The sequence below is a fragment of the Vombatus ursinus genome, unplaced genomic scaffold (genome assembly GCF_900497805.2).
Source record: "Vombatus ursinus unplaced genomic scaffold, bare-nosed wombat genome assembly UNPS02014780.1, whole genome shotgun sequence".
NCBI classification, from domain to species: Eukaryota; Metazoa; Chordata; class Mammalia; order Diprotodontia; family Vombatidae; genus Vombatus; species Vombatus ursinus.
In genome coordinates this window covers 1,323,395-1,395,483 of record NW_020954558.1, presented here as the reverse complement: position 1 = coordinate 1,395,483, position 72,089 = coordinate 1,323,395, and the positions used below count along the sequence as shown (strand labels likewise).

The 72,089-nt window shown below is 42.0% G+C and overlaps 1 protein-coding gene across 1 annotated transcript; it reads left to right on the top strand.

Moving 5' to 3' along the window:
* Positions 1-26,007: 26,007 nt before the first annotated feature.
* Positions 26,008-58,570, top strand: LOC114046046. Its single transcript, XM_027866260.1, has 4 exons — positions 26,008-26,389; positions 30,876-30,989; positions 38,388-38,712; positions 57,852-58,570. The coding sequence occupies exons 1-3, from the start codon at positions 26,008-26,010 to the stop codon at positions 38,669-38,671; spliced, it is 780 nt and encodes a 259-aa protein (XP_027722061.1). The 3' UTR covers positions 38,672-38,712; positions 57,852-58,570.
* The last annotated feature ends 13,519 nt before the right edge of the window (positions 58,571-72,089 follow it).

Here is a 72,089-nt window from a genome sequence, read left to right as displayed (position 1 = left end):
TGTGTTCAAGTCCTTTTGAGAAACATACTCATTGTATGACCTTGGGCAAGTCACTTAACTTCTATCAGTCCCTTAGCCTCAGTTTCCTTATCTGTAAAAGAGGGATAGTAATAGCACTTACCTCCCAGAGTTGTTGTGAGAATAAAATGAGATAATATTTATAAAGTGCTTTGCAAACCTTAAAACAATATATAAATGCTTGTGATTAGAGGAATATAGATATAGTGCTGGAAGGGCCCTTAGAGGTCATTTAATCCAACCCTCTCATTTTATAAATGAGGCCCTCAGAGATTAAGTGACTTGCTCAAAGTCACACGGATAGTAAATGGTAGAGCCAAGATTTAAACTCACATGAAAATGAGTCTTCCTGACTCCAGGCCCAGCACTCTATTCACTGCACCACTGAGCTGCCCGAGAGTATGGGAAAATCTTTTAAGGATGGGGAGATATGAGCATGTTTGTAGGCAGCAGGTAAGGAACAAGTAGTTGGGAGAAATTAAAGACTTGAAAAAAGATAGGCAATGATCGAGGGAGCAATCTGCTGGAGGAACAGGAGGGGAGAGGATATTGTTTCATGAGTTGCTATAGCTCAAAAAATTTTACCATGTGGTGGCCAAACTTGTGGTGAAAATGAGCTTCCTGTTCATAGCCTGAGGCCTAGAAGGAACTTTGAAGGCCATTTAGTCCAACTACTTCATTTACAGATGAGGAAAGAGGGGTGAAGTGATTTTTCTCAGGGTAACACAGTTAGTAAGAATCTAAAGATAGGCTCTGAACTCCAGTCTTCCCAGCCCTAAGTCTGGCACTCTGACTAATGTACCATGTTGACTTTCATAGCTAGTTCTTAGCTAGAGTGGCCCTTAGAAAACAAAGACCCACTGGGCTTGTATTGGAAGCCTTTCCTGCACGGTAAATCCTGAGTTTTTGCTCCACAGACAGAGCCTTTGAGAACCTCCACTATCTGGTCACTGTCGCATCTGGTACACCCAGGGGTGTGCTGGTAAATTTCTAACAACCAGTTCTCTGAAAGTACACAACACACTTATAAGTTTAATCTGCATTATTACCATTCTTTCCATCATTTCCTTAAATCTGGACAATCCCTCCCCTCTTCCTCAAATGATAAGCAAGTTGATGTGGATTTGCATTTAGAATCATATTTCATATCATATATGAATCATATCATATAATAGAATCACATTGAGAACATATTTTCACATTAGTAATGTGAAAGAAGAAACAGACCAAATGGAAAAAAACATGAAAAAAACAAAGTAAAAATAGTATGCTTTGATCTTCATTCAGACTCAGATTCCATCAATTCTTTCTGTGGATTTGGATAGCATTTTCCATCATGAGTCTTTTGAAATTGTCTTAGATCATTGTATTGCTGAGAAGAGCTAAGTCATTCGTAGTTGATCATCATACAATGTTGCTATTACTGTGTACAATGTTCTCATGGTTCTGCTCATTTCATTATGTATCCATTCATATAAGTCTTTACAGGGTTTTCTGAAATCTGTCTGCTCATAACTTCTTATTGCACAATAATATTCCATTATATTCATACACCACAGCTTGTTTAGCCATTCCTCAATTGATGAGCATCCTCTCAATTTCTAATTTTTTGCCACCACAAAAAGAGCTGCTATAAACATATTCTGTACATTTAAGTTCTTTTTCCTTTCTTATGATCTCTTTGGGATACAGACCCAGTAGTGGTATTGCTCGATGAAAGGGTATGCACAATTTAATTACCCTTTGGGCATAGTTTCAAATTGCTCTCCAGAATGACTGGATCAGTTCACAATTCCACCAACAGTGCATTAGTGTCCCAGTTTTCCCACATCCTCTCCAACATTTAGATGATTAGAGTTCTTAAGTCTTTCAAAGTTGTTTGCCTTTACAATGTTGTTATAAATGTATAAATTATTCTCCTGGTTCCAGTGATGTCACTCTGAATTAGTTCATACAGGTCTTCTCAAGTTTCTCTAAAGCCCTCACTTTCTTATAGCAAAATAAAATTCAACTCATTAACATTTCTACATCACTCTAATAATGGGAAACTCATTGACTTCCTAAGGAAGTTCATTCCTCATTTCGATGATTCAATTATTAGGAACTTTTTCATTACAACAAATATGTCTCCTTGTAACTTTTACCTATTATTCCTAGTTCTGCTTTTTGGGCACTTAAAGGAAGCCTGTCTTGTTATCAAGTAGAATAAATCTAATCCCTTTTTCAATGGACAGATTTTTAAATACTTGAAGACAGCTATTTCTTCCCAAGGCAAAAGCATCAGTCATTCTCCATATGTCTTGGACTATGGGCTCTCATCCAGCCTAGATGTTCTACAACTTAACAACATTCTTCCCAAGCTGTGGTATCTAGAACTGATCACAGCACTACAGATGTGGTCTGACTAGGACAAAAATAGAGCAGGACTGTCATCTCCCTATTCCTGGAAGTGATACCTCTCTTAATGCAGCCCGTGGTCTCATTAGATCTTTTTGTCTGCAATATCACACTGTTGCTTTATATCAACTTTGCAGCCCAATAAAACTACTAGATTTTCTTTTCAGACAAAACAGTGTCTAACTATGCCTCCCTCAATATTGTATTTGTGAAGTTGATTTTTTGAATCCAACTATAAAACTATACTTTTCTAGATTAAAATGAATGTTATTTGATTCAGACTACAATTCAAGTTTGTTAAGATGTCTTTGCATCCTGATTTTGTTTTCCAAGGCATTAGTTATTTCTCTCAGATTTCTATCATCTGAACATTTGATAAGGATGCCATCTGTGCTTAGCCAAGTCATTGATCAGAATGTTAAATAACATCGGACCAAGTAGAGTTTCCAGAGGCACCCAGCTGGTGATCTTTTCCCAAGCTGACATGGAGCCATTAATGACTATTCTTTGAGTCCAGACATTTAATCAGCTCTAAGTCCATCTGTTTGTACTCTCATCTAGCCTATATCTCTACACCTTTTCCCTAAGAACATCACTAGATACTTTATCAGAAACTTTGCTAAGACCTAAATAAACTATATCAGCAACGTTGTCCTCCACTATCAGTTTAGCAATTCTGCTGGAAAAAGGAAATATGGATATGTTTTGTTTTTACATTACCTACATTTTCCACAGTACTCATTCCCCAGCTCCTTGCAGAGAACCACCTCTTATAATGAAAAAATTTAAAAATCTTCCCCTCAGTGTTTCAGGGTATCTTGAGGGGTTTGTGGGGTAGCTCTTCTTCTATTGCCATTGGCTGAAATCCCCATAGATAATGTCCCCCTTTCCCATTGTTGGACACTCTAGTTTTACTAGCATTCTAGGTTCCATTATTCACTTAACATCAATTAGCTTTTACAAAGGGATATTTATGTCAAAAGTACAGCAAGAACAAATGTGCAAACAGTTCCTCAGAGGCCTACTCTCTCCTACACTACCTCAGTCTCTGGGGGGAGAAGGTTCAAAACTTAGCTCAGTTTTTATATAGCATTGGTCCCACCAATGTCCACATGAGGCATAGCTACCAGATGTGTCCTCATCTCTGCTTTTATTGGCCTGGGTCCAGAACATCACTCCAAAGGTCATTCCTTGCTCTTCAGGGGATTGATACTGGTTTGGCTACAAAATACAATCTGGACTCTGACTCATAAATTCCTGTGGTTTGCTTTTCTGACCTCACAAGATTGGTGACTCCACTCCCTTTATTTTTCTATAAATGCAGAGGCAAGGAATAAGGCCTATTTCTCAGGGCCTTAATGGCCAGGTGGCTTCTATGGGGAGAAGGCCCTTTGGCCTATTCCTTTACAGTGTTGTCTCTCACCAGATGGAGGCTTTTTCAATACCTCTAAAACCAATCAAAAAACCTCCCATTCACCACATGATTAGCAGACCAGAAGCAAACTCCTTAGCTTCTCCATCAAGACTTCTCCTTAGAGAGGAATAAATAAATCCATCAAAACTGAACCAACATATCAAAAAAAGTCTGATGTTAAAAGCCGTATTCTAAAACTATGGTCCCCTCTTCAAAGGAGTGGGGGATGATATCGTATTGTAGCTCTTTTTCAAGACCAAGCTTGGGCCTGGCCTATTCTTATGGAAATGATGTTGGCTCTTTGTGGTCATTGAGTCTTTTTCTTGTTCATTAACAACTCTCATAATCCATTCCATATTTTTCCAGAAATCTAAGTCAATTTTACTAACTCATAGTTCATAGACTCTCTTTTCTTTTCTTTTTTTGAAAATTAGGATGACATTTGCTCTTCTCCAGGCCTGTTCTCCATGGACATAGGATACGCTTTAGAGGGAAGGAAGAGGACTTTCAGTTGGAGAGATCACAAACTTACCAATAAAGGTTCCTTGAAAGGGATTTAATCTGTCTTTGATGATTTAGAAGACACTACAGGGTCTGACCAAGCCTATCATGAGAGAGTCTTTTAGGGGAAATGTAGATATCTTAATGCAGTTTGAGGTTTGAGATTTCAAGGTACAATAGAAGGAAAGGTGGCATTCTTCTTTATATGCCATGGATGTTGCCAAGAAAAAGATTCCAAGGGCATGTGGTTTGGGGCAGGCCTTTAGTAATAGCCCTGGTGTTAGGCAGAATGGGAGAGGTCCAATTGGGGGGCACTAAGTTCCTGATCTGGCCCATGTATACAACATTTCCTAAGACATGGCTTGAGAGGCAGGGGTGGCTGTTGAGATGATTAGTTCCTGTCCTTGTCAAAGGCTGATGCTTCCAAGAAGAAAATTGTTGTTGTTGTTTGTCCTTCATTCTCAAAGAGGACCAATGACATCAGGAGGGTGATGTCCTGACTTGCAAGTGAATTGCATTTAAGTGAGGCAGGGCAGTGGAAAGTCATCAGCCTCACTCTCTCCTCCAGAGTCATCTGAGTCCAGTGGCAAGACATAGATCAAGACAATTTGCCATGGCCTGGGGCACAGAGGGAGACCCTAGCCTTTTTAAGCTAACTTCTTTCCCAGGTCTAAGGCAGTATCCATTCAGTAATTAAAAGTTAGGTAAGAATTGAGGCAAAAGATGGCCTAGTTTGTCCTCATAAAAGAAGCAATCTGAGAGGAGAAGACTCTCAGAGTTTCTCAGAGTTGCTATTTACACTCACTCTGAGCCACCAAATCTAAACGATCAGAAGAGAATGGGTGTGACTGGGAGGCAGAGTACTGTAACACGGCACAAGAACACAGCACGAGACTGGTACTGACAGAGAGAAAGTGAAACAAGTAAGTTTCAATGAGGAGAAATACTCAGAATAAGAAGGGACAGAAGTATGGACATAGGTGCTCCGCTGGGATTCCTGGTGGAATTGGAAGTGGGATTTGAGCCTGTCCAGCTACTTCTTCCCTTCCCTATGACTTCCCTTAGTGGAGTGGAGAGGCTACTGAAGTTCTGGCAGTTGGGTCGCTCAGGTTTTTCCTTAGTTGCTTTCACAGAAGGTCAGAGGAGGAAGGGACAACCCTTGATCTGGTAGCAACCTATTCAGAACTATAGACACTTACAGAATGTGTCAGGGGCAGAGCCTAGGCTGGTCCTTAGTTTTCTTGGCTCTCAGTTCAGGGCTTTTCCCGACACTACTTCCTGACTCCTCTTCTGTATGGCTCTGGGGCTGCTCTTGGCGCTTTCAGGAATGTTCATTCATTACAGTGACTCCACTGTTATGTATCTATAGCTGACTAGGCCATGCTTGCCTCCTCCAGGGATCTCTGGCTATTCCTGCCCTACCTGAACATCCCATAGTCCTTGAAGCCTCAGACTTGTTTACATATGATCCTAGTTCAATCTCTATATAGCATACTGCAGCTGGGCCTTAGGCCTTATCGCCTTGCATTAACTTGCTGACAGCACCAGATCCTTCTTGGAAAAAATCCAGAGGATCATTCATATTCAGGCAAAAAACTTTCACCTTTTGCTAATTTTTAAACTTCTCTGATCCCTGAGCCCCAACCTTGCATGCATGAATCAAGAATATCATCTCTTCCAAAAAGATCATCAAGTTGCCAGGGTCTCATGACTGTGGGCACAGACATGCTCAAAAGAGCATTCAAAAGAAAGATTCAGAAGGTATTGTTAAAGGCACAGTTTATCACTGGCTTTGTGACACCAAGTCCTTTGTAGTCAAGTTCTTCCTTCCTGAAAATCTTAGGTGGTTTGGAGCACAGAATAGCATGCAAGAACTGCCCAAGGGAGATATACAACTCAGACCGGACCAACACAGAGTCAGTCAACAAACATTTGCTTACTGCTTACTTTGTTCTAGGTACAAAGAAAGTCCTACAAAGAGAAGCAAAGAAAGTTCCTGCCCTCAGAGAACTCACATTCTAAGTAGGGAGACAAGTAAGTAACTAGATACTTAAAGATATGTACAGAGTAGATAAATCTCAGAGAGTCAGGCAAGGATGGGGTAGGAGGGAGAAGGGGCTATAAAGTCCCCTAGAGAAAGTTTGATCTGGGTCTTGAAGGAATTTAGGGGAAATCACAAGGCAAAAGTGAGGGGCAGAGCATTTTGGGCATGGAGGACAGATTTGGGAGATGGAGATTTGTGTTCAAGGAACTACAAACAGGTCATTATAGCTGCAGAGAGTGAATTGTAAGAAGACTAGAAAGGCAGAAAGAGACCAAGTTATAAAGAGTTTTAAATGCCAAAAAAAGGAAGACCTGAGTCCAAATCCAGGCTCAGACCCTTACTAGCTGTGTGACATGAGAAAGTCATTTAACCTCTGTCTGCCTCACTTTCCTCATTTGTCACATGAGGATATTAATAGCACTTACCTTCCAGGGTTGTTGTGAAGATCAAATGAGATAATAATTAGCATAGTGCCTGGCACATAGTAAGCGCTATGTAAATGTTTGTTGTTATTATTATTATTATTATTATATTTAATCCTGGAGGTAATAGGGAGCTGCTGGAGCTCATTGAGGGGAAAGGGTCATTTTCACAAAGGGGTCAGACCTGAGTTTTAGGAAGATTACTTTGGCAGTTGAGTGGAGGGTGGGTTGGAATGGAAAGATATTTGAGGCAAGGAGATGAATTATAAAACTATAGCAATAGTTTAGGAAAGAGGTGAGGGGGGCCTATAGCAGGGTGGTGGCTATATGATAAGAGAGAAGGGGATATACATGAATGCTGTTGTGAAAGTGGAAACAACAACATTTGAGGATAGGCTATGTGGGGTGAATGTGAGTGAGGAGTTGAGGATGACATTGAAGTTATAAGCCTAGTCATCTAGGAAGATGGAGGTGACCTTATAATAATAGGAAAGTTCAGAAGAGGGGAGAGTTTTGGAGAAAAGATAATGAGCTCTGTTTTGGATATGTTGATTTTGAGATACCTATGGAACATCCAGTTTGAGACTAAGAAGTGGTTCATGATATGGGACTAGAGCTCAGGAGAGAGACTAGAGCTGGATGTATAGACCCAGAAATCATCTGCATAGAGATGGTAATTGAATCCATGGGAACTGATGAAGTCACACAGACACAAAATGCAATCCTTTTAGCTAACTTGGCTCCATAGAACTACGTGACTTTGGGATAGACTTCTTGTTCTCCTTTTCTCAACACACTCAGGCCTACAACCCTGCTACAAGAAACAGCCTAAGAACATAATCTCAGGGGCACTGACTCTTCCTGAGTTTGTTTGCTCTCCATAGCCAGACTTAGGGTCAGAAAAAAGTCTTTGTATTCTTGGGGATGTTGGTAACAGCTGTTGCCTTCCCACCCACATAGTTCACCTTCCAGGTCTCTCAGATTGGGGTTTACACAAGGCAATTGGTTATTATCTCTTCCAGTCCTTTACTCCACCTCCACCTCATGCATAGTTGGAGCTCACTGGTCTAGTCTACAATGCCCAGCTCCACTTCAGCCAATCAGGAAACTTTATGGTTGATGGTACATCATAAGCAGAAACTTCTCCTTTTACTCAAAGTGGTGGTAGGATAGAAAGAACTCTCACATAAAGTTGTGCCCATCACTTTAAAATCAGTATAATTTATTCGGTTACACAGGTTACTCTTGAAGTTAACAAAGGTTAATCCATTTCCTTAAACTCTCCAACTTGACTTGGATTTCCCTTGTAGTCCCAGCCCAAGGGTGGAACAATTATGGTCAGGAAGAAAGGAAGGAAGGAAGGAAAGAAGACTTTATTAACAACTCACCATGTGCCAGACATTGTGCTAAGTGTTAGGGCTATAAATACAAGCAAAAAGAAAAAAGAAGTCTGTGCTCTCAAGGAGCTAACACTCTATTTGGGAAAGACAACACCCAAGAGGGAGTCAAAAAGCAGGAGTAGAGTGAGGAGAGATGTCAATGAAGGTTTAAAGTCCAGAGAAAGTCAGAGGGCCTAGAGGGGAATGAAGGCATGCCTTCCTGGACCTCTTTATAAAATGGAAACTCCAGGAGGAACTCACCAATGAGGGAAGGGGGTTAGGCTTTATAGTGGGATATATCAGGATGAGTAGACTTTGGGGTGGTGGGGCTGTTCCAGGCCAAGGAGACCCCTGGTGCTGAGGGAAATTCCAGGTTGAGGCAGCAGTAGAGAAGGCATAGTTTTAAAGTCTATAGAAAGTCAGGAACAGGGCCAGGACGGGAATGTCAAGAAAGGTTCCTTGTCCTTCTCCTCCTACTCTTTCTTTCTTTCATTCCTTCTCTCTTCAGGAACATCCACTATTCCTTTCTTTCTACCTCCTTCTTAGCCTTTTTTATTCCCAGGAAAGTATGGGAAATTCGTTCCCACCAAAGGGCCCTCAGTAGCTGTGGAGGAAAATTGCCTCTAAGCTGGGATAAAGGCCTTAGGATTCAATTCACTTGGATTCAGTTCAATTCAGTAGATATTTATTAAATCCCTACTACAAGCAGGGCCCTGTGCTGGGCTCTACTTGGAAGAATCCAGGAAGGAGAAAATCCTTCCTCATGAAACTCACAGTTTATTGGGGTAAGGAAAATCAAACAGGGAAATTTAAGGAACTATTTGGGAGAATCTTTTTGGGCGGTGAGATCCTTCTGGGTACTCCTAGGTCAGAGGGATGCTGGCACTAGCAATTGTAGCACCGCTTCTTTCTGGGGCTGGCTGCTGAGCCCTTTTTCTCTGCTCCATAACCAGTTAGCTGAGGCTAGAATTGATCAGAGGTCTCTGCCAAAGACTAGACAAGTGGGAGATAGGGGCAGCATCGTTCCTGAGTTCTAATTTGCACCAGATCCCAAGTTTCATGTACTGAGCCTCACTGTGTTTGGATCCCATTCCTGACTCTGTGAGCTCCAGACCAGGGCAAGGGGACCCTCAGAGTCTCTGCTATGTCTAGGGAGGTAAGCCTCAAATGGACACTCCTCTCCTTGCTCCAAGGAATGCATTATTGGGGAGCAAAACAAATTCAAACTGTGCATTTCCTAGAACCCCTGTGTCCAGATAGACCCTACGTCAGGGACTGCTAGAGTTTAGGAGAGAAGCAGGCTTACAGTGGCTTGGTAGATGTTTTATTATTTTACTATGCATTCTGTGCTAGTTACTAAGTACTAGGCATTCTCCCAAGGGGGAAGGGAACAACCATTTACTAAGCTACTATGTGTGCCAGGCACTGTGCTAAGTGCTTTACCAATAACTCGTTTGATCCTCCTGACAACCTGGAGAGGTAGGTATTATTTATCATCTTTGTTTTACAGATAAGGAAACTGAGGCAGACAGGATTAAATGACTTGCCCAGGGCCACGTAGCTAGGAAGGCTGGATCTGAACTCAGATCTTCGTAACTCCAGGTTCAACACTCTTTCCACTGAGCCACCTGAGAAGCTTCAATACTAGTAATAGATGTTGCATACATTATCCAAGTATGTATGCTGGCTTCTGTAGATAACCAATAGCAAGACAAATGTGCCATGGTCATGTGTCTAACACTCTATGAAATATAGCAGTTCATAGAAGAAGACAGTGGGGTTGGGATTTGCTTCTAAGTTCTAAAAGGTAGCTCCACAAATGCCCATTGTTGTTGTAATTCAGTCATTTCAATCATGCCCAACTCTTCATGACCCCATTTGGGGTTTTCTTGACAAAGATACTGGAGTGGTTTGCCATTTCCTTCTCCTGCTCATTTGACAGATGAGGAACTGAAACAAAGAGAATAAAGTAACCTGCCCAGGGTCACGTGGCTAATAAATGTCTGAGGCCAGATTTGAACTCATCAAGATGAGTCTTCCTGACTCCAGGCCTGGCACTTTATCCATTACACTACCATTACACTACTCTATTCATTACAAATGCCCTTATTCTTTGACAACTAGTGGGTACCACCCCAAAGAGAAATGTGGCCTTGAAGAATATAAGGATTCTGACTCTCTGGATACTATAGCTGGGAAGGCACTTGCTCTGGCCTTTCACAGAGCAGGGCATGGGCAAACTGCCAGGGTAAGCATAGTGTCTATTTCAGGGCTCTGTATCTACAGATCGATGGATCACTCAGGGCCTAGGGTTAGTCTTTCTAAATAAAACATATTCCAATGTCCCAGCCCTAGGTAAAGGCAGTTTCCAAGTGGTTAAAAGCGGGATAAAAACAGATAAAAGCCACTAGCCAGGTTTACACCACAATTTCCTCACTTGCAATGGTCCTAACTAGCATTGTGGGAGTGTGTGTGTGTGTGTGTGTGTGTGTGTGTGTGTGAACTTACACCTCCCCAATGTCACCAGTATCTTGACCCACAATAGTGGGACTCTTCAGTGAAGGGATATCCACGCCACCTGGTGGTTAAATAAGGAAAAGGCTGTGGTGGGAGATGGAGGTGTGGCTGGATGTAAAAAGCCCCAAGAAGCGGAGGTGTTTGGAAGGAGAGGTAAATTCTGCAGCTGCAGGAAGACCAGGGGATTCTGTTGCCTGTGCCTTTCTCAGAGAGCCTCATGTTAAACTGCTAGGTGCCGTGTTTGGGAAGGATCAATATATCTTCCCTACTCCACCACTTTAGTCTATGTCTATGGGCAAGGCAACCATTTTTTTCCATGAGCTATGAAACCCTTCTTGCCAGTAGTACCTGGGTCTCTCCTATCCTTAATATATATTAAAATCACTGGGTATGAGAGCGGGATCAGAACCTTCAGAAATATGGCTTCCTATTGCCTCTAGGCTAAAATACAAATTCCTTGGCCTGGAATTTAAGGCCTTCAAACACCTAGTTCCAACCTACCCTTGTAGCCTTATTTCACACTTACTCCCCATCCCACACTAAACATTCCAAGCCTGACTGGACTCAACATTCTGTCCTTTGCCTCTCTGAAGTAACCGTGGCTGTCCCTATGTAGGCCCTCTCTCCTCACCTCTGGCTTTCACAATCCTTTATTCCTTTCAAGACTAAGCTCAGGAGCCATTTCTTCCAAGAAACTTCCCTTGATTATCCCATTTGAAATGCCTGCTCAAGTTACCTTGCATTTAATTTATCCATGTGCAGGTTTTATTTCTCTAGAGGAATGCATGCTCCTTGAGGGCAGGCACCATTTTCTTTTTCTCCCTTCTTCACTTTCTTCCTTCCTCCCTCTCTCCCTTCTTTTTTCCCTTCCTTTCTCCCTCCCTCCCCTCCTCTCTCCCTCCCTTCCTTCCTTCCTTCCTCCCTCCCTTCCTTCCTCCCATCTTTCCTTCCTCCCTCCCTTCCTTCCTTCCTTAATGCCTAGCATGTAATGGGTCCTTAATAATATAGCTAGGTGGTGCAGTGGATAGAGCTCTGGCCTCAGACACTTGACACTTACTAGCTGTGTGACCCTGGACAAGTCATTTAACCCTGATTGCGTCACCAAAAAGATAATAATAATAACAATAACAATAATAATAATAATAATAATACAGTTTGATAAACTGGACTGAACAATGAGAATTATCTCGAGGTGGAACAGGTTGCCTTGGGAGGTAGTAAATTTTCCATCCCTAGAAGTCTTCAAGTAGAGATCAGCTGTAGGGAGCATCGTTTGGGTATGGGTTGGAATAAATGCCCTCTGAGGTCCTTTCCAGGTCTAAGAGCCCATGATTTTATGAAATAGCTCATCTAAGCCTCTAAATGTTTGGCATTCAAAATGCCTGAAACATCAGGCTTTTGGGACAGCCCCAGGTCCTAGAAGGAAGTTTTGTTTGTTTCTCTTGTGTGTTTGCCCTGATGTTCCAGGCATTGCAGAGCAAGGCCCTGGGGGCTCAATGCAGGAGATTACAGGTACTCATATCTTTCCCCATACTTTCTCTCTTTGGAGCTTTTAAATATCTCTCTAAGGAAGGAAAGAAGCATTTTTTTTTTTTAGGCAATTGGGTTTAAGTGACTTGCCCAGGGTCACACAGCTAAGTGTCAAGTGTTTGGTCTGAGGCCGGATTTGAGCTCAGGTCCTCCTGATTTCAGGGCTGGTGCTCTATCCACTGTGCCACCTAGCTGCCCCAGAAACAAGCATTTATTAAACAACTACGATGTATCAGGCATTGTGATAAGTGCTTTACAAATATTATCTCATCTGATCCTTGTAACCCTGGGAGGTAGCTACTATATTTTACTATATTAGCCTGGTTTTATAGATGAGGAAACTAAAGCAAATAGAGTTTAAGTGACTTGCTCAGGGTCACACATTTAGTAAGTGATACCAAATTTGAACACAGGCCTTCTCGATTACAGGCCCAGCACTCTATTTACTATGTCACCAAGCTGCCTCTGACGCAGACAGTGCAGGGCAGGGGTTGTCATTACCACTTTGCTGAGAAGGAAACTGAGTTTTGAAAGGGGAAGGGACTTATTCAAGGTCATCCAGCAAGTCCATTCCAGGACTGGGATGAGAACCAGGTAGTCCCACTTCCAGCCCAGGTCTCTCTCCAAAACACCATGGATCTGAGTCATTGAGGGGAAATACATTGTTCACCATGCAACAGTGCCTGCTTATGGACAGTTCAGGGTATACTGTGAACACCATAGATTAGAGTTAGAAGGGAATATGGTGTTCATTGATAAAACACACTCATTTTTACGGATGGGAAAACTAAGGCCAAGAGAGGGGAAATAACTTGCTCAGAGTCATATAGTAAGTGTCAGAGTCTGGAATGTCAGCAAATGGCAGCTCTTAGGTGATGATAATAATAGCTAGCATTTATATAATGCCTACTATGTGTTAAGTACTTTACAAATATTATCTCATTTGATCCTCAAAATGACCCTGGTGGAAGATAGGTGTTTATCCTCATTGTACAGATGAGGAAATTGAGGAAAACTGAGGTTCAGTGATTTACTTAAGGTCATATAGTGAATAAATGTCTGAAGCTGGATTTGAACTGGAATCTTCCTGACTCCAGACCCAGTGCTCTATCCACTGTGCCCCCTGGTTGTCTAAGGTGAGAATCTAGGACCAGAAGCCAGGAAAATTAGCTCCTTTTGTTGCCTCTGCCACCCTTGACTTGCTGTATAGCCCTGGGCAAGCCTTGTCCCTTCTCTTCTAAGGGGTTATACTGCAGGGGTGGAGCACCTGTGGCCTTAAGGCCACGTGTAGCCTTCTAGGTCCTTAAATGTGGCCTTTTGACTGAATCCCAATTTTACAGGAAAAAGATCCTTTTAAGGCCACATGTGGCCTTCTAGGTCCTTAAGTGTGGCCTTTTGACTGAATCCAAATTTTACAGAACAAATCCTTTTAAGGCCACATGTAGCCCACCCCATAAACCTCTTCTGCAAAATGAGGTGGTTGTCCTGGACATTGGGTAGGCCCCTCCAAGCTCTGATTCTCTTTGTTACAGTAAGCCTCATGGTCAAAGGAAGGCCTGAGGTCTATACTAGAGCCCCTTTCTCTGTCTAACCCTCTGCTGTGTTAGGAAGGAGGAGAGCAAAGCACATCTGACCTATTGCCCAATTTTTTTCCTTTAAGTCCTAGGCCTCATTGCCATATTCCTCCAGCACCTGGACCTATTGCTTGATTTCTTACTAAAGGGCCTAGCTTTGCAGCCTGACATCTTGATATAGACCTTAGACTTGTTGCCTGATTTTTATAGACACTGGTCAAGGGGCTTGCTTTCTATGTCTGAACTGGTTTGGTCATTTTGGAGATTCCTCATTTTTCTTCACCCAGAGGGTCTGTCCTAGGCCCTGTGGAGGCACTGTTTAACTGGGAGAAAGGTCTGAGGTTTTCCTCTCCATCCCTTAAATCAGCCCAACTCCTGATATAGGGTGGTGAGGGGCCAGATCCAAGAAGGAGGAAGAAGCCTGTTCCGAGACAACAGACAGCTTCTGACCCAAGAGACTGGAAGATGGGCCCGCAGAAGCCAGGCCGAGATGGTAAAGTGGGGGCTGTGTCTATGGGGCCTTACATTGGGAGAAAGAGGGAGACAGGATACCCTAGGACTGGGTTTATAAGAGGCCAAACCTCTCTCTACCTCTACATAGTCAGCCTCACATCTGGAGGCCCTTGGTCAGGAAGGGAAGTTTTTGCAGTGATCTCCTTACTTGAGCCCAGGATGTCTTTGAGTTGATCTGGTCTGGGACAGGGTGATCAGAGGGTGTTGGGGAGCTACGTCCTGGCCTTGGGCTGGGGCCGGACTCTTCCCTGGGCAGCTGATATTTCTCACATCCACGTCCCTCCTGGCTGAGCTCGCTGGGCTGATAACTGGCCTGCACCAAACCAGGAAGGCCATCAGGTGGAGCCCATGCTCCACGTCTGAGGCCTGTGAGCCAGGACCTAAGATAGGACCAGGGGGACCAACTGTTTGTGGTAGAGAGATCCCAACTCTATCCTGCCTTGAAGCCCAGGGAATATTGTTATTAACATTCATTACAGGATTATAGAAAACAGTATCATAATGAGATGGACCCTTAGAGATCAGTTAGTGTAACATTTCTTAGATGGGGAAACTGAGGTCCAGAGAGGGGAAGGCACTTCCCTAACGCCACACAGCTAGTGGATGGTGGAGCTGGAACTCGACCTTGAGTCTCCTGACTCAAGGAGGTATTTCTCAGTCTAGAGATCTTTCCACTTGTAAATCACCCTTGTGGAGTGGGGCGGGGGGGAGCTCCAAAGAAGTATAGGCAAGGACTGGGACCAGACTAAAGCATGGACGTTTGGCCAGTCCCTCTCAGATGCCCTCTGGTCCCAGGTCAGGTGACTTGCTTCCCTATCTTTCCAGGACCCCAGTGGTTCATATTCCTAGCCTGGGACCCCCTCCCTTCCCTTCCTAACATATGCTATAGAAATGCACTATGGCACTATAAAAATGCAAGCCGTGATTCTACAATTAATATTACTAACTATCCCTTTCATGTAGGTAGCATTTTGCACCTTTGAAGTGTGCTTCCATCTCTTCTCTCTTGTGATCCTTATACCAGCCCTAGGACGAAGGAAGGGCTAGGGTTCTTACTCCCATTTTTCAAATCATGAGGCTGAGGCCCAGAATACTTGCCCAAAAGTCTCAGGACTCCTAATCCAGAGCTCTCTCATCATTAGATTATCGCAGTTAAAGTGAACTGAACTGAATTCAATTCAGTTCAGTTCAGTTCAGTTCAACTAGTCCATGCTGAGGCTTCTTGCGTGCCCAGCCCTGTGCTGGGGGATGTAAAGATGGGAGGTGGATACAAAAGAATCTGAAGAGAAAGTCTCCTGAGTTGGTCCTGATCCTACACAAAACAGAAGGTTACGTCTCTCTTTTGTTGTACAGAATCACAGACCTCTAGAACAGGCTATTGGAGCTGGTAGGGATGTCAGTCACCATCAGGGCCAATCCCCTTATTTTACAGATGAGGAAACTGAGGGCCATGGAAGGGAAGGGACCCTGCTCAAGATCATGAAGGGAGTCACTGACGGAACCGAGATTCAAACCTAGGTCTTCTCATCTCCAGCCTTTACTGAAGGACATTTTATTTTTTAAAAAAGAGTAGAACTTGCCCATAATTATGTTCAACAACAGGCCCTTGGTTTTATTTGATTCAAATCTGCCACTTTGTCCTGTGCCGTGCTCTCTGTGCTTACTTAAGCCCTATGAATTTATGACAGAAAGAGCCACGGAGAGGATTGGAGTCAAAAAACATGGGTTCTAGTCCCAGCTCTGAGTCTAGCTCCCTGTGTGGCTTTGGGTACATCCTTTGGTCTTTCCTAGTCTCAGTTTCTTCATCTGTACAGTAAGGTGGTTGGGTTGGAGGATCCCTAAGAGCCCTTGCAAATATCTGGTTCTGCCCTCAGGGAGTTTCCAGTCTGGCTAGGGAGACAGGGCTTGAACACAAAGGGCTATGATACCAGGCATCCTGTGTGTGAAGTACAGAATGAGCCTTGGTAGCATGGGGATAGAGGAGACCAGATGAAGAGTGCAGCCCTTCTGGGTGGGGAAGATGAGGCAGGGCTGCTTGGAGGAGGTGAGAGTTAGGCTCTAAGGATCATGGGGCTAGAGGTGGAAGTGATTTCAGAGGTCATGAAAGAATGAATGAATGAGCATTTATTAAGCACCTGCAAAGAGCCAAGCACTTATCAGGCACTGGACATACAAAATAAGACAGTCCCTTTTCTCAAGGACCTTACCTTCTACTGGGGGAGACAATGCATATGGGGGAGTGGTAGCCAGGGGAGGGGAATTTTGGTTTGGAGAGTCAAAGGAATTGTGAGTAGTGCCATAGGACAATTAATTCTCATATCTTTTCTCACAGCAATTATATTGATCTGATTTCTGTTGCAAAGCACTTTACAAATATTATCTCTTTTTAGTCTCACAATAACACTAAGTTGGATACTATTATTATCCCCCTTTTACAGATGAGTAAACTGAGGCAGGCAGCAGTTAAGTGAGTTGCCTATGCCACACAGCTAGTAAATGTTTGAGGTTGGATTTGAACTCAGAACTGTCTAGCTCCAGGTCTATCATGCTATCCATTATATTACTTGGATGTCTGGACATAGTACATCAAGAGAGTTTGTACTCTTTTACCCACCGATCAGGACAACTCAGTGCCGGGGAAGAGTTCTAACACTGAGAGACCATCCCATAATCTCTAGAGGTGCAATTTCATCTAACTCCATCATTTTACTTGTGAGGAAACTGAGGCCTGGGGAAGTTAAGTTGCCAGAGGTCACGCAGGTAGTATTAGAGACAAGATTTGAACCTAAGCCCTCAGATTCTAGGGTTGGTGATCTTTCCACTGTATCATGCTGCCTCCTTTGACTTGAAGACAGAGAAGATGGGCAAAGGTGAAGATTAGAGAGGGAGGGAGTTCTAGTCAGTAGGCAAGAGCGGATCTGCTGTGAGGGGAGTTGGGCCTGGCTGGAGGGAAGGGGTATCCAAAGAAGCAGGGGGAGATGATGCTGGAGAGCTAGCGTGGGGTCAGATTCTGGAAAGTCTCAAATGCTAGTCTGAAGACTCTAGACTCTTTCCTTTGGGCTATGGGGAGGCACTTCAGGTTCCTGAGCAGGTAAAAGATATGGTCAGTTAGGCTATAGCAAGGGGGCTCAGGAGGGATGGAGGCAGGGAGACTGAGAATGAGATGCTGCTGAGGAGCCTGCCACAAATGGAGTCTGAGAGAGGAAGTGAGGCTGAGAAGGAGTAGAAATTGGCTATGAGGGCAATGGAAAGCCTGTAGCGGCCTACTATTGGGACAATCACCTAGTATGGGCATCATCTAATGATAGGACCACTCTTCCTAGCACTGTCTTCTGTGCCTAAATTCAAGTGATTGGTTGAAAATGTTGAGCATGACAAGGCCAAGTGCTTTAATCCATTATCTCATTCAATCCTTATAATAACACATTTGCCCCCTCTAGGCCTCAGTTTCTCCCATTTGTAAAATGATGAGATTGAACTAGATGATATCCAGCTCTGACATTTAGAAGTTCTTTCAAGGCATGGATTAGTTTTCCCGTTTTTACAGATGGAGGGGAAGTAACTTGCCAAAAATCACAAAGCTAGTTATTGGTAGATCTGGGATGGGGATCATGGGATTTTGGAACTGGAATCAAACATCTTGGTCTAAGTCTCTTTATTTTCCTGGCAAGGAAGGTGAGGCTCAGATGGGGGTGGGGGTTGATTTATCTGAGATAGTATACAGTAGATCTGGGACAGCTAGGTGGCCCAGTGGATAGAGCACTGGACCTGAAGTCAGGAAGACCTGAGTTCAAATCCACCCTTATTAGCTGTGTGACCCTAGGCAAGTCACTTAATAACCCTGTTTGCCTCAGTTTCCTCATCTGTAAAATGAGCTAGAAAAGGTAATGGAAAACCACTTCAGTTTCTTGGCCAAGAACACCCCAAATGGGGTCATGAAGAGTAGGAAATGACTGAAAAAGATTCAATAACAAATTTAGGACATTCTAAAACCCAGGTTGCCTGACTCCACATTCTGGGCTCTTTTCCACCTGACTGTGCTGCTTCCCTGAGGCTTAGAGAGAGAGCTAGAAAGGAACTTAGAGATAATTTAACCTACCTAACAGCTTCATTTTTAGAGTTGGGGAAACTGAGGCTGATAGTCACATAGCTGGTAAATGACAGAACAGGAACCCTTATCTTCTGCCTCAAAATTCAGCATTGTGTTCAGTATACCTGATTACCTCTGATAAATGGTAGGGTGATCAGCCTACCCTTTCAAAATACTTTCCAGAAGGCTCCCTCAAGAGAACCTCTAGAGAACAGTAGTAGTTTAGGGCATTGGGGGAAGCAGAGAACTTTGAAGCATTGAGATGTCAGAGCACTGGGATGAACCCCTGTCTTTGAGAGATCTGTCAGGCTCCAGCAGCTCATGCCTCAGGAATCAAACTATTTCAGAATTTCAGAGCTGGAAGGGACATTGGAGGTCATTTAGTCGAGCACATACCTGAGCAATTCTGCCCTCCGACACATCCCTGGTATAAGTGATCATCCAGCCTTTGCTTGAACACCTTTGGTGGTGGGGAATGCCGTACCTTTTGAGGTGGCCAACACCTTCCATTTTTAGACAGCTCAAATGATTAGGAAATTTTTCCTTACGTTAAAGTGAAAGTTGTCTCTCTGTTATTTCCATCCAATGCATCTGAGTCCAAGTGGAACAAATTGAATCTCTCTTTCACATGACAGCCTTTCAGATATGTGAAGATAGCTCTCCTGACCTTTCTCCCCATTCTTCCCCTAAATCTTCTCCTCTTTAGTCAAAACATCACCCCTTTGTGTATCCTATGATCCAATGATGTTGGCCTCCTGATCTACACTCTACTTGGGACTCCTATTTTTACAGGCTGAATCTAGTGTATGAAATGTGTTCCCTCCTCATTTCTCCCTCCTGGCTTTTCTGGATTCTTTCAAGTCCCAGCTAAAATTCTATCTTCTATGGGATCGCTTCCTGTAGGCCTGACAGCAAGGTCTAGATGGCTTCCCCCAAATCAGCACATAGTATCATCATGTGATTTTTGGTCAATATATGATTCAATTTGTAAATTATGCTCCTTTGATCTTTGGGATGGTTTATTTGTGACTTCATATATGTGGTTTATATGTGAACAAAGGCTCCCTTTTGCAATCTTACTTCCTGTTATTGCCACTTTATACTGGCAACTTATAAGCTTACTTAAAATACTGACTAGAATGGGTTGGGATGGTCAGGGGGACCAGAACAAGATACAGTTTTAACATAGGTGTCCACACTAAGTCTGGCTTCAGTGGGATGCAGTGAGTGGTAGGCCATCAGGTTGCCTAAGGAGTTTGGACTGGTCCAAGTTGCAAACACATTGAATCAAAGCCCTCATGCCAATCCGTAGTTGGATTCAGGGGTGGGGAACTTATGGCCTCTGTGGCCCTCTAGGTCCTCAAGTGCAGCTCTTTGAGTGAATCCAAACTTCACAGAACTGTGAAGGACTTGAGGACCTAGAGGGCTGTGAGGGACTGTCTATGTTGGCAACTACCAGGTGGGAGCTGTGGCAAGATTAGGGTAAGATCTGGGTATTTGGAAGTCGAGGCAGGGGCTGTGGTAGGCGGAGTCGTGGTGAACTGGGATGGGCTGGGTACGGAGAAGCCCTGAGGCAGTGGGCAGTGCTATGTGAGATAAGCTGGGTGCAAGGAAGTAGCCTCGTGCTCCTGAGGCAAGGGGCGGTGCCACGTGGGAGTGGGACGGCAGAGGGCGAGTTCCCTTTGCTTAGTCCCCTCCCTAAATGCAACGTCAACCCCAGACGCCTCCTTCCTGTGACCTTCCTGACTTTCTGGGTCCCTTTGTGTAGCACTGACCCCAGACGCCTCCTTCCTGTGTCCTTCCTGACTTCCTAGGTCACGTACTCTGTCTATGCACTATCTCAGACGCCTCCTTCCTGTATCTGGTCCTAGCCTCCTACGTCACTCCCTCTCCCTTGGTGTGCTAAACTCAGACAGCCCCTTCCGGTATCTGACCCTACAATCATTGGCTAGTAAGTGGGCTGGGGAGGAGGGGCTTAGAGGTACTTAGGAACGAGCGTGGTCAGATCACGCGCTCTCTTGGCTCCTGCTCTGTTGCTCTGGCCTTCCTGCTTGGCCTTGCTGTGATGGCTTGCTGTGATGGCCTCTGAATAAAGCTCTGGTGTTGGCGCCTCCCGATGGCTCGTCTCTGTGTGTTTATCTGGTTGAGGACCGAAGACTGATGAGTGAGTATGACTCTGGCAGCCTGCTCCTTATAGGAGGAGTGTTTGACGCGGCCGGCATAAGGTCGGCGCGGCCGGTACAGAGGGCCACATGTGGTCTCAAGTCAGCAGGTTCCCCACCCTTGGTAGACCTATGAATAGCCTTTAAAGTTCTAACCTGGGTGAGACAGGGAGACCCAGTCTTAAAAAAAAAAGAAGCAGAACACATAATGAACTTAGCTTCGAAGATTATTTGGTAAAGATAATGAACCCAGTTTTGAACAAGTTGAGCTTCTCCTTTTGCCTTGTTTTGTTGCTAACACAACCACTTCCCCAGGATCCACTATCATGAGGTTACTTTGGACTCCTCCCTTTTTCTCATTTCTCTCATCCCTTCATTTGCCAGGCCCTATTAATTTTTTTCTCTGTATCATCTCTCACATCTGTCCCTTTCTTTCTATTTCTCTTATTTAGGCCATTACCTTAAGACAGATCCTGATTACTACGGCCTGGGGCACAGGCTCTTCTGAGTTCCTTCATTCCTTTGCTCTCTCCTCCTCCATAACTCCTGCCAGAATAATCTTTCTTACCCATAATTTTGGTCACATCCCTCTTTTGCTCATCGCTATCAGTGACTCCCTATTGTCTCTCAATAAAGTTCAAGCCTAACATTCAAAGCCCTTACACAACCTGGTATTGGCCTACTTTTCCAGGCTTATCTCATATTATGCTCCCCCATGCACACTATGCTTTATTCAAACCAGAAAAGTGTCTCTTCCCTCGAATATACATTGCTAAGTCTTAGTTCAAATGTTTCCCTGTTCCTGGATTTCCTACCCCACTTCTCCATGCATGTTGAATTTCTAGCCACCACAAATGCTGTTTCCTCAAGAAAGCCTGCCTTGGTCCTGTCAGGTTGGGGAGGAACTTGCACCTCAGACCTCACATAGTACTTTATTTGTGCTTCTCTGATGCACTTCTCATGTAGTGCTCTGTATTGTGATAATTTATCTTATATAGATTTTGTGTGATTTCCCTGTATCTCATTGTTAGGCACAGGGATCCTGCTTATAACTGGCACTTAGTCAATGTTTATTGCTTTAGGCAAGTACTTTCCTTATTTATGAGGTGTCATTGGAAGACACTGGATATAGAGTCAGAGGACTTGGGTTTGAATCCTCCCTGCAGCTGCCACTTAACACCTGTGTGACTATGTAAAAAGTCAGTTTCCCTCTCTTGAGTCTCAGTTTCCTCTTCTGTAAAATGAAGGTATTGGACTGGTCTGTTTTCTGTTTCCCTTCAGCTGTAATTCTGTTGATTCTATGATTAAGATGGTTTCTAAGGTCCCTTTCAGATCTGATGTTTTGTGTATTGTGATTGATTTAATTGGATGGCCCAACAACCTAAATTGCTGCTAAGTTGAACTTTGAAAAACAACACTGGCTCCTTAGGGGAGGCCTCTACTGGGGAACCCTGGTGCTACTGGGGAACCCTGGTGCTACTGAGGAACCAGGGCCCACTGGGTCATATCATCAAGTCGGAAAAATAGCCGTTTCCATCAATTAAAAGTTGGTCAAGCAGCTGGGGCCAGGCAGGGTGTCAGGGGATGGGCTAGCTCTGAAGGGCCAGGCCACAGGTGTGACCGTGCATCACTCCAGTCTCTGGTTGCTGGCTCCCACAATGGTAATTGGGCCCTTGCGGCCGGCACAAGCCCAGAGACTCCTGGGAGCTTAGCTCCAGACCAAGTCCAGCTCATTAAGGCCTAATTGGTTGAGGATCTCCAGAGAGGGGTAGAAGAAAAGTTTTGGTGGCTGAAACTTTCTTCCTCCCTCAAGGGAAAGTGGTGTCAGTGAGGTCTCCCAGACCCAGGCTGTTCTGAGTTCCCAGGCTCTGAACTTAATGGTTAGCAGGCCTAGCTTGGCCAGACTGAACTGAGGCCACTTGCTTGCCCAGAGCCAGTGGATGAACTTGGGGGCCAGTTTTATCCTCTCCCCGCCACCACCACTGGAGCTAAAATGCAGCAATGCCACCTCTTTCTGTATTGCTTTAGGATTTACAAAATTTATTTATTTTTTCTCATAACTGTCATGTGAGGAAGAGAATAGAAGGATTATTAGCCCCATTTTGCAGAGGCAGCATAGCATGGTCTGATGGAAAGAAAGTTAGAAAACCCAAGTTCAAGCCCTGGCTCCAACTTTTACTAGCTCTATCAACCTGGGTCGCTTAAAACCTTGGTTTCCTTATTTGCAAAACTGAGATAATGACACTTGCATTGCCCACCTCATGTGCCTATTGTGAGGAAAATATTTTATGTCTTAAAGGTCTATTATTATACAGATGGAGAGACTGAGTCTCAGATGGGGAAAATGCCGTGATTGTAGAAGTTAGAGGTAGAAGAGGCCCTAGAAAACACTGTCCAGTCATAGGATCCTCATTCCAAAGCAGGAAGGGACCTCAGAGGTCATTTAGTCTAATTTCTTAATTTTTAGAGATGAGAAAGCTAAGGCCCAGAGAGGCTGACTTAACTAAGGTCATAGAGTGTCAGAAGTGGGATTTGAACCCAGGTCAATTGACTGTTCCTTCCACTGTACCATACATGGGGAAGGGACTTGCCCAAGGTCATGCACCTAAATAAATAGCAGAGAGAAGATCTGAATCCAGATTCTTTGACTTCAAATTAAGCGCTTCTTTGGCTACACGGTGCTGCCTCTGGAGCCATCATTGGGTTTAGACTCACAGGAAGGAGACAAGGTTACCACATGGAGGTGTACCAGGAAGGCCTCTTGGAGGAGGAAGAGAAGGATGTGGGGCTTCAGAGATGTGTAGGACTTGGGGAGTCACCAGGGCAGAGGTGGAGATTGGTAGGTTATACGGGAGCTCACAGACATGCTTGTGGAGGGGTAATAAATAAACCTGTCACATATAAATAAATGATGATGCTAACTCCTATTTCTCTACTGCTTCATATTTCTCTAATGTTTACAAAGTGTTTTCCTGACAGACACCTCATGAGGTAGGCAGCATAAAATTGTTTTCCCCTTTTACATCTGGGTAAATTCAAGCTCAGGGAAAGTGGTTATTTACCCAAGTTCATAAAGCAAACCAGTGTCACACTGGGAATTTAAATCTAGGTCAAGCCTGGCTAGTACCTTACAAGAGTCTGAGCTCAAAGCCTGTTCTCCTCCCCTCCCAAGGACCCATCTTTTCTCCATCTTTCCCTCTCATGCCACCTAGGGTCCTATCCCCAGGCCCTGGGGCAGTGACTTGACATAGATACTGTGTTTGGGGCCAACATCACCCACTGCACCCCTTTATTCCACGCTGCATCCATGAACTACGCTCCCCCTTCTGATACTCCACCCCGCAACTGGTGTCCAAGCTAGGGTCAGGAGTCCAGAGATTTATTTTCTAGCCTAAGCATGTTCTTGTCTAACTGTGGGAGCTTGAACAAGTCCCTTTGCCTCTGAAGGCCTCAGTTTCCATAGCATCTACCTCTCATGATTGTTTTGAGTATAAAAGGAGGTAATATTTGTAAAGCACTTTGCAAACCTTGAAGTGCTAATATAAATGCTATTAATAATAATAATAATAATGATAAAGCTCCTGCAGGTGCTCCCCTAATTAGGCCCATGGAACCTCCCCTCTCACAAAATACTTTATAATCAGTGACTCAGTGTCTTTATGGATAATCACAAAGACACAATGGGACAAGGAAGGTGGGTGAGCTACACAGGAAAGAATCCTTGAATAAGGAGCCAGACCTGGGTTCAAGTCCTTGCTCTGTACTGTGTGATTTTTTGTTAAAAAAAAAAAATTAACATCTCTGGCATTCAATTTCCTTATTTATATAATGTGGGATGGAAGGGTACAGCTGTTTATCTAGAGGGCTTTTTAACTTGGGACCCACGAAGTTAAAAAAATTTATTTCTAATGACTATTTCATTTGGTTTCCTTGTAATCTTATGTATTTTATTTTATGCATTTAAAAACAGTACTCTGTGAGGGGTTTATAGGCTTTACCAGAGTGCCAAAGGGGTCCATAACACAAAAAGAACCCCTGTTTTTGATGATCCCTGAAGTTCCTGCAAACTTTCACTTCTACAAGGCTATAATTGTCCCTATTTTGCAGATGAAACCGAGGCCCTGCATATCGTACATAATACTTATTATAAATGCTTGCCCAGGTCCCCAGAGCAAAAAAAGAGATTTCTAGGTACACTGGGCTGAGGGGCAATTGGGGAAAGGAAATCAGCAAGGAAAAGAATAAAAAGAAATCACAAGGCAGCCCCAAATCAGTCCGCTAGAGGTAATTTTGGATTATCCAGTGTTTTTGGATTGTGTAATGTGTGTTTGGATTATTTGGTCTTTTAGAGGATCGCACACCGAGAGCTAGATAGGACCCCAAAGATCATCTAGTCTAACCTTTTTTGTATTACGAACCCCTTTAGCGGTCTGGTGAAGCCTACAGACTCCTCAAAGAATACTGTTTTTAAATGCATAAATAAAATACATACGATTACAAAGGAAAGCAATTGAAATGGTTATTAAAAAATGTTTTTTTATGTTCATGGGTCCCAAATTAAGAACCCCTCTAGATAAACAGCTTTGCCATAAACAGCTGTAACTCACTCATTTTACAGTTGAGGAAACAGACCCAGGGAGGTTGATTTTCTCAAGGTCACACAGGTAGTAGTAAGCATAGGAGGGATTTGAACCCAGGTGCTCTGATCCTAAATCAGAGTTCTTTCCACGTATTCAGTACTCTACTTTTTTGGGAATAACGTGTATTGTATTTTTGAATAACCTCATCAATGAGGCTTTCTCTCCACCCCTCTCCATCCCCATCCTATTCAGCAAGGATTCAAGCATTACTAAATACCAGGCATTGCACTTCTCTTGAGGTAACAATGATAATGACAACTAGCGTTTATATAGAGCTTTCAGGTCTGAAAAGCACTTGGGTGGCTAATACCAGAGCTATAGACTATCCCAGTAAGAAAACGGTAATCTGGCCATCACCTAGTCCATCTGCCCCATTTTCTAGACCAGAATGCTGAGACCCAAAGGCCATGCCCAAGGTTAGTTAAGGGCAGCGCTAGGTTAAGGGCCTGAGTATCTGGTCTCTGCCCTGCGGGTCTGCCTCCGGGATGAACTGGCCGGGAGGATGGGGGGGCGTGGGGCAGAGAAGTGCACAGGGTCATTGGGGTCCAGAGTGGACTCGGAGGACTGCGAATGTCCCCCCAGATGGCCCATAATGCCTTGCTGCGACGACCTCTCTGTCTCAGCGCGGACGTCTCGGCAGCACGCTAGGCCTTATGGGACGCTGCCCCTTGACCAGACTTTTTTTGGTGATACTGGAGGTACCCAAAAGCTGCGGGGTGTCCCCTTTTCACTCTTTAGGCTGTGGGCCCAAGTTATGCGGCCTACGGCACCGCCGCTAACCTGGCTGGGTTGGCTGTGCCGTTGTCATGGCGACTGGGCCGCGCCGCCTGCTCTCTAGCCAGGGAGCCCGGGCCTCGCGGGCCTCATTAGTCCTTCGGCCCCGCGGGGGGTCGGAGGGGAGCTCGGCTAATGAGCCGGAGCAGGCCCCGGGGACGAGCGCGCTGACAAACAAGCAGCCGCGGAGCCGGGGAGGCCGCCTCCCGGGCTCCCGCCGGGGCCGCGCCCGGCCTGCGCTGTACCGAGAGGCAGAGGCCGCCTGGGGGAGCCCGCGCCTTGCGAATGAGCCTCTGGCCGTGTACCTGGCGCAGAGGCGGGAGATGGAGAGGCCGAGAAACTGCTCGTGTACGAGGGGTGAACGGAGGGCAAGACACGTCCGAGCGTGCTGCGGCCTCAAAGCACCCCGTCAGCGTGAGCTATTAATTATAACACTTTAAAGGGACAAATGTCGTTGGAAATGTGGCCGCCCACCAAGTACTTTTTGGTCACGGTTTGCCGTTTGCATCCTAGCATGCTCGTGGAAGTCTGGTTAAATCCAGTCTGGAATTCTCCAACTTTAATTCAGTTCAGTTCATTTCATAGAGCACTGGGCCTGGACTCAGGAAGACCTGGGGTCAAATCCAGCTCCTGACGCTAGCTAGCTGTGTGACCCTGGGCAAGTCACTTCACCTCTGTTTGCTGCAGACTCATTGTCTGTAAAATGGGAATAATAATAGCACCCACCTTCCAGGGTTGTTGTAAGGAACAAATGAGTTAATAATAATAGCACTTAGTGCCTGGAACATAGTAATGCTGTATAAATGTTAGCTATTTATTATTCAGTTCAGCCTGTAAGTACACACACACACAAACAAACCCTGCTCTGTAGACTTTTTTGCACTTGGAGTTGGGTTAATTTAAGGACCGTGTTAATAGTATTATGAAGTTTGAATCAATAAGATTTATTAAGTACTATGTAAGAGTAATAAATATTGATGAACTGAATGTCTGAGTGACCTTTAAACCCACCCTGCCTTTAAGGAGCTTACATTTAAATGGGGGAGACAATTTATATTAATCAGCAGATACAAGAGAAATACAAATTAGATGGAAGGTAGCCTTGGAAGGATTCTCACCCCTACATTGGCTACACTTTTCTCCCTGCACCTTCTTGACTTTTTGGTGGATGAGTTCAACTCAACACTATCCTCTATACTGAATCCAATACCTCCCTACCATAACAACCATCACACATTGCCAAGCCCCAAGCTTGGATTACTCTGACCAACTCTACCTTTCCTCAGATTTACTTACTGCTGAATGATGTGTGAGGAAATAAGCATTTATGAAGTGTTTATTATATGCCAGGCACTGTGCTCTCTATCACCTATAGGATAATATGTAATATCCTCTTTTTGGCCTTTAAAGCCTTTCACAACCTGACCCCTTCCTACCTTTCCAGTCTTATACTTTACTCCCCTCCATGTAATCTACAATCTGGTGACGCTGGCCTTCTTGGTCTTCCTTGCATATGGCACTGGCTCCAGACTGTATGTCTTTACACTAGCAATCTTCCACGTCCAGAATGCTCTGCCTCCTAGCTTTTCTGACTTCTTTCAAGTTGTTTAGTTGTATCAGACTCTTTGCGATCCTATTTGGGGTTTCCTTGGCAAAGGTGCTGGAATGGTTTGCTATTTCCTTCTCCAGCTCATTTTACCGGAGGAAGAAATTGAGGCAAACAGGGTTAAGTGACTTGCCCAGAATCACACAGCTATTAAGTATTTGAGAACAGAGTTGAACCCAGGAAGATGACTTTTCCTGACTCCAGGCCTGGCACTCTATCCTCTGCACCACCTAGCTGGAAGTTGGAAGCCATGTTCTTGTGAATTTTGAAAGGTCAGGAGAATGAACCACCCAGGGTCAGAGAATATGAAACTCTGGGAGTCAGGTCCATGCTGAAGTTTGCAGTTAACCCTGCAGTGATGCCTCATGGAACAGTGAGTGACCTTCACTCAGTAGTGGCTGAGGCAGAGAGTTCATTTACCATCGATATTGCATTTGTATGTGAACTTGGTGGGACCAAGGTTATTCTGTGTTATCTGGGCCCACTCTCCCCAGAAATAGGGGTAATATAAGGGAAAGTGTGCCCCTCAAGTTTTGGGAGAGAAATGTTTGTACTTCTGTTTTGGCTATATCTTTGAAATAAATATTCCTTTGTGAAAGCTAATTGATGCTAATTGGTTAAGTGGAACTAGAGTGCTAATCACTGGTGCTGACAGAGGGGATAAACACATCCAGAAAAGGTCATGTGCTGATAAAATTAGAAGAGATATCCAAACCCCTCAGGGTATTCCTAGAATAGGGGAGGGGGGTGTAGCCAGCTTTGCTCTGGAGGAGTGAGGTCAGAGTACTTAATACAGAAAGTGGTACATAAATACAAAGTAATAGGACTAAAAATTGGACTAAGTGGGGAAGCTTCTTCCGAGTTTGATTTGATCAGTTTTCCTTTTCTAGGTTCTCTTCGAACCCTCCTCTCCCCATCCAGAATTGATATTTACATGTTGTAATAGTCAGCCATCCCTCCCAGAAGGACAACTTAGTGCATTCTAGTTTATATCATAGGTATTCATATATATGAGTCTTCTTTACCTCAAGAGCAAAGAATGTTTTCTATCTCTGCAATGCCTTGTGTTTTGTGGACACTGATGTTTATTTGGGGTATCTAATCTACCAACCTTGGGTATATTAGAGGAAAGTAAACAGAGTTGGGTCAATTAAGTTTGTGTTTGCAGGGAAAGCTAGTGACCTCTACCTGAAAAGGGAATTTGAAGATTGGAAATAATATACTAGGGTAATTAGAAGTGTATATAAAAGGAATCTATCTAATCTTAGACTGGTACCTAAGCTTTCTAAACTAATTAAAGTCCTTTAAAGCTAGTCTGAACCATGATCCTCTCTAGGTCCTGAGCCCTAAGCCACAACATTGGGCTCCCATTTATCCCCAGATAAGAATAACATCTCTTTCAGAAGTCCCTCAACATAAAATTGGTATTTGCTAACCTTAGGTCAAATTGTTTATTTTATGTTGCAATGATCACAGTCTTCTGGCTAGGAAGTATTTTGGTGGCATGGCAGGCTTCACCCATGTTGCTATAGGATAAATGAACCAATTACATGTCCAATTTCTCTAAGCCTGAGGTAGGAGATGGGAAACAAGTAGGTAGTATCAACATTGTTTTTCTATTACCTCACAGTCACAAAAATGCTACCCAATACAACATTCCCCCAAAGGGTACAGCACAGCCCTTTAGAGCAGGGCTGCTTAACCTTTTTTCTTTCATGGACCGCTTGACAGTCTGGTGAAGTCCATGGACCCCTTCTCAGAATGTTTTTAAATGCAGAAGATAAAACACACAAGATTAAAAAGGAAACCAATTATTGAAATGTTATTGAAATAAAATTATCAGTTCTTTAAAACACAGCCCCCAGGTTAAGAATTTTTTCTGTAGAACATAAGAAAGAACTTGCTTTGGGGAATATCTATAGAGATAGACTTGTAGTCATGAAGAGCTGATTGAATATCTGTGTAGTCCTAGGCAAGTCATGTAACCACCCTCAGCCTCTTTCCTTATGTATAAAATGAGGATAATTGTATTTTCCTCACAGACTTATTATTTAGCATTATGTTACTACCCCTTTAATTTCATCTACATGTCTTAGAAGGCAGTGTGTTCTTAATTCAAGACAATATTTTAAGGCCTAATCGTGGGTATAGGGCCTTTCTTCATATTTAGAGTTTGTCTTACTGTCAAGTGGTAGAAGGGATTTCATGTAAAAGAATGATCTATGGTCTGCTTGGCTCTGTAGCACACTTGGCACTGAAGCGCATAGGTAAGCTTAAGGGCCAGCATAAGGCCTTTATACCTTTGAGCAGCCAGCTGTCATGTTTCTTAATCTATATAAGCCTTGAGAGTGTTATGGGGGGGGGGAGTTCATGCTTCTGGTAAGGCTTGTGTTAGGCTCTGAAGTTTCTTACAGCTGCAGAAGAAAATGGTCTGTATTCTATTTTAGCCATAATCTGTACAAATAAGTGTAGCACCCCTTCTGGGTCCACTCCCTGGACCTGCACTCACCTTTGCCGGTTGGGTGCCCAGAAGGCTCTTTGTTACGGTTATAGAATTGCCAACTTTATTGCTGAAATGAAGTATGACATTCAGAAAGTAAATATTTTCCCTATTTCCTCCTGGCTAGATACTATTTTATAAATGAGAAAACAGGTGCTCAGAAGGTAAGTGAGTCAAACAATAAGCATTTATTAAGTGAATATATATTAAATGAATGTGTGGGAGTGTGCTAACCACTGGAGATACAAGGGCAAGAAGCAGACCCTGTCCTCAAGGAGCTTACATTCTATCAGAGGAGATGACCCTGACAGAGAGATATGTAGCACCCTTTTCCCACTTCTGGCTTAATTCCCATGCATTTTGGCAGGCTAGAACCCCAGAGGGCAGCTGACTGAGGGTTATTAATCATTACTAATTGTTAACTAATTAATATTAAGACTCATGAGCTAAGTGCTCCCCACTGATTATCAATTAGCTAGCTAGAGTTAGCTTTGACAAAGGGAATACTTAATGAAATAGTCTGTGAAGAAGAGGTGGTAGGAAGTTTTCTTCCTAAGCAAGAGCACTCTCTCCCACACACAAGGTCCCTGGGAGAGTGGGTTCAAATTTAGAGAGCACATGTAACCAGAGGGTCACTCGTGGCTTGGGCTATTCCAAGTCCTTTCGCCTTTTGTGGACTCCTCATGAAGTTCCCCTTTGATGTGACTCTATGCTGGGCTGGGAGGATCAGTGTCCTTGTAGTATCCTGAAGCTGCCATTTTTGAGTCTGACTTACTTCTTATCCTATCTTTCAGCTTCCAGTGCAGAAATTGCCATCAGTCTCTGGTGCTCTGGGGTCATGGCTACTGATATGGAAGGGAAGTCCAGGTCTTCTGACCTTTTGAAGTCCAAAAGGTTCTCTGGTCAAGGTGGGTTGGAGGGACTATTGATGTGTGGGGAAGAAGTCTATCCCCTTGGCCACCACTAGATTGGCTTGCCACAGGCATGTTGCTGCTAGAATCTGCTGTTGTAATATACATAGGCCCAGAGATAGGTCTGATGCTTTCAACCAGTTTAAATGCATTTCTTGCATTTCAGAGCTGTTCTCTGATTTTATTCAGTGATCAAGCACTTCATCTAAAATGATTAAGTCCATGCCTGGTTTACAGCTTTGCTATGACTTGACTGATTGATTCAATTTAGAAGTCTTGACCTTCTATTCCATATTAATTAGGTTGGGCGTTTCTATCCCCACCCTTACATAAGCATTTACAAACTCAAGGCCAGAAGTTACACAGGATATTACATTTAGATCTGGAAGATAACTTAAAAATATTACAGATGTGGAAACTGAGGAGGCCCAGAGGCTGTGACTTGTCTAAAGTCAATGAGGTAGTAAGTAGCAGAGCTGTTGATTAAATTGAGGGCCTTGTTGATTCCAAACCCAGTGTTTTTTCTGAGGGGCAAAGGCAGACGATCTAGATGAAAGCCAATTCTCAATTTAGAGTTTTCTGCTCTGCCAGGCTGTTTATTTTTTCCCAAATGAATGCATACAGTCTCTCCCTCCCCTTTACCCTATCGCCCCATCTCCCCTTCCAATCCCAGGTCTTCCTGTCTGAGAACTCTGGGATTTCTCATGAAGCAGAGAGTTTGCTTTTCCATTTGGATATGTGAGCATGTCATCCTCAGGCAAAGCTTCTGCTGCCAGGTAAAGGGCTAGGTATATGCTGGCAGAAAGTGGCACCTCCTAACAGAGGCAAAATGGGCCCTGAAAAAAAAAATGGGCCCTGATCCTGATTGCTGAACATTGAATACAACCAGAGAAAACACTAATTTTACCCTTTTCTATCCCAAGATGAACCATATCCTGGGTCAGTGCCAATCTAAGGGTTAAGAGCCATTTCTTTCAATTAGTTAACTGTCTAGCCTCTGAGGACACCTACAGTAAAAGTCACTTCTCTCAGCCAATTCCTTCTTAATATGATCCCTGTGGCCTAGAGCCTGTGGGCCAGGCCCTTAGAGGTACTAACTTGCTTGTTGGGGAATAATTGCCTTTTGTTGTTGGCAGGGATGTCCTATCTATCTCAGAGCTTTTCTTGGTGACAGCCTTTTACTGAACTGCCAAAGCATTTAGTCTGGCAGTCTGGCTTGTATAATTTTGCCTTTGATTATCCTATAGCTTGTCTTATAAAGATTAGTTGTCTCCCCATTTGGATGGAAAGCATCATATAGGTAAGGATGTCTTCTCTTTTTTTCTTGATATAGATGTATTTTCCTTTTTTATTTTTGTGGCACCTGAAGGAATTGGAATAACCTTATTCTTGTATTGTAAAAATCTGAGATGCCCTTATTCTTTTAACATCACATAGAATTCTCTATGACCCTTCCTGTGTCCCTATATCATAACAGTGAATTTAAAAGATGGGGGAAAAAAAGGAAGAGGAAGAAGAGAATGTCCTTATTCTTGAAATTTGTTCTATCACATTGATTCACACCCCAGATCTATCTTGAGATACAGCATAATATTAAGGAGGAGTTGAAAGACCAAGGCTGCAAGGTGTCTAGCACATAGTAAGCACTTTAATAAAGGCTGGTTGAGGTGCAGTGGATAGAGCACTGACCCTTGAGTCAGGAGGACCTGAGTTCAAATGTGTCTTCAGACATGCAACACTCAACTAGCTGTGTGACTCTGGGCAAGTCACTTAATCCCAAATGCCTCATCAAAAAAAAAAAAGGCTAGTTACTAACTGACTAGAGTCAGTGTGGTAACTAGTATCCACTGTGAGTCTTCTTTGCTTTCATTACACACGAGTCCTGCCCAAAAGAATTCAACCCAAGCCTTTTCAGCAAAGACAAGGTTTATTAGAACATTGTCATATTGGGCAGACTTTTGAGGAGTCTGAACATGGATAAGCAGTGGCTAGATCATAAGAGTCTGAGCATTTTAATGGAGACAAGATGGGCCTAATATACAGAAAAACTATGGGAGGGATCTAGGAGTGGCCAAGTAGTCTATGAGGTAATAGAACTCCAGGGGTGGCCAAGGGAGAGTGGAGAGTAGATAGGATTAAGGGTGGGAAGTGGCCTGGGGCCGTAGGGAGGTATGGAATTATAGACTCTGGAGAAAGCCAGAGATTTGGCCATGTGGGAAAGTCCAGGTTTTTTCATTTTTGGGGTCTAGATCCCATCTTCATCATTCCCCCCTCAAACAAATGGGACCCAAATTGTTTTGGGGTAAGGGGCGAAGGTCTTGTCTTCTCAATCTGCTTCCTGCTGGCAAGGGGCGTAGAGCTGTCCCTGCCTCGAGGGGGTCTCAAAGAGGAGGTTACCTGGAACTGAGCACAGGCTGCATCCAGAGAACAATAGACATTGGCTGGTATTTGATGTTTGCTACCATCTCTAGGTGAATGGCCTGTAGTCTGGAAGACACAAATCTGACAGAGAAGACTGCAGAGCCCAGATATAAAGCAGGGACTAGATTTAGGGCCCAACTTTTAGAGGATAAAACATCCTTAGCTCTCTTTGGATTCAAATAATTCAGTTTTCCCACCATGCAATTATCAAATCCACCTCATAGCCAGACTCAGGAATAGCCAGATGGGTAATATTCCTTTTCACAGGAACATAATGGGGAAACTGAGCCAGGAGGATCCAATCTTAGACTGAGGCTAAAATTGTCCTCTCAGCTTTCCCCATTGCTGACTTCCCATCAGTATCACCTTCTCTGAGTAGCTTGTGGCATTTCTCTCAGATGGTGGATTATTGATTATGGATGGATTATGATCCTTCAGACAACTCAAAATAAAATCCTAGGAGCTTTTACCTCAAACAGCAAGTTTCATTAATCATAGCTTAGGATAAACTTTTCCAGGATTTACATCTTAAATTTAAATTCGTCCTGGTGTAAAAAGCCAATCGTTCGTTTGTGATTTCTATGTAATTGCAAATTCTTAGCAAGACAAAACCCAAACAGGCTTTTTGGTAAGTTTGCACATTAAAACAATAACCAACAATAGCCAAATTATTTTAGCCGTAACCAAATTATGAAAAGTTACTTCACATAACTGATACAACAAGTTCACCAATTTGAAACTTGAAACAAACCCATTATCAGTCAGGTGACTCCAGTTTTGTTATATTGTTAAATTCATTTCCAAATTATTTACACAGAGAGTCAACATCTCATCATTAATAGTTAAAACTAAATTTTAAAAGAGAGTGCTTACCCAAGTTCGAAGGCTAGCTTCTTTACCTTGAGCAGGATATGCTGAACCTGGGTGATGCTTCCAGGCAAAGGTTGCCCTAGGGCCCAAGCCCATTGCCAGGGAGGCCCATGCTGTAGCTGCTGCCCCTCACCCCTCCTTCCTTTCCCAGGTGGGGGAGGGTGAAATCAAAGGTGAGTGAAAGGTGAAACTCTCTTCTCATATGAGAGGGGTTAACAGATAACTCTCTTGACTCAAGAGAAGGGAGTGGGAGAAAGGAGTGACCATTGTTGTAAGGAGGAGCTGCAAAATCATCAATCACAAAACCTCCAGAATCTGCCAAGACATTTCTAGCTGTTCTGACTTTTCCCTGTAACCTCCATGAAGGAGTATTCAGGGGTGTATAGGGAAGGGAATAAGTAAGCCTCAGGAAACCAAAAAGGAACTGCAGTTTTCTCCCTATTCTCTAGCGCCAAGAGAACTGACAGAATTGGGCATATGCTTCTGGATAGGGCATCCGTCCTTGTCCTCTGTGCTGCTGAAGGTATACCCATGTCTATGACTTCGAACTGACCCAGTGGACCAAGAAAGAGCCTGAGAGGGTCAGGCTGAGTGGGAGACAGCCTCATGACTGTCTGCCTGAAAAGCGCCTCTAAGCCTTGGTGCTTGGAGAGCAACCCTAACTGCAGAGCAAGAAGGGGAGGTGGGGCTTACATACCTTCCAGTCTTGACTGGAGAAGAATTTAGGGTTAGGCAGTTTCCCATATGGGCCACCAAAATGATGCGGTTTAAAGGTTTAGGGGTGCTGAGACCCCAATATCACAACACGCGGGTCCTGCCCGAAAGAATTCAAGCCAAGCCTTCTTTCATCCAGAGACAAGGTTTATTAGAACATTGGCATATTGGGTAGACTCTTAAGGAGTCTGAACATGGGTAAGCAGTGGCTAGATTATAAGAATCTCAGCAGGGGCTAGATTATAAGAATCTGAGCATCTTAATGGAGACAAGATGGAGCTTATATACAGAAAGATTGTGGGAGGGATCTAGGAGTGGCCAAGTAGTCCATGATGTAATGGTATTACCAAGGGTGGGAAGTGTCCTGGGGCCATAGGAAGGCAAGACAATGGAGGGGAGATTGGGTGTAGTCACAATGAAAGGCCAGTTGATGGGATTATAGCCTCAGGGGAACGCCAGAGATTTGGCCCAATGGGAAAGTCCAGGGTTTTTCCTTTCTGGGGCCCAGATCCCAACCCCATCACCAGCACCCCTAAACCTCTAAATCTCAACAAAGCCAAGCCTTCCTAATTGCTTGGAAATCCACTCAATTGCAGGGCCAAAAAAGGGATTAGGGGAAGAGGGAGGCTTACATACCTTCAAGTCTCGGCTGGTGAAGAGCAGTTTTTCCAGGTGCAGGGAACCTTATGATGAGGTTTAGAGCTTTAGGGGTGCTGGCACCCCAAGATCAGGACACATGGGTTCTGCCTAAAGAATTCAACTCAAGCCTTCTTTCAACCAAAGACAAGGTTTATTAGAACATGAGTGAGCAGTGGATAGATTTTAAGAATCTGAGCACCCTAATGGAGACAAGATGGACTTTATATACAGAAAGACTGTGGGAGGGATGGGGGGGGTCTAAGGAGATCTAGATGGGAGTGACCAGGAAGCTGGGGTGAACAGAACTCCTGGGACCTGGACCAGGAGGCCAAGGGAGAATGGAGCCTAGTTAGGATTAAAGGTGGGAAATGGCTGGGGGCCATAGGGAAGAGTAACAGAGGTTGGGTGTAGCCACAATGAAAGGCCAGTTGATGGGATTATAGCCTCAAAGGAATGCCAGAGATTTGACCTTGTGGGAAAGTCCAGGGTTTTTCCTTTCTGGGGTCTAGATCACATCCTCATCACTTTGACCTCCAGAATATTATATTCCAGACCTCTGATCCCTTAATGTAGAAACTGCTAAAGCTTGCGTTACTGTGATTGTTTGCACAATATTTGAATTGTTTCTTTCTGGCTGCTTGCAATATTTTCTCCTTGACCTGGGAACTCTGGAATTTGGCAATAATATTCCTAGAAGTTTTCGAACCCATGTCCTGGAAAAGTCATTCAGCTTTTGAAAAGCATGACTGAGTGATGAGATTTGCTTCTAGCCCCCAAGGCACATGCTCTTTAACTAGGTGGATGGGATCCCACCCAACTGGGAGACCTAATTTCTGTTTAGAATATAAATGGAATCCAGTCTGGGCCAGTGTTTGCCTGGAGGAGGCATACCTTTTCCTTGGTCCCCTCCATTACAGTTTAAGGTATCTCAGCTGATGAAGGAGAAAACTAGCCAGAGAGGGACAGATGGAGATGGCTTCCCATGCCCAGATACCTTGAGGCTGCTGAGTCTCAGTGATCAAGCCATATTCTCAGCAGAAAGAGCTGAAGACTATTAGCTCACCTCATTAAATGTTCATTGATGTGATTTTAGGGATGTAGGGGCTCCAAAATACTGAGGTACAGGGCAGAGTTGTCTGGAACAAATTCGGAGACTCAAGCAGTCTCCTAGTCAAGTGGCAAAAAAGTTTATAACACTAATAAAGGCGGGCAGAGCTCTTAGGGAACTTGCAACCTAGTACAGTGAGTAGTGTGGCAAGTATGCTAATTAGGTGGTCAAGGCCATCCTGTCTGTTACCATGGCAATGTCCTGTTAAGCAAGATAAGCCATGGTAGTGGTTCTTATAGGATCAGCTTGTTACTGCACCAGGGAGAGGAGAGGGGAGAGAGAGGGGGAGTGAGAGAATTGGGGTCTGAGCACAAGCACCCCATCATTCACTAATCAGGGTTGATTTTTAGAAGAGATTTAAGGCATTTCAGGGTCTTCCTTTGCATCTTTGATTACTGAGAAAAACCACTGACCAGAACTAATGTCCAACTTACTGGTTTCTGGCTAGCCAATTAAGAAATTGATTGTTAATTACCCAGAAACTCTATTGGGGTTTTCATTTGTCACATTTTATTACTCGCATAAAGGTATTTTGTGTATTCTTTTATCATATAGGCTAAATAAGGGGATAGATGGGGACAAATCTGCATTGCATAAATAATTTTATGTAGAGGTCTGCAGAATGGTCCATTTATGTAAAATGAGAACTGTCTGTACACAGAATTGGCATAGATTCAGATTGCCATCCATACTTTTTAGACACAGATTTTATTGATATCTTTCTCATTTTTCCATTACCAGTATTTTTCTAATATTTTCCCCCTATCTTCCACAAGAGTCATACCATACAACAAATATTATTTTACAGAGGGAAAACATGAAAGGAAAGGTGAAAAAATGGGAAAGATGAAAAAATTTGGCAAAATTCATCAGTTCATTGTAAACATCTGTAAAATATGCAATGTGCCACACCCATGGACCTCCCACCTTTGCCAAGGACTGGGGTTGTGACATCTCTCTTCTTCAGGGTATCCTTGTTCTTTGTCATTTTGCAACATTCATTTTGATGGTTTTGTGGTTGTTCCCATTCATGTTTTCTTGATAAAGTTGGATCAATACCTCTAACTAGGCAATTCCAAAGAAGTTGAAGGTAGAAGGAGAATACTCTTATGACCAAAAAATGTGTCTAACAGCCTTTTTTTCAGGTGGTACCAAAAAAACTAGGTAAAAAGGTAAGTGTCATTAGAGAACTAGCTCAGGAGTGACATAACAATGTCATTAGTGTGTCTCTGTCACCATTTTTATCAGTCTGTCAGTTCTGTGTCTGTTTCATGCCTGTGCCATTGTTGTAATTGTTGGTAGAGTGTCCTAATCACGGATATCACCATTGTCAGTGGTTTTATAGCATTAATATTATTGCTATCACTATCACTGTCACTGCCATTGGTATTACTATATTTTCAGTGTGGTTTGTCACAGTCAGCATCATCATCACTGTCACCACCAGCAGTAGTGTCAGCATCAGAATGGTTATCAATATTTCTTGACTTTTTATATAATCGTCATCATGACTATCACCATTACTGGAGTTATTGTCTTTATCCTTATGGTTTCTATCAGTAATGCTTTTATCAAAAAGGCTGTCACCATTCACATTTCTGCCTTCACCGTTGTCATCAGTTCTGCCCCCAACACTGTTGCAGGTAACATCATGGTTCTCAATATCAATATTGCTATCATGATTGTTGGAACTTTGGTCATCATCATCATCATGGTTGTCAGTACCCTTGCTGCCATCACCACTGTCATCAGTGCTGTTGTCTTCACCATCATCTTCAGCAGCCTGGGATGCAGGTGGGAATGTGGAGCACACAAAGGAGTCTTTTACTTCTTCGAATTGTCCTTGGATAATTTGGACTGGGAAACAAAGCTCGAAGAATTCTTTATCGGAACCATATTGATGTGCACTGCTTTTGGTGTCACTTGAACATGACATGGCCAGATCTTGGGCCAGAAGGAAGCCTGAAGGTATTGCTTCATTATATTTAGTTTGGCTTCTTGATTTACTCTCTGTCTGCAATTCTTCCTTCTCTCCCATTTCCAAAATGTGTTTGCTTCTTTCTACCGATTCTCCAAGTGTTAGCTTCAACATAGCCTCCAGGTTGAGAAAGTGGAGGCAACTACTGTGTGTTCCTTTTTTCCCGGAAACTGAACTGTGGAAGGGAAGAAATAGAGAGTGGATAATCTCAAGAAAAGGTAGGGGCAAATGGTCTCAAAATTGCATTAAAACTCCTGTGTCAAATATCATGGTATAAAGGAACTAAATACAATTATCATTACTTTTGAATTACTTTTAAGGTCTTTAATTAATTTAAAAAAGCCCTTTATTATATTTTCTTTCTGTGTTGCTTTAAAGCAATTCAGAAAGAGCCTAACATGAAAAATGTTGGAGGAAGTGTCTTACCTCTTCCTAACAGTCAGTTGGTAGTGGAGAATACCCTGCTCTGTGGAATGCTTGCCTACCTGTGAATTCACTGAAACCAATCAATAGAAGCAGTGTATTGCATTGGAAAAGAGCTTCAGAGTCAGAAGAAGTGGATTTGAATCTAGCTCTGCCGTTTACTGTGTGGACTTGAGCAAGTCATCTCTCTGGCTACCTCTCAATTCCTTATTAGTTAAATGTCTCTAAATGTTTTTGACCTCTTAGAACTCCAGGTCTATGATTTTCCTTTAATCTTAGAGTCAGCATCACAGTAGATCTGCTTGTATAGGAAAGTGTCCCCTTGTACAATATGGAACTTTGCCACCTGAGTTCCCCAATGTCTTGGCTCAAGTTACTGGATATCAAGTGCTTGGATCTACACAGCTGGGAGAAGAGGCCCCAGGAAGCCAAGATGACCTTCATGGCCACTAGACTGCAATATTGGGAGAACATACACATCTGTGCTAGAGAAAAGCTTTCTGCTTGGCTACAAGAAGGCCTAGTAGAGGAGTTTGGGGAGGCTTTTAAGAACTGAATGAGCAGAGACTGCCAGCTCAGTTCAAGGAATGTTAGAAGTTCAAGTACATTCATTACCTAATCCTTTATGTTTGAATGCTTGCCCCCTTGTCCTGTGGCAGGTCATGCCTTGTCAAACCCCCCCCCCCCCCTTTGGGTTTCTCTAACCACGGCTCCCAATTTTACTCCTATTCTTGTACTGCTCAATGAAGCTGAGAAAGTCGCAAAACTGATTTCACTGAGTTCATTGTAACTTGGTGTTATATAATCTCAACTTGGCCCTTCCTGCAGAAAGGCAATCCTTTTAAATTTACCTAATCTATTTAGTTTCCCATTGATCACAGTGGCAGTTACAAACATTTTTATTCACTTTCAAACCTCCCACAATACCCCTCCTCTCTGTCCCCTCAGTTGAGGATTTTGTTTCACGTTTAACTGAAAAAAAAAAAGCCACTGGACAGGTCTCTTTCCCTCTCATCTCCTATCAATTAGATGTTTCCCCCCAGTGTTCCTTCACCTGGTATCTATCAAGAGGTGGCCAATCTTCTTGCCAAAGGAAATCCTCCTGTTGGTATCTTTGATAACAAGACTATTCTTCTACAATAGATTGTTCATTCTGTTATCTCAGTTCTCTCTAATCTTCAGCTTCTGCCTGTCTACTGAGTCCTTGCATTCTACCTGTAAACCAACTCATGAATTCCCCATTCTTAACAAAACAAAACAAAAAATTAAAAAAAAACAAAAACCACTTGCTGCTCTAAAGGTTGTGATATTCTCTCCTAGATCTGCTTTGTCTGATTTCTTCTCAGTCTCCTTGGTCATGTCCCCTGAACTTAGCAAAATGCCTAGCCCTAGCTCGTAGTAAGTGCTTAAATGTTTGTTAACTGACTGGCTGCCCACTGAGTCTACAGGTTGGTCCTAGCAAGGAAAGCAGTTAGTGCTGGATCACTCCAATGTCTTTTTGTTTCTAGCTCAGGACTTCTCCAAGAATTGAGCTACACCCATATGGACTCCCTAGCCAAGACAACCCAGACCAACATAACCAAGAGCCAGAAACAAGACATTTCTCCCCTTCTAAGTGGGCCTGATCTAAATGGTATCATGAAATTAATCTCATACCTCCTAATTGCTAGTCTCTGGATATTTGATATTAACGGACTGTGTGAATAAAGATATTGAAGGCATTAAAATCCTATTTTACTGATAAGTAAACTGAAGTTTGGGCAAGATAAGAACTTGATGTGGTCATGGAATTATGACCATGTCACAAGCACTGATGCAAACCCTAAATCCCTATTGACTCCAACTCCCCTCAAAAGGCCAGCTCTGTTTTCACATATATGCAAGAAAAAAAAGGCATTTCCCCAAGAGAAAACTTACCCTGGATATCCTGGTAGGAGGTTTCTCAGTCAGGAACACAGCTGCGACTAGAATCAAGACTCTTAGCAGAGACTTCTCAAACTGAGCCAGTACTGGCCTCTTATATGCCTTTTCCTGCTAAGTTTCTTCTTTCCTTTTCCATTTATATAAAGAATGTGTGAATTCCAACTTCATCATGAGTGGTCCAGTAGAAAAATCCCTTTGTTCACCCTCACCAATCACCACCCCTCAGCTCAGAAGGTTAAGCCTCTCAGTTCTCTGCCTATCCCCTCATTTAATTAACATTTAATTCTGAAACCCTTTTGAGTGTATCACTCCTCAGAAACAATGAAGATGGAGTTTACTCACTAGATGGATTAATCAGGTCAGTCTCCTAAGCACCTACTAAGTGTAAGGTACTTAGACAAAGGAAGGCTCCAATCTTATTTGCATTGAAGCAAGCTTTTTGCCAAATGATTATATATGTTACCAAAGGGCTGACAAAAGAATCCCCAGTGTCTGAATAAGCCAACCAAGGTCCAAGCTCCACTTTTTCTGATCTTAAGATTAGGTAACTATTATCTACTAGGAGGGAATCAAAGCCTACTTAGGAGCACCAGTCTCTGAAGTCTCCATTTCTCTCTAAAAAATACTATTTGTCATATAGCTCTCTGGGATGGAGAGAGGCAAGGATACTTGGAGTAATTGTGGTAAAATTAGGAACAGAAAATATCAATAAAACTTTTATTATGATATAATGAGTATATAATTATGATATATAGCAATATTATGATGTTATTACTATAAAATCTTTTTATATTAATAAAATCAATACTATTCAGGGCCTCATGATACTAGCTGTGTTACTCTGGGCATGTCATTTAACTTCTCTGTCTTACTCTAGTTCCTGAACTGTAAAATGTGGATAATAGTAGTATCTACCTCTAAGGGTTGTTTTGAGGGCCAAATGAGATAATATACATGTAACGCTTAGCCCAGAACCAAGCACACAGTAGTCTTTTTTTTTTTAATAAATGCTTATTTCCTTCCTTTCTCCCTTTTTTCTTTCCTTTTTCATTACTTTCCTCCTTTTCTTCTTCCTTTACTCCTAATCTCCTTTCCTTCTTCTGTTCCTTCTTCTTCCCCTCTTTAATTCATCTTTCCTTTGCTTCCTTGTTTCCTTTCTTCCTTCGTTTTTCTCTTGAGATGTTAGTATATAAGATACCCTGGCTTACTTTAATTTTCAAACAGGTAGCAGTGGCCAATTTGGGAGCAGAGCAGTTCAAAAAAAGCTCTTCCCTTGAGGGAAGGAGTTTAAAGAAGTCAAGTCTCCAATAACTGAGAAGGAAGGCACTTCTGCCCTTGGGATGATGAAAGCCTTTATTATAAGCACCACTTCCCACTTTTATATTCTTTCCTTTTCTTCTTTTCTTTTTCTGTCAGTGCTTTTATATCAGTTATTGATGATACAATCACTAGCCCCAAGCACAAATCCCTGGGGCATTCCACCAAAGACATTCTTCCAAGTTCACAGTCCAATAATGACTCCTACTGGAGCTTGATCATTTGACCAATTCTAAGTTCTAATTGGCAGGTATATATTACCTTTCTCTCATTTCTGTGGTTTACTCAGAAAACAGGAAACTTTATAAAATGCTTTGTAAAATCTAGGTAAACTAAGTCTGTTGCATTCTCTTGTTCTCTTATCAGTAACCCTATCTATAGTAACCCTACCAAAACCTATAAAACCCTATCAAAATAGAAAATGAGATCATTAATGTGATTTAGTCTGGATTAACTCATACTTCTCATTGAAGGATTATCAGTGAAGTCTAGGAAAGTGGGCTAAAGTGATCTTGCTGCAATTTTTTTCCAGGAATAAAAATCAAGATCACTGGATTATAGCTTGTGCATTCCTGCCAACATTTAAAAAAAAATTAAAACAGTTGTTCTTTTCCAACACTCCTAGAGTACTTCTTTCCTCTGTGATCATTCTCTTGAAAGTAATTATTTCTTTCTTTTTTTTTTTTTTTTGTATCATCATCTTTTCTGCCTCTTCATGACTGGAGATCAGATGAGAGGTTAGGTCTAGATGAATACATCTGTGAATCCTCAGCATCAAGATGGTAATTTAATCCAGGGGAGTTGATGAGATCACCAAGTGAAATGATATAGAGGGACAAGAGAACGGGGCCCAGGACAGAGGCTCAGTGGACACTTATAGTTGAAGGTCCAGAAAATGAATCTGAGGAGTTGTCAGCCATGTAGAAGAACGGGAGAGGGCAATATCAGGAAATCCTAGAGAGAAAGGTGATTGACCCTGTCAAAAAGCTGCAAAGTAGGCAAGAAGGAAAAGGCTTGAGAAAAGGATGCCATATTTGACGAGATCATTTGGTTACTTTGGAAAGAGTGGTTTCAATTGAATAATGAGTTAGGAAGTCAAATGGCAGAGAGAGAAGGAGTGACACAGGATAGGATGTGAAAGCATTGGTTTTAAATGACTTTCCCAAGGAGTTTAGCCATGAAAACAAGGAGAGAGTGGGATGCTAAGATGATGTAGGAGTCACATTCTGGTGAATAGACTTTTTTTTCTTGTGTAATGTGAGTTAAACTCAGCTGAGAGAGAGAAGCATTGGAAATTGTGAGAACAGAGGAAAAGGTTTAGAAAGGTCACTGTGGTCAGTGGGATTGCAGATCAATTAAAGAGATAGAAAAGCAATGTCTTTTGAGGGTCTGGTTGAGACCATATAACAATTCTGTAGTGTACATAGTCCACATAGTTTCACGATTTTCTCCATCTTTATTCAATAGCTTGGTAAGGAAGAGTGAAATAGCAAGACATTAGTCAGAAGGCAAGCACAATAGCAAGGATAAGAAAATTTGGTTCTATTAAGTAACCTTTTGTTTTTGAGTCATGACTCTTTATGATCCCTTAAGGGGCTTATTTGGCAAAGATACTGGGGTGGTTTGCCATTTTGTTCTCCACCTCATTTTACAGATGAGGCACTGAGGCAGACAGCATTAAGTGACTTGCCTAGGGTCACACAGCTACTAAGTGTCTGAGACCAGATTTGAACTCAGAAAGATGAGTCTTCCTGACTTCAGATCCAGTGCTTTATCGATTGTGTCACCTAGCTGCCCCAAACCATAATGAGTCATTATGCAAAGTTCACTCCATAGACATGCAGAAAGTTCAGGGATGGCCCCTATCCTCTGCATGCCTATGCTCACTCCCATCTAGGACTTAATATTCAGGTACCCTGGATCAGGGAGGAGAGAAGAAATAGGAAATAGCAAGAATTTTCATTTAAAGTTCTAAAATGGAGACAGTGAGGTAGGATCTTTGAAACAGTGGTGTGATATTTGTGACTCCATCTCGCACTGGGTTTCTCAGACTAGTTCAGCCTTAGCAGGAAACACTGAAGTCTAAACCACAAGCTCTCTGTGCACTTAAAACTACCTATAAGAGCCCTGATTTATGTAAAACAGTTTTGCCCACTTAATATCAGTCTCCAGTTTGAACATCTTAAGTCAATAATTAACAAAATTTAAACTCCTCATTCACTTAGAATTCAAAGAAAATGAATAGGATAACAACATTAAGCCAAGCTTCTACTCATTTGGAGACAGTAGGGCCCAGATCCTCTCCTTTCCTCCCCCTGGGTAGTGCAGAAGATCCTCCCACTCCCTTAAGACCCAGATCGTCTCACTTCTTTCAGGAAGTCTCCTGTAACCCATCAGCCTGCAGAGATCACTCTCTCCTTCTGAACTCCTGCTTCTCTGAATGCCTTTAATATAGGAGTGCCTGGCACACAGTCAGTGCTTAATAAATGCTTGTTGCTTAATTGATTCACTATCTCATATAGTTAGCCTTTTAAAGCTTACGAATCATATTATTGTGTTTGTGTCAGTTAACAAGCCTTTATTTGTGGAATTTGTAGTGTAGGGACTCAGCTCATTTCATTCCAACCCCTCAGGGCCCAAATTGAAATCTACTCCCCAATGCTGCCCTCCAGCTCCATTCCTACTTTCATCTCACAAGTATCTATTTACTATACCTTTACAGATGGGTCTCTCATTATCTTCTGCTTTTCTTTCCTACAGAGGATGTTGGATTAGTTCCTGCTCCAGTTCTTCCAGCCTTCTCAGGTCAATAACCATTGTCAGTGTAGAAGTCTAGGCACAGTTGGTTTTTATTCCTTCCGTCATACTGGACCTCAGATTGTCTGTTAATGGGATCCCATCAGTAAAAATTTAAGGGGATGTGCTGCAGGAACCTGGGCCACTTCCCCAACCATTGAGTGAATTAAAGTTCTGTGGGGTTTAGCAGATAATATACTTCCTAGAAGGGCAAGATGGACAAATAGTGGCAGTGCACTTGTTTAGCAATAGGGTGGAATGGTCGAATCTACACTGTATTGTTGCTAGAGGTAATGGAAAAGTGCTGGAGTTGATTGATGAAGGAAATAACGCTATCAGACCTGTGCCACTTTTGTAGTAGTATGGTAAATGGAGAGGGTGGAGATTTGAGATGAGATGCCGACTAATTAGGAGGCTAATGTAACAGTGCAGGAGAGAGGTAGTGTACTATATACTATTAGATCTAGGGACAGTGACCTAGCTTTTTCCATGAACAAGGTACTCCATCTCTAGCCTCTTGGAATTTTCTCTGGCTGTCACAACTCCCCCCATCCCCCATATGACTCTTCCCTCATTATCTACTCCTACTGGTTTTCCTGGTTTGCTTTGAGCTCCAACTAAAATATCCTCTTTTACCCTAAGGTTTTCCTGATGCCTTTTAATGGTAATGCTGTCCTTCTCTTAATTTTTTTCTCTTACCTTGTATGTAGCTCATTTGTACATAGTGGTTTGCTAATTTTCCCAACTAGATTGTGAGTTCTGTGAGGGAAAGGACTGTCTTTTGCCTCTTTTTGTGTCCTCATTGATTAGCATAGTGTCTGATATATATTAGACACTTAACAAATGTTTATTGACTGACTAATAAATATTCATATATATATACATACACATATGTATACACACTTAAGCATGGACATGCAGTACATACACATATACATAAACCCTGACATACATGAAAATATACATTTGCACTCATTTATTCAAGTTCACTCATGGGCTTCCAGAAAACCATCCTAGGTTTTAGGTATTTTCTGGTACATACTATTTTGCAAACTATAGTTCTTGACTCCTCCATCATTAGTGTGTTTACTTTTGCTAGTCATCAAAATTATAGTTAGTTTAAATCTAAGTCACTCAAATAAGTAATGTAGATGTGTCACAAATGTGGCTCTCAGGCTCTGTGCAGCACACAAAACTCCTGAGTACAGCTTGAAACAGATTAAAATGGTATTGGGAAATGTTTAAGTAAATAAATTAAAATATAATAAAATATAGATAACATTATACTTTAAAATTAAGTCATAGAGATCCTTATGTACAAATTAGTAGCCCTCATTTCTATTTAACACTACTAATGGAGAAAAACTCATTCTCCTACAGCTCCACACCCTCAGTCAGAAGATTAGAAATATCCCTAAATTGTTTATGGGATACATACAAATGGGGACACATTTGATCAGGGCACAAGTATTGAGGGGTAGTTAACATTACCAATTCTGAGACTTGCCGGTGTCACTGATAGATCTAGTACGACTCCCTGCCAAATCTTCTCCCTGTTAGGTGCCTTGTCTCCAGGGCACCGTAACAGAGTGGCATGGTTCCACTTCAGCCAGTCTTCAACCCTCCAGCTCTCTTTCTGGCTACCTAAGACAGTTTGGCCTCTAGGGGGTGCAGTGGAGAGGATGCCAGATAGAAGATAGTCGCTAGATGGAAGAAATCCCCTGACTCCTAGTGGTCTTTTCCCTGTACCACTCCTCATAGTGTCAAAGGCAGGATTGAACCCAGATCTCTCCTGACTCCATGTCCAGTGCAGCCTTTCTAGTGCACCTTTTCTCTTCCATTACTGCTTTACCTTTTCACCTTTCATTGTTTCTCCCCACTCCAAAACAGCAACAACAAACAATAGGATAAAACTGAAAGCCCACCTAGTGAAACAGTAAACACAAAAATATTAATAAGAACATGGGGCAGTACACAGAATCTACCCTTTGTCTATCATGTAAAAATGTTGTCAATATGGTTAGGAGCAGTTTATGTCGCCCTTCCCTCCAGTATAATGGAGTATAAAATAGAGTGTGGAGTATGAAGTCAGGTTCTAAAGCTCCCAGGTGAATTGGAGGTGGAGGAAGGGGAAGGAGAAGAGGATGAGTAATTAAACAGTAATTAGACTTCAAGATCAGCTATGCCTTGATGACTTTAACTAATAGACCAATACCCTAACTGCTTGGAAGGAAGGGGCCACCAAGAATCTTCCAGGGGAATGCAGAGTACATCCCACTTCATCACCTGAAAGAAGAATTCTTCCATGCAAAACCTGAGATACACTGGAGACAGATTCAATCAGTCCCATATGGAACACATGCACTAATTTCCATCTTTCTATAAGCCCTGACAACTTAGAAACTTCCCCCTCCCCCCCAATCTGGATATAAATATAGATCTATTTAGGAGATAGGCAAATAGATCCATATATATGAGAAATCAGCATAAAGATTGTTAAATGCATGGGAGTTGTTGAGGTCCTTGAGAATGTGAGTGTATAGAGAGAAGGCAAGTGAGAGAACTTGAGGGCACACTCACATTTAACAGGAGACAGAAGGATAGCTATCAAAGACTGAGGAGCAGTCTGAGGAGCTGGAGAAAAACCAAGAGAAAGCAATGTTTCAGAAGCAAGGAGAAGAGAGATTATCTAGAAGGGAAATGGTGGTTGGAAGTGTCAGAAGCTTCAGGGAGGTCAAGTAGAATTAGAATTGAGAAAAAGGTTATTACAGCAAGAGGCATAGCTTGTACATACGCAAGCCTAGCTTCATAACATCCAAAGGAGAGGGGCAAGTACATATATACATACATACATACATACCAGGAGGGACAATGTAAGAAAACCTATGCTATGTCTGATTGCCCCCTAGAGAGGTCTCCTGGGTGCTCGGTTGTGGCAAAGAGAGTTCAAGCTGCCTCTTATCACTCATGAGTTCTGTTGTATGTCAGTCATAAGATCTGTGCCCAAGTGCTGGACACTTACCATGACTTTTTGTTTGTTACTCTTAGAAGTCCACCAGTGATCCTGGTTGGCAGTGGAATTTCACCCCTGTGACAGGGCTATTGGTATATCCTAGCCACTCCCACAAAGACAGCTCCCTTTGGTTTTTCTCCTGGCTTCCTCATTGTACCTGCTATACCAAGCCTTTTCTCCCCTAGATGATGATGGCTCCTATGAAACATTCTTGTTGTTGTTGTTTGTTTGTCATCAGAGTTTTTTCTTCCCTGTTCCCTGATCTCCGTATTAAGATTTACCATGCTCCTGTCTATCATTGGCAATCCAGGGCTACTTCAGACAGAAATAACTGGATGTTTGAGTGATGGCATCCATTGTCACAGGATAATGGGTTCTGCTCTCCTAAGTACCATAGAGTTCTATGTAATAGATATTCATTCCTCCACTTTAAACACTTCCATTCAGAATATTGTTTTCACTTTAACATTTATTCTGCATTCACCTCCTAAAATCCCATTTGAGTAGTAGATATGACATAGTGTGAACAATAAGACACACTGTAGGCAGAAAATACTATAGAGTGGATAAATAAATAGAGACCCATGGGGTCCTGGTAAGGAGCACCCACTGGTGACTGAGCACCTGGAATCTCCATGTAGAGAGGCCCTTGTAGAAACCAGAGGTCTAAGCCATATGAGCCCTTCTTATTGTTCATGTGATAATGGCAATAATTTAATGAGAGCAACTTCTAGCGTAGATAGTCATTCACTTTACACAGGAATCCAGGTCTGTACATGTTAGATCTCTTTCTGCTCCCATTGAAGACATACTGGGTTGCAGAAGACATTGTGGTGACCTCTAGGACCTAGTACACCTTGTAAATTTTCAAATACTATATAAACATCAATTGTGATTCTCAATAGTGTAGTGGGTAGTAGAGTAGTGGAAATGTTATGATCCAGTAGCTGGAATTTGGCAATTAGGCACAAATATAGATGCGTGTATACATATATGTGTATGTATATTTTGTTCATTTATGTGTGTACGTATGTATATATTTGCATGTGTAATCACACATTCCATCCATATACATGCCCTCATACTTTCATACACTTAAGCTTTTCCTTATATGACGTTCATGCCTTTGAATCAGGTAGAGAAGGTTTTCTATCAACTACTTCACTGAGCTACAGAGTATCATAATATGGAGGAAAGAATATTAGATTTATTGTCATAACACCTCACTAATGCTGCCTAACTCTCTTACTTATTTTCTCTTGGCCTCACTTTCCTTATACATAAAATGAAGGAGTTAGACTAGATGAATTCCTGGCCAGCCTCAAAGAAAATTGCTTGAGTAGTTGGATAATTATTGTTCTAATTAATAAAAAAATCCTAGTTGTTCATGCTGGAAACACGATTTCCTTGCTGCGATCCCTTATCCACATGTGGTTTAGAATGTAATCTTGAGAGTTAAGGATTGTTGTAGGGTCTATATATACTCAGCACCTAGGACAGAGCCTGGCAGATAGTAGCTGCTTAATAAATGCTTGTTGCTAGATTGATTCCAGATCCATGGCAGCTTTAAATGCTGTGGGTCTGGGATGGGGGAGAGCTCCTTGGGGAATGGAACAGTCCCTGCTATCACTAATAGTCATTGTCATGGCAGTAGGTATAGGAACATCCAGTACAGGTTTAGAGGGACCTTGGAAAAAGGATTGGACTCGTGTTACCCAGCAAAAAATAAACACACCCAAAGATCTAACTGCACTAAAATGAAGAAACTGTAAAACCTGAAGCCCTGTCATTTACCCATCTCAATTTTGCAAGTAGTTATTATATACCTATTCAGTGTCAGGCACTAAGATACAAAGACAAAAGGAAAACAATCCCTGTCTTCCAGGCCAAGTCTTTTCACTTACCCCTTAGACTGTTTTTTGACATTGGCAGTAACCCTGCTTCTGATTCCAACATTATCATGTGCTCCTAATCCCCAGGTCAGGAAGCTGTTTCCTAGTTTCCATCAGTGACTTGTGTGTTTCTGACCCCTTCCTGTTCATATCTATTACAACATGAAAATATAGTCACATGTACACTGAGAGCTATACATGTATACAGCATACCCTCTCCCCCATCTGTCTGTCTTTCACACAATCTCATGTTCTGTAATTTAAATGTACACTTAATTTTACACACTCGCTCACATACTCATCCATGCATATGATATAGATGTATTTAAATATGTTTGTGTACAGATATACACATATGTTTTCATAATCACCACTTATTCCACCCAAATGTTTCCTGAATTCTGAGTAGCCCAATCTGTGGAGCCATGTTTCTATGCCACAAGACCCAGACTAGGAGTTGGAGAGGGTTTTGAGTCTCCTGGGCAGAGGGAACAGTAAAGACTAAAGAAACACACCCTCTTCCCAACCTGGGCAACCCCAAGGCACAGAGGAAAGTACAAAGCTACAAATTATAGTGTTTGCATCAGTCAACAAGCATTTATTTGTGGAGTCTGTGTTGCTGAGACCCAGCACATTTCATTCCAACTCCTCAGGGACCACACTGAAATTTTCTCCCTAATACTGTCCTCCTGCTCCATTCCTACTCTCAGCACCCAAATGCTTCCTTATGTAACAGATGGGTCTCTCATTGTCTTCTGTTTTTCTTTCGCACAGTGGATATTGAATCAGTTCCTGCCCCAGCTCCTCTAGCCCTCCCAGGGCAGTAACCACTGTCAAAGCCATAGGCCTGTGATGCCTTTCAGAATCTAATGATCAGTAATGGCTTAATCTTGAACTCCAGGAGGGGAGGAAACTTGTCTCTTGGGATCTTTGAGGATTAAGAATATCCCAGTGTTAAATTTAGGCAGTAAAAAAGCAGGAGCATGTCCCCATGGTTCCATATGATGTTGGGGATTACTGAATTGTACTGAATAGTTTATGGAGCAATAGGAGGTTGACATTAGATGGACAGAGGTACCAGATCATTTCCAGGACAGGAGAGAATAGGAAATCTAGTCCTTGATTATTGTAGCCTAATGTGTTAGGAACTGGTAGAAATGTTTTCTCAGCAAAAGTCTAGAGACAATGGTTATATCCCAACAACGACAATAGCAAAAAAAAAAAAAAAGGTTTGTTTCTAAGAGTGTACCCCCATGAGTCTGAAACTGCTGGAGATTGATGTGTCCTCTGCAATGCTGGGCATTTACAGAGAGAAGAATCCAGGCTTCTGTACAGTTGTACCCACTTGTAACATTATTGAATCTCACTGTAGAGTGAAAATTTGGTCATATAGTACATAATTTTTCTGCTCCGTTCTTGGTTTTCAAGTCTTGTTAACTGCTGCCTGACAGGAGGGGTAATAGTTCAAGGTATACTATTTTCTTTGGCTCCTGGCACTGGCTCCTTCCATACCCCCTTCTCTAGGAAACAATTGGTAAGGTTGAACTCCTAGGACAGTTTTACTCCCAAACCCACTCTTATTCTATGCCCTAATTTAAATTTCTGTACATTTTTAACTAACACCTGATCTCTTTATATTTGAAGGGAAAAAACAAAACAAAGCCATCTGGATAGGAGAAACTAATTACTACCAGTATTACTGGTTATTAATATACAGATGTAACTAATATAGTGGTGCAGGGGAAGTTGGGTAAGGAATAGGTTTCAAATATAATGGGACCAGAGATTGGCTAAAAATATAAGAAATTTAAATTAGGACAGAAAGTCAAACCTTTGTTTGAGTGGTAAGAATTTGCCTGTCCAAAGGCTGCAAGCCATTGTGATTATAGTAATAACTTTCATCTGATATAAATTCTGTAAAATGGCTGAAGTGTGTCTATGAGGTGTTAGGGTAAAGGGGTAGAGAATCATTTCACTTTTAGGTTAAAAATCAACTTAATTGTCATGACAAGGGGTGAATGGTTAAATCTCCCTAGAGAAGAGGGCTAGGAAGGAGAGGGCAGAGGTCAAAGAAAAGATCATGTCCTAAATCACTCCCAGGGAGGAGATAGGAAAGGCCTGGGAAAGATTCAGTGCCATCTTGTCCACTATCAAGAAGGGAGTTGAAGGGATATAGTACTGGCTGATCAACCCCACACTCCATACTGATACCCAAACATTCCACAGAAGTGAGCTCCCTTGTTGGTCTCTTGATTATTAGGATACTCTTTGGTTTAACGCCTTGAGGCTTCCTCTCTCTAAGCAGGCTGCCCCTCCCCCCAAGTCCTTATTTCTGGAGATCTGGGGAAGTAAAAGAGCCTTGAATCTTCTGTTGAGTAAGAGTAAGTCTGGGGATACAACTCAATCTCACTGGAGTGCATGCTTGCCTGTTATTTCCTAGAAGCCACTATTCTCTCCAAGCAGCCTCTGTGCTTGGCATGTGATAGGTACTCGATAAATGGTTGTTGATTCTTTGCTGCCTTTTGATTTTAGGATAAGAAAATCTCACTGGGTTACAGTCATGTAATAGGGCTGAAATAAGGAGGGAGCGTCACCTCAGTGCTTTTTCCTACCAATCAAGATGGGAGGAGTGAAGTTCAGTCATTGTTTCCTGATATTGGAGAGCAAGAACTTCTGGGCCATGAGGAGAGGTTGCTGGAGGCAAGAGAATGTTCAGGAGATGCCAGTAAGTGAGGGAAGGAATGGAAGAGAAGAGGAGATGGTGGATCTGGGAGAATGGAGCTAATGGAGGAGATTTGAGCTGTGGTTGAGGAGTGGAGAAAGGACTGCATGAAATGAAAAGGGTCAGGCTTTGATTAGGTGCTTTATCTCAGCACAAGGAAAATGTCCCAGGAAAGATAATGATTAAAATGCTGAATTTAAGAGAATTCCTTGGTGTCTGTGCTGAGTCAGGAGCAGGGCTAGAATTCCTTTTCTTTTTTAAAATGAGTGCTGATTGTACAGCATAAGACCAGGCTGAGGAACAGGATTAAAAGCAGTTACTTTTTTGTTCAGTTGTTTTTTTGTCCTGTCTGACCCTTTGTGAGCCTAGTTGGGGTTTTCTTTGTGAGATTACTGGAGTAGTTTGACGTGTCCTCGAGTTCATCTTAAATATCAGGAACTGAGGCAGACAGTGTCAAGTGACTTGCTCAGGTCTCGCTAGAAAGTGTCTGAGGCCTGTTTTGAACTCAGGAAGATGAATCTTTCTGATTCCTAGCCCATTGCTTTATATACTGTGTCACTGCTGCCCCAGCAACAAGTTGCTCTTGTGCAATCTTCATAAAGCATGTGGATTTTTCCAAACAAACTTTTAATAGTATCTTTCACATCTCCTAAACTTATCCTAATATATGGATATATGGATCTGGGTGTCATTTGTTCGGGTAGAATATTTGAATCCTTTGGGAAAGAGCTTATGCTTATCAAGTGTCAGTCAGCCTATAGGCATTTGTTAAGTACTTACTGTGTACTACTGTGCTTAAGGCTGGGAATACAAATAAAAGTTGAAAGAAAGACAGTCTCTGCTCTCTAAGAGCTTGTACTCTAATAGGGGAATAAGGCACATAAAAAGAAACTGAAAAGTTGGGTTTAGAGGAAGATACTTGCCTTGGGGCACATTAGAGAAGGTTCTGAATGCAGCCTAGAGGAGAATGAAGAAGTGGCTAGCTTGAGTGCCTTCCTTAAATGGAAGTTCTTGGAGGAGCCATCCAATCCGAGGAAAAGGTCTTGGAAGTGGAGGATGCTTCCACTGTGTTAATTCCTTGGCTGGAGTGAACTCTCAGGCTGAAGTGGTTCTTAAGACGTGGTAGGGAAAATCAGAGTGTAGACTGGAGAAAAATGAAGACAGAGCTAGGACCAGGGGGTAGAAGGTAGAAGAAGACAGGTTTCAGGACAGTAAAGGATTCCATCAGTATGATGGTATATTTAGAGAATCCTAGAGAAGTAACTAAAAACCTAGTTGAAATAATTAAAAATTTTAGTAAAGCTACAGGATATAAAATATAGCCACATAAATTGTCAGCATTTCTATATATTACCAACAAAGTCCAGCAGCAAGAGATAGAAAGAGAAATTCCATTTAAAATAACTGTGGACAACATAAAATATTGGGAGTCTATCTGCCAAGACAAAGCCAGGAATTATATGTACACAGCTACAAAATAGTTTTCACACAAATAAAATCAGATCTAAACAACTGGAAAATTATCAATTGCTCATGGGTAGGCCAAGACAACATGAAAAAATGAGAGTTCTACCCACATTAATTTACTTACTCAGTGCCATACCATTAAACTACCAAAAAAAATTCAGAGCTAGAAAAAAATAATAAAATTCTTCTGGAAGAACGAAAGGTCAAGTATATTAAGAGAATTAATGAAAAAAAAATGAAGGAAGGTCACCTAGCTGTAACAGATCTCAAACTATATTATAAAAAGATAATCATCAATACAATGTGGTACTGGTTAAAAAATAGAGTGGTGGATCAGTAGCATAGATTATGTAAATAATATACAGTAGTAAACAATCACAGATTTCTAGTGTTTGATAAAACTTAAGCTTTTGGGAGAAGAACTCACTATTTGGCAAAAACTGGTGAGAAAACTGTAAAACATTATGGCGGAAAGTAGGTATACTCAGCAGCTTGCACCATATACCAAGATAAAGTCAAAATGGATATGTAATTTAGACATGAAGGGTAATGTCATATGCAAATTATTAGAGCAAGGGATAGTTTACTGTCAGATCTATGGAGAAGAGAAGAATTTATGACCAAACAAGATAGAGAAAGTATTATGAGATGTAAAATGGATCATTTTAATTATATTAAATTAAAAGGTTTTGCACAAGTAAAACCAATTCAATTAAAATCAGAAGGAAAGCAGAAAACTGGGGAAAAATTTTTATATCAAGTGTTTCTGATAAGGGGCTCATTTTTCAAATATGAAGAGAACTGAATCAAACTTAAAAGACTATAAGTCATTCCCCAATTGATAAGTGGTCAAAGAATATGAACAGCCAGCTTTCAGATGAAGAAATCAAAGCTATGAATTGTCATATGAAAAAATGCTCGAAATCACTATTGATTAGAGAAATGCAGTAATACAATTTTGAGGTACTACCTCATACCTATCAGATTGGCTAATATAACAGAAAAGGAAAATGATAAATGTTGGAGTGGATGTAAGAAAATTGGGACACTAATGCACTATTGGTGGAGTTGTGAACTAGTCCACTCTGTCTGGAGAGTAATTAGGAACTATGCCTAAAAGGCTATAAAATTGTGTATACCCTTTTATCCAGCAATACTACTACTATGTATGTATCTCAAAGATATCCAAAAAAGGTGGGAAATGGCTTATTTGTACAAAAATATTTATAGCAGCTCTTTTTGTGGTGGCAAAGAATTAGAAATTGAGGAGATGTCCATCAATTGCGGAGTAGCTGAACAAGTTCTGGTGTATGATAGTGGTGGAACAGTATTTTACTTTAAGAAATGATGAGCAGGATTCTTTCAGAAAACACCTGGAAAGACTTTCATGAACTGATACAGATTGAAGTGAGCAGAACCAGGAGAACATTATACATAGTAATAGCAATATACTATGATTATGAACTGTGAATGACTTAGCTATTCTCAGCAATACAATAATCCAAGACAATTCCAAAGGATTTATGGTGAAAAGCTCTCTTTACCTCCAGAGGAAGAACTGATGGAGCCTGAGTACAGATCAAAGCACATTATTTTTCACTTTTAAAAAAAATGTTTTGGTCTATATTTTTTTTTTCACAACTTGTGCTAATATGAAAATTTGTTTTACATGCTTGCCCATGTATAACCTTTATAAAACTGCTTAACATTTAAGGAAAGGGGAAGGAAAGGAGAGAGAGAATTTCAAACCCCAAACTTAAAAAATGTTAAAAATTCTTTACATATAATTGGGAATAAGATAAAATATTATTCTAAAATTTTGCCTCATGAGCAGCCCTGGAAGACAGATACTGGAAGAGGAGCATAGAGGGAACTATTATGGACAACTACCATATTAATGCTTACATGTGAAGACTGAATTTCTTCTACTCCACTGAGCCACAGGGCAGAGACAAGGACCTTCTCCTGTTATTTCCCTGTAGCTCCCACAGAATCACAGCATCTCAGAGAAAGACACCCGATCTAGTCAGAGGGGCCAACCTTGGGGCCAAAATATTTCCCAGGGTGGCCCAACCAGATTCAGATGGGAATGTTTAATGAAAGAAATAAAAATGCAGTACAACATAGATAATTTGCACTCTTCTAAATCAATTATGTGGCCCTAAGGGATTCATTTCTATTTGGGTTTGACATCACTGGTCAAATCTAACCTGTACCTAATCAGGCCTCTCTTTTACTTATAGGCTTATTTGAAATATATCTACACATATCTATATATCTACATATAGATAAATAGATATAGATATACAGATATTATATTTATTTTTTACATTTATTATCTCTTTCTCCACCTGCCCCCCCCACAGAACAATAAAAATAACACCAACAAAGTAAAACCCTCTCATGCTTAGTCTTCAAATACTGAAATTCAGCTTGCATATCCCTGTCTTACTCCCACTCCCCCAACTTCTTCATCTGACCCACACATAGCAGTGTGGAGGAGATTGCCAGGTGGTACCATGTATAGAACACTAGACTTGGAATCAGGAAAAGACCTGATTACAAATTTGGCTTTAGATAAGCTCTGTCTGCCTCAGTTTCCTTAGCTCTAAAGTGGAGAAAACAATGGCACCTAATTCACAGGATTGTTTTGAAGATTAAATGAGATAATATTTGTAATGTGCCTAAGGCTACCTGCACCACAGGAGGTGCTTAATAAATGCTTCTTTCTTTCTTTCCTTGTTTCCCATCCCCCTCTGTATCCTGGTTATTCTCCTATGAACATCTTTCAGTTTCGCAATGTCGACCTTCCTTTTATCCCCCAACAGAATACAAAGATCCCATCCTGACTTGACCAGAGCAGAGTATAGAAGGACTAACCCATGCCTCCTTTTGTACCCTATGCTTCTTTTTTTTTTTTTTGAAACTAGGCAATGGGGTTAAGTGACTTACCCAGGGTCACACAGCTAGTGAGTGTTATGTGTCTGAGGCCAGAATTGAACTCAGGTCTTCCTGACTTCAGGGCCAGTGCTCTATCCACTGCTCCACTTAGCTGCCCCTGTGCTTCTCTTAATGAAGCCTAAATTCACACTAGCTGTTTTGTCTGACTTGTCACACTGTTGACTCATAATGACTTGCAAACCCAGAAGTTTTTCATATAAACTGTTGTGTATCCCTGTTTCCCCCTTTCTGGCACTTGTCCACTTGGTTTTTTGAACCCAGGCATAGGACCGACCATCTGTGTAGGCTCTGACTATGAAGGGAGATTCTGTCCAGCCTGTGCTGGACCTGCCCCCAATGAAGTCCATGCAAACATGGACTTTTACTGATAGTCATTCAGGCAGTCATGAGGGTATTAGAAAGGATTAATCTTAAGCTAATTTCAGATACAACAGATGAGTTTTAAAAAACCATTCTACAGTAGCTTCTGCACACACACACACACACACAGATTTATAGACACCAAAACATGGAAGGAAGGATGGGAGACAGAGGTGACTTGACTGAGGATACAGACATCAGGGTTACAAAGAAATTCAGCTAAAGACTGAACAAAGTGTCTTTGTGTTTTCACAGCCTCTCACAACATGGCTTAAGTGAAGAATCAAAGAAAGCATTGACCAACCTAAAATCAAGGAAATCTTTTCTCATCATTATAGAAAAATATGAAGTTGCTACCAGAGTATTCTTTGACTGGGATGCTGAAGACACAGTGTAACCCTTGATCTGCCCGCTTACTGGGTGACTTTGAACAAGTCACCTTTCCTTTACAAGCGTCAATTTTCTTATCCAGTGTGAAGGGAATTGTGATTTTTCGTATTAATCGATGGGATTTATGTAATGAATATACTAAAAGATTAGATTCTCAGATTGCTTCTTCTGGCTTGAGAGTCAGACCTATAATGCAGCTTGAAATGATCAAACCCTTAACTACACTCTGACAATCACTGCATTCTTGTGACTGTGTACCTTAAGTGAAGCAAATCAATGATTGTAGAACTTTTTCCTGTCGCAGAACTCTGGTCCTGTGACCCACCAAGTAATGACCCCCAAGGACCTGAAACAACAATGTTCCCACAGGACTCCAGGACCCCTGTATTGTGGACTTGGGGGCTTGTAGTGGGAAACCACTCAGGCCCTGGGAGATGAGTTTTTGTAATCCACCTCCCCTCCTCCTTCCCCACCTGTGATTTATGTATATCATCTCTACCTTCACCAGAGAAAGGTGGAATTCTGATCAAGAGAATTCCCAATTTGCAAATCTGTTCCTCATAATTAATTAAACTGCTACTTGATTTACTGGCACTCCTGTCTGTAGGCCAGTTTTGTGTTGCACCAAGTATTCACAGGTTAACGAGTGGCTCAGTAAAATGCTGTTAACACCATAGGAGATGATTGAACTAGGTGGTCTCTAAGGAAGTCCTACTGCCCATGCCATGGGCTGCCTAGAATTAGAAACCTCTTTCTTTGCAGAGCTCTCCCTACTGCCATTAATATCTAGAAAGTCTCTTCTACTCATCTTTCCCTGGTTGGATAATGAAGATACACACAGGACCACTTCTGCCACTGAAGACTGAGAAAAAACACCACCATCCCAAGTCACAGGTGGCCTGAAATTACAGACCTCTACTGCAAGTCTCTCTGGAGTACTATACCCAAGGACCTTCCTACCTCTACCCTGATCTATATAATACTCTGATCAATAGGCACCTCTCTTGTTCTATGGCAGCAAATTTCTGTGTCTCACTCCCCTTATCCCTGTGATTCAAATTCATTCTGCTGAGTTGGAAACCCTCTTTCCAGGGTAGACTTTATTCTCAATATTTCCCATCCAAGCCTTGCTCCCACTCAATTTCCGTTCACTTTTACCCTCCGTGCTCTGCATCACCCTCTGGAATCTATTGATACCAAATTCCCTTTTGTCTCAGTGATCTTCTTTTCTACTCTCCATTTTCTGGCACTCACAGGAACTTGGATTTCTCCCCAAAGACACTTCATCCCTCAATGTCATCTCCAGTGCTAGATGATCCTTCTCTTGAACCCTGTAACACCCAGAGCTGCCATTTTTCAGACCCTCACTCAGAAGCCTCTCCTCTTTTGAGGTTCACCTCATTTGTCTTATCACACTGTCTGGATTCTGTTTTGGGTAACCTAGCCTCTAAGTTATTCTCCCTCCTTTCTCTAGGAGTTCAGTACCTAACAGTCTTCTCCACTAAATCCTTTATGATGAAGTAATAGGGAGGAGCTGAGAACTCTTAACTTGCCTCCTCATGAACATGTCTACCAATCAGGATTGCCTTGCTTTTGCCAGGGAAGGTCCAAATAATGTCTGTCAGGCCATTCAGAAGGAAGACACACCTAACTTTAAAAGGCCTTGTTGGCCCTCTCTCTAGGTCTTTGAGTTTTCTTGGCAAAGATACTGGAGTGGTTTTCCATTTCCTTCTCCAGCTCATTTAACATATGAGGAAACTGAGGCAAACAGGTTTAAGTGACTTACTCAGGGCCACACAGCTAGTAAGTGTCTGAGGCCAGAGTTGAACTCAGGAAGATAAGTCTTCCTGACTCCAGACCTATTGATCTTTCCACTGCTCCATCTAGCTGTCCTTTTCTTCTCCCTTACTGGGGAAATAATATACGTATTTCAACCATTTAAGGGACTTTCATTCAATCCTTCCTTAGTGAGGTGGGGCAGAAGGGTTATACTAATGAGGACTCAACCTGAACTTGGGAAAGTGCACAGAGGGCAGGAATACAAATGCAGTCATTGAGCCTCATCATTTTCTTCTGCATGGGTTAGTTACATTAAAGGCTGTCTCACTGGGGCTCTAGTAGACACACTCCATGCCCTCCAAAAGGCAACAGGACAGGGGCACAGCCTCACCATCCCCCTTTCCCTTGACTGGAGGCTTTACATACCCTTACTATTTGTCTTCTCTCTACTGGGTTTCTAAATCAGAATTGAAAGCAATGAAATGGTGACTTAGGCAGATCTTAGCCCAATGTATGAAACAATTGACTCTCCAAAGCTTCCAGGTTTTCCCATCTGAGATTAAGAACAGATATAATGTCTATGTTTTCAGGCACTTGAAGGGCTCCCATTCCCCATCTTTCCCCCTCTTCTCCTACTCTCCCTCAACACTTAGAGATGTCTGCAGTGGGAATCTGCTGCGTCAGGAGGACAGCATGTTCTCCATTATTGGAGGACCCAAAGCAGAAGTTGGATAGCCATTGGACAGGAAGGCTGTAAGGGAGATTGCTGTATTTGTACAACTGGGATTAGACACTGAGATTCTGTGGAGGAAGGAAAAAGAAAAGTCTGGGCCAAGCTAATAGTGCCTATAAACACTGATCTCAGAATTGGTGGGGGATGGGATAAGGCTGTGAAAGAAAGAGAAAGCAGGGAGGGGAATCGGAGGTGCAGATGAAGTGGTCTTCTTAGGCAGCCTGGCAACCGTGAAGCCCATCCATACTTATCTTTCCTGAGGTCATATCTTCAGCCTTCAGCTCTCTTCCCTTTCTCATAATAACTCTAATCCCTGGTGCTTTTGGGAATGTTCTCTGCCCATCCCCTTCCTTGGTTTTTCCCCCTGGGTTTCCTATAGAAGTAACTCCTACCCAGCCTTTTAGGTCTGGCCTAGTAGTGATCAGCATCTGTTTACAAAGACACAGGTTCTAACAAAAGCCTAAGAAAATACCCAGACCTGGGGTCTTAGTAAGCAGAAACATGGCCCAATGATGTTAATCCTAATCCCATCTCCACTTCTACCTCTTTTTGTGTAGATATGGGGACAAAGGAATGTGAACCAGACTCCTTCCATAAAACTTGTATCATGTGTTAATAAAGGACACTGCATTCATCCTATGTCTTCATTCCCCAGAGTATTCAAGACATCTTGAGCAAGTATTTTCCAACAATGGGCCAGAACAGGAGGAGGGGGATGGGAGAGAGAAAGAGGAGTGAGAATGGAAACAGAAACAGAGCCCCTTGGGATCTAAAATGGCCTTGGATTACACAGTATAGATGATGTTGTCCCTAGAATCCTCAAACTCCCCATCCTCTGCATTGTGAGGTTTTGATGCATTCACCTCATATTAGGTATTCAGAATCATAAATTTAGAGCTGAAAGGGACCTCATGGGGGGGGGGAAGGAAGGGAGGGGTAATGTAATTTGTCCAAGGCCATTGGGTAAGTGACATAATTTACATTTGAACCCAGGTCCCCAGCCTTAAATGTTTCTCAGAATCCCCAATAATATGCTGAAGAGTAGATTGAGAGATAGGAGACCAAGGAATCTGATATTAAAGATGCCCTTGCTTGTCAAACCTCCTCATCTGGCAGAAGGGGAAATAAAGAACTCTAAAAATATAGAATATCAAAGCTGGGAGGAACCTTAAAATTGGAAGGTGCCTTCAGTTGTAGGACTCTTCTGCTCCAGATACACTTCATTTTGTCCAGGGGGAACTATTTCCATCCCCATTCCATGATTCCTTAAATATATTTGTCATGTCAGGACTTTGCTGTGAGTTATTTGGGTGAAGGGAATTATGATTTTCACATTAATCGATATGACATATGTAATGAATATGCTAATTTAGATTTCTCAAGAGCTGCCTCTCTGGCTCAGGAGCCAGAACTTACAATGTAGGTTGAAATGATCAGTCAAACCCTTGACTATGCTCTCACAACCACTACATTCTTGTGAAGCGAATCAAAGATTGTAAAATCTGTTCCCATCACAGAACTCTGATTCTGTGTGTGTGGAGGGGAGAGTTTGGGGGTGGTTATGACCCCCAAAGACTTGAGTCCAGAATTGTTGGGCTGGTCGAGGGAAAGTATTCAGGCCCTGGGAAATGATTGTTTGTAAATCACCTTTCCTCTTCCTTTCCCACCTGTGATTTAGAGAGCATTCCTCACTCTCAAATTGATTAATTAAACCACTACTTGATTACTGGCAGTGCTGTCTCTAGGCCTGCTTGTGCAGCTCTGAGCATTCCCACATTAGTGAGACTGGCTCAATAACATTTGGCAGGAAAAAAATTTAAGTGACCTGCCCATGGCATAGATTCTAAGTCACAACTACAAGGAGCCCCCAACCTAGGTGGGAAAATATGAGGCTAAGAGGATTTTTTTCCATTACACCAGATTCCCTCTCAGAATTATCGATAGCAACAACTATGATAATAACCACTTACATAAAGCTGTAACATTCAAAAATTACTCAAACATTACCCACAGGAAATCACTTGTAGAGTTATTATACTATTCCATTGGAAATACGCCCCTGGTAGAATGTCAGGGCCCTGTCACCCATCCCAGAGGCCAGTTCCTGTTTCAGACCTCCCCTAACAGAGGGGATCTTATCCTCTTTTGTGCATCATAGATATCTTTGGCACTCTGGGGAAGCCTATGGATCCTGTCTCAGAATCATGTTTTTAAATACATAAAATATTCAAGATTATAAAAGGTAACATTATATTGAAGCAGAGATGTAATTTTTCCCAATCATGTTCATGGATCCCCTGAAATCTATTCATGGACTCTTGTTTAAGATCCATTGCTCTAATTTTTAAATTTTTAGGCAATTAGGGTTAAGTGACTTGCCCAGAGTCACACAACTAGTAAGTGTCAAGTGTTTGGTCTGACGCTGGATTTGAACTCAGGTCCATCCTAACTTCAGGGCTAGTGCTCTATCCACTGTGCCACCTAGCTGCCCCTAAGATCCATTGCTCTAATAAGTACTTAAAGAGAAGATTTTCTGCTGGGGTTGGGAACCTGATCCCATTTGTCCCTCAAATTCCTCTCTCCACTGGGTTTGGCTTGCCATAGTGTGGCTTCCCTTCTCTATTCTGGAATTTCTGCCTTTAAAGTAATTTCTTAGCATTAGTCTCCAAAAATGAGGATGTCTACAAAAACCCTGATACCCTAATATGGTATAGTGGAAATTATGAGGTTTGAGGGAATACTAAAACTATTGAGGGTCACAGTGTCATCTGGAAAGAATTCTTGGACTCAACCCATCTTCCAGTCAAGTGGCAAAAGTTTATTGTGATGCTTATAAAGTGGGCAGGGCTCATTAGGAAACTGGGTAAAATCCCTGCTCAGTAGATACAAAAATTTCTTTTTCCTTTGACAACTGACCACTCCCTTACCACTCCTGAATCCTGCCTGAAACCACCTAATTAGCATACTTGGTTCACCATTCACTGAATTTTTTTTCCTATATAATCTTTAACATCACCCCTGTTAGGTTACAAGTTCCTTAAAGAACATTGCCTGTTCTTGTAGCATCATAATAAAGCTTTGCCACTTGATTCAAAGACTGCTTGAGTCCTCAAATTCTTTACAGATGACTCTGCCCTGTACCTTGATATTTTGGGGTCCCTGCACCCCTGAACCACATAATTGCCATGCCAATGTCTCAGAAATCCTGTCTTCCTTCCTTCCCTCACTCTGTTTTATAAGGCAGTACTCCAGTGTCACACTCAAGCTTTCTCTCCCTAGACCAAGTTATCCTCGATCCAAACATAGCCTATGTCTGCCTCATGGTGTGAGGACAGGAAAAGTATGAGATACAGAGAGACCAACCTGGATCTACTGACAATCCAGAGTGGTTTTACCACTGCAACATTGTCCTGGGCTCTCAGAGTCTGTCTTCAGCTAGATGCTACTGGGAAGTGGAGGTAGGATCCAGAACACAGTGAAAGCTGGGCATGTGTAAGCGATTTGTGGGTTGTAAAGATGAGGTCTATTTGTCACCCCAGTATGGATTCTGGGTTGTGAAACTGAAGGAAAGGAATATAGGCTGGCACTGATTAATATCTTTAACTGTCCCTACACACACCCCCAACATCAAGTGGGGCTCTCTGAGGCTCAGATTGTCTCCTTCTACAATGTGATTAACAGTGGCTCCCACACCCTCACATCTGGGGTTTTTCTGAACCCCTCTTGCCCTACTTCAGTTGTAGCATTGGAGCCAACAACACAGGCCTTCTGACAATCTTATCTCTGAGTGAGAGCTACTAAGGGTCATCCATGGGAGACTGGAGTCCTTAATACTGTGACTGAGAGGTGAAGCAGGAACAGGAATTTAGGGCAAAAACTAAAAAAAAAACCTGTATCTTTTTGTCTTTTTTTTGTGGCCAAAAATTAAAAGACAGAGAGGGGGACCTCTCCCCCAATTTATAAAAGTTTGCATGTTTGAAAGTAGACTCAGAACACTTATTATCAGTGATGTCCTTCAGAAGATTGAACTTTTTAAAATCAGTACTTTAGAAAAAGGAGAGAACTCTGGATTTCCCCAAATTATTGGTCATTAATAATCATTTCTCTCAAAATGTACTTTTGTTTGTTTTTTTCTGAGTAGATCATGTGTAGATGCATTCAACTGGATTAATGTTATTTGACTGGCAACATATAATGATCCTTTCTTTGTTCAAGATTTCTATAGATCTTACCTCCAGCCATCATGTGGTACAGAGTCATGTCCAAGGACATGTAGGGGATCATTCTAGTTTCAAACCTCTGTCTCCAATGTAGAAATAGCTTTGATATTGAATAATGATGATTTAAATAAAATTGTTTCTGCAGACTTGGGTCTAAACATACAATATTATTATTTTTTCCTTGGTAGGACCAGGCTGTGAAGGGCTTTAAGTGCCAAAGACAGGTACTTATATTTCATCCTAGAGGCAATAGGGAGCCACTGGAGTTTTTGAGCAGTGACACAGACAGACCTGTTTTAGGAATGTCACTGGCAGCAGCAATGGGGAGGATGGATTGGAGAAGTATGGGACCTGAAGTATAGAAATGAACTCCAAGGCTATTGCCTATCCAGGTGAGGAGGATGATATGACAGACTGAATTAGGGTGGTGATTGTAGCAATACAGAGCAGGAGATAGATGTGAGAACTCTGTGGAGATAGAAACATTGAGATTTGGTAACCGGTAGCATATGTGAACTGAAGGAAAAACATAGTAAGAATTTAGTAACTGCATTCTCTCTGTTACCAGTTATAACCTTCCCATCCTCCTCAAGGAAAGCCCATAACCTTATTTGATCTTGTTTTCTTCCAGTATAGCCTAAACAAACAAACAAACAATAACAACCAAAAAACACTTTGTTTTCCTTTGGTACAACATAAGGAAAAAAGTCTCTGCCTTTCTAATTTACTGGGTTCACTCCAAAGTGCTCAAGTGCTGCTTATATGGGGCAGCTAGGCAGTACTGTTGATGGGGTGCCAGGCCTGGACTTATCTTCCTGAGTTCAAATCTGGCCTCAGACACTTACTGGCTGTGTGATCTTGGGCAAGTCACTTAATCCTGTTTGCCTTGGTTTCCTCATCTGTAAAATGAGCTGGAGAAGAAAATGACAAACCCCTACAGTATCTTTGCCAAGAAAATCCCAAATGGGGTCATGAAGAATCAGAAGCGATTGAATCACAACTGCTGGCCCATATGTACAACATTTCCTAAGACATGGCTTGAGAGGCAGGGGTGGCTGTTGAGATGATTGGTTCCTGTCCTTGTCAAAGGCTGATGCTTCCAAGAAGAAAATTGTTGTTGTTGTTTGTCCTTCATTCTCAAAGAGGACCAATGACATCAGGAGGGTGATGTCCTGATTTGCAAGTGAATTGCATTTAAGTGAGGCAGGGCAATGCAAAGTCATCAGCCTCACTCTGTCCTCCAGAGTCATCAGAGTCCAGTGGCAAGACATAGATCAAGACAATTTGCCATGGCCTGGGGCACAGAGGGAGACCCTAGCCTTTTTAAGCTAACTTCTTTCCCAGGTCTAAGGCAGTATCCATTCAGTAATTAAAAGTTAGGTAAGAATTGAGGCAAAAGATGGCCCAGTTTGCCTTCATAAAAGAAGCAATCTGACAGGGGAAGACAGAGTTTCTCAGAGTTGCTATCTACACTCACTCTGAGCCACCAAATCCAAACAATCAGAAGAAAATGGGTGTGACTGGGAGGCAGAGTATTGTAACACGGCACAAGAACACAGCACGAGACTGGTACTGACAGAGAGAAAGTGAAACAAGTAAGTTTCAATGAGGAGAAATACTCAGAATAAGAAGGGACAGAAGTATGGACATAGGTGCTCCGCTGGGATTCCTGGTGGAATTGGAAGTGGGATTTGAGCCTGTCCAGCTACTTCTTCCCTTCCCTATGACTTCCCTTAGTGGAGTGGAGAGGCTACTGAAGTTCTGGCAGTTGGGTCGCTCAGATTTTTGCTTAGTCACTTTCACAAGTCGGAGGAGGAAGGGACAACCCTTGATCTGGTAGCAACCTGTTCAGAACTATAGACACTCACAGAATGTGTCAGGGGCAGAGCCTAGGCTGGTCCTCAGGTTTCTTGGCTCTCAGTTCAGGGCTTTTCCTTGTAGTCAAATTCCTTAATTTATAGATCGGGGGAAAAAGACAGGGAGGGGTAATATGATTTGTCCAAGCCATTAGGTAAGTGACAGATACTGGATTTGAATCTAGGTCCCCAGACTTAAATAGTTCTCAGAATCCCCAGTAATATCCAGTAGAGTAGACTAGAAGATAGGAGACCAAGGATATCTGATATTAAAGATACCTTTCTTTGTCAAACCTCCTTATCTGGCAAAGGAAGAAAGAAAGAACTATAAAAATATAGAATGTCAAAGGAAGAACCTTAAAATTGGAAGGTGCCTTCAGTGTCTTCCACTCTAGACACACTTCATTTTGTCCAGTCGACCCTCATCCCCATTCCATGATTCCTTAAATATATTTGTAATGCCAGGACTTGACTGTGAGTCATTTGGCAGGAACAAAAGTTAAGTGGCCTCTCCATGGTGTAGATTCTAAGTCACAACTGCAAGGAGCTCCTAACCCAGGTGGGAAAATATGAGGCTAAGAGGGATTTTTCCATTACACCAGATTCCCTCTCAGAATTCTCAATAACAACAACTATGGTATTAACCATTTATATAAAGCTGTAACATTCGAAGTTTGCAAAGCACATTACTCACAAGAAATCACTTGTAAAGTTCTTATACTATTCCATTGGAAATGCAACCGTGGTAGAATGTCAGGGCCCTGTCACCAATCCTATTCCTGTCAGGCCAGTTTCTGTCCCAGATATCCCCTAACAAAGGGGATCTAATCCTCTTTTGTGTATCATAGATATCTTTAGCAATCTGATGAAGCCTATGGATCCTGCCTCAGAATCATGTTTTTAAATACATAAAATATACAGGATTATAAAAGGTAACAAATCATATTAAAACAGAGATGCAATTTTTTTCCCCGACCATGTTCGTGGATCCCCTGAAATCTATCAGTGGACCCTTATTTAAGACCCATTGCTCTAACAGGTACTTAAAGAGAAGATTGTCTCCCAGGACTGGGAACTTGATCCCATTTGTCTCCCAAATTCCTCCCTCTACTGGCTTTTGCTTGCCAAAGTGTGGGCTTCCCTTATTCTCCATTCTGGAATTTCTACCTTTGAAGTAATTTCTTTGCATTAGTCTCCAAAGATGAGGATGTCTGCAAAAGCCCTGGCACCCTAACATGGTATAGTGAAAAGAGCACTTGAGTTCACATGTTCTTCCACTTGCTCAAGGTCACATTGTACTGGATACAATGTTCTCCTGGTTTTGCTCACTTCACTCAGCATGGTTTTTTCTGAAAGTCAGGTTTTTTCTGAAATCCACTTGCTCGATATTTCTTCTTTTTATTTTTTAATTTAGTATTTTATTTTTCCCCAGTTACATGTAAAACAATTTTAACACTTGTTTCTAAAACTTTGAGTTCCAAATTCTCTCCCTTCCTTCCTCCCCCCCGCCCCTTCATTTAGATGGCAAGCAATTCTATATAGTTTATACATGTCTGGTCATGCAAAAGATTTCCATAATAGTCATACTGTGAAAGAAAACATAGATCAGGAAAAAAACCTTCAAGAAAAATAAAGAAAGTAAAAAAAAAACAAACAAACTATGCATCAATCTGTATTCAGACACTATCAGTTCTTTCCCTGGGATGGATAGCATTTTTTATCTTAAGTCATTTGGAGTTGTCTTGGATCATTGTATTGCTGAGAATAACTAAGTCATTCACAGCTGATCATTTTACAATATTGTTGTTACTTTGTACACTGTACATTTCACTTTGCATCAGCCCTGCAAGTCTTCCCAGGTTTTTCTGAGATCATTCTGATCATTGTTTCTAATAGTACAATAGTATTCCATCATGAACACATACCACAATTTGTTCAGCCATTCCCCAATTAATGGGCATCCCCTCAATTTCTAATTATTTGCCACCAGAAAAGACCTGCTATAGATGGTTTTGTACGTATAGGTCCTTTTCCTTTTTGTTTTTTGTCTCTTTTGGGATACAGACCTAGTAGTGGTATTGCTTGGTCAAAGTTTTAGAGCCCTTTGGGTATAGTTCCAAATTGCTCTACAGAATAGTTGAATCAGTTCACAACTCCACCAACAGTGCCTTAATGTCTCATTTTCCCCACATTCCCTCCACCATTCGTCATTTTACTTTTCTGTCCTGTTAGCCAATCTAATAGGTATGAGGTAGTATTTCAGAATTGTTTAATTTGTATTTCTCCAATCAATAGTGACAGTATTTTTTCATATGACTATAGATAGCTTTGATTACTTCATATGAAAACTTCACATTTTTGATCATTTATCAATTAGGGAATGGTTCTTATTTTATTTTTTTTTATAAGTTTGACTCAGTTCTCTATGTGTTTGAGAAATGAGGCCTTTATCAGAGAAACTTGCTTAAAATTTTTTTCACCGTTACTATTGCTAGCTGTATTTCCCTCCATCCTATTCCCCCACCTTTATTCTATTTTCTCTCCTTTCACTCTTTTCTCCTTCAAAAGTGTTTTGCTTCTGACTACCACTTTCCCTCAATCTGCCCTCACTTCTATCACCCCCTTCTCTTATCCCCTTTCCCCATCCTACTTTCCTGTAGGGTAAGATAGATTTCTATACCCAATGGAGTGTGTATGTTATTCCCTCTTTGAGCCAATTCTGAAGAGGCTAAGGTTCAATCACTCCCCTCAGCTCGCCAGTCTTCCCCTCCACAGTAAAAGCTTTTTCTTACCTCTTTTATGTGAAATAATTTGCCCCATTCTACCACTCCCTTTCCCTTTTGCCCAGTACATTCCTCTCTCATCCCTTAATTTTTTCTAGATATCATCCCTTCATATCCAACTCACACCTGTTCCTCCTGTCTATACATATTTCTTCTAACTGCCTTAATAATGAGAGAATTCTTATGAGTCACAAATATAATCTTCCCATGTAGAAATGTGAACAGTTTAACCTTATTAAGTCCTTTATGATTTCCCTTTCCTGTATGTCTTTTTATGCTTCTCTTGAATCTTGTATTTGAAAGTCAGATTTTTTATTCAGCTCTGGTCTTTTCAACAAGAATGCTTGAAAGTCCTTTATTTCATTGAATATTCATTTTGTTTCCTCTGAAGGATTATACTCAGTTTTGCTGGGTCATTGATTTTTGGTTATAATCTTAAGCTCTTTTGCCCTTCAGAATATCATGGTTCAAGCCTTCTGATCCTTTAACATAGAAGCTACTAAATCCTGTGTTATGCTGATTGTGGCTCCATAATACTTGAATTATCTCTTTCTGGTTCTTTGAAATATTTTCTCCTTGACCTGGGAGCTTTGGAATTTGGCTATAATATTCCTGGGAGTTTTCATTTTGGGATCTCTTTCCGGAGGCGATTGGTGGATTCTTTCTATTTCAATTTTACCCACTGGTTCTAGAATATCAGGGCAGTTTTCCTTGATAATTTCTTGGAATACCATGTCTAGGCTCATTTTTTGATCATGGCTTTCAGGTAGTCCAATAATTTTTAAATAATCTCTCCTGGATCTTTTTTCCAAGTCAATTGTTTTTCCAGTGAGATATTTTGCATTGTCTTCTATTTTTTCATTCTTTTGGTTTTGTTTTATTATGTCTTATTTTCTCATAAAATCATTAGTTTCCATTTGCTCCATTTTAATTTTTAAGGAATTATTTTCTTCAGTGAACTTTTGTGACTCTTTTTCCATTTGGCCAATTCTGCTTTTTAAGGCATTGTTCTCCTCATTGGCTTTTTGTACCTCTTTTCCCATTTGGTGCAGTCTAGTTTTTAAGGTGTTATTTTCTTCAGTATTTTTTGTGTCTCCTTTATCAAGCTGTTAACTCATTTTTCATTATTTTCTTGCATCTCTCCCATGTCTCTTCCAAATTTTTCCTCTCCCTCTCTTGATTTTCAAAATCCTCTCTTAGAGTGTCCATGACCTGAGACCAATTCATATTTTTCTTGGAGGCTTTGGATATAGGAGCTTTGACTTTTTATCTTCTTCTGGGTGTGTGTTTAGATCTTCCTTTTCACCATAGTAACTTTCTATGGTCAGAATTTTTCTTCTGTGGTTTGCTCAGTATCCCAGCCTATTACTTGAATTTAAATTCTTAAAGTAGAGCATTGCTTCCAGGGTGGAGGGCCCACTGTCCCAAGCTTTAGCAATTTTGTGCAGCTGTTTTCAGAGATGCTTCTAGGGACCTCTTAAGTTTTCAGTTCTTCCAAGGTGGTATGATCTAAGGAGAGATTTTTACTCTTCTCCTGGCCTGTGCTGTGATCTACAAGCAGTCTTTTCTGCCCTGGAACTGTGAGGAGGGTTGCTGCTTCCCTGTGGCCACAAGCTTTGGTGTGCTAGTGCTCCTCCTTGCCTTGGGAGTGATACCCAGGACTGTGACCCTAATCTGAGTGTGGGCAAATTAACAGAGTCCTGTCTCAGTGCTAGCAAAGAGACCCCTGTAATCTCTTCCTGACCAGTTTTTGACCCCCTTACTATCTGTAGGCTGAGAGTTCCTGAAGCAGCTACTGCTAATTCAGTGGCTGCCAAGGCCTGCTCCTGGTTTGCTGGGACTGGGGCTGTGCTGGCCAAGCCTGGGCTGGACTGTGCTCCACTCTCACCCATGTATGACAGACCTTTCCTATTGACTTTTTAATTTGTTTTTGGAGTCTATGGGCTGAGAGGTCTGGAAACACACTGATATCACTGATTCAGTTGCCCCAAGGCCTGCTTCTAGTTTTCTGGGGCCCATCTGTACTGGCAAGGCCTACACTGGACTGTATTCCTCTCTTACCCTGGTGCAACAGACCTTTCTTGCCAACCTTCTAAGTTATATTGGGCTGGAAAATTGTTTCATTCTGTCTTTTTGTCTAGAACGTCATTATTTAAAAGTATTTGGAGGGGTTTGGGGGAGAGCTTAGGTGAGTCCCTGCCTTTTCTCTACCATTTTGACTCTGCTCCTATTTTTTCCTTTTGATTAAATCTAGTTTAGCTTTAACTTTGTCTGAGATCATAACTACTACCCCTGTTTTTCCAACCCTCTAATAAATTCTACTGCTGATCTTTATTTTATGTTTGTGTGTATCTCTTATTTCCTATCCTTCCTGACTCCTCCACTTTACTTCTATCCACTACCTCATCCTCCTATTACTTAATCTACTCCCCTCCAAAAATCCCTCCCTTATTCTCTCCCCCCTTTCCTTTATCCTCTTGTTTCCATCTGAATTTAAAAAGACTTTTATAGCCTTCCAAATATATATGTTATTCCCTCTTTATCCCATTCCTATTAATCTAGACACTCTTCTATCCCTCCTTATCCTATTCCTGTACCCTCTTATTTCTTATAAATTTAGAAGACTTTTATTCTCTTCTAAATGTATATATTGTTATCTCTTTAATATAGATCTGATGTGAGTAGGGTTCCCTCTAAAAATCCCTCCTTTATCCTCTCCCCCCTCCCTATCC

What these genes read in the sequence shown, in the direction of transcription:
- LOC114046046 (XM_027866260.1), top strand. Translation starts at nt 26,008, where the DNA reads ATGGCGACTGGGCCGCGCCGCCTGCTCTCTAGCCAGGGAGCCCGGGCC. An exon ending in CCTCAAAGCACCCCGTCAGC is followed by an intron (nt 26,390 to 30,875) that starts GTGAGCTATTAA and finishes CCTATCTTTCAG; the next exon opens with CTTCCAGTGCAGAAATTGCC. An exon ending in CAAAAGGTTCTCTGGTCAAG is followed by an intron (nt 30,990 to 38,387) that starts GTGGGTTGGAGG and finishes ACACTGTTGCAG; the next exon opens with GTAACATCATGGTTCTCAAT.